General features: G+C 35.4%; 3 protein-coding genes across 4 annotated transcripts; all 3 read left to right on the top strand.

The window, feature by feature from the left end:
- Window positions 1-4,082: 4,082 nt before the first annotated feature.
- Window positions 4,083-7,827, top strand: LOC143622526 (uncharacterized). The gene is made up of 7 exons (XM_077093645.1): window positions 4,083-4,262; window positions 4,349-4,460; window positions 5,181-5,342; window positions 5,420-5,466; window positions 6,545-6,815; window positions 7,555-7,621; window positions 7,751-7,827. Exons 1-7 carry the CDS (start codon window positions 4,083-4,085, stop codon window positions 7,794-7,796), a joined length of 885 nt encoding a protein of 294 aa, XP_076949760.1. The 3' UTR covers window positions 7,797-7,827.
- A 32,341-nt stretch (window positions 7,828-40,168) lies between these two features.
- LOC143622517 (beta-1,3-galactosyltransferase 7-like) lies at window positions 40,169-45,156 on the top strand. 2 transcript variants are annotated; one of them, XM_077093638.1, is made up of 11 exons: window positions 40,169-40,303; window positions 40,430-40,505; window positions 40,570-40,628; window positions 42,900-43,084; window positions 43,179-43,242; window positions 43,468-43,540; window positions 43,634-43,754; window positions 43,831-43,918; window positions 44,006-44,131; window positions 44,781-44,890; window positions 44,964-45,156. In XM_077093638.1, exons 1-11 carry the CDS (start codon window positions 40,203-40,205, stop codon window positions 45,110-45,112), a joined length of 1,152 nt encoding a protein of 383 aa, XP_076949753.1. In that variant the 5' UTR covers window positions 40,169-40,202; the 3' UTR covers window positions 45,113-45,156. The 2 variants fall into 2 exon arrangements, with proteins under 2 accessions (XP_076949753.1, XP_076949752.1); XM_077093637.1 differs by having other exon boundaries at window positions 42,891-43,084.
- Window positions 45,157-59,558: 14,402 nt separating this feature from the next.
- LOC143622515 (putative prefoldin subunit 4) lies at window positions 59,559-65,143 on the top strand. Its single transcript, XM_077093636.1, has 3 exons — window positions 59,559-59,667; window positions 59,823-59,933; window positions 64,883-65,143. The coding sequence occupies exons 1-3, from the start codon at window positions 59,659-59,661 to the stop codon at window positions 65,141-65,143; spliced, it is 381 nt and encodes a 126-aa protein (XP_076949751.1). The 5' UTR covers window positions 59,559-59,658.
- Window positions 65,144-72,089: the final 6,946 nt, after the last annotated feature.

The raw sequence follows: 72,089 nt of genomic DNA, 5'->3' as shown, positions 1-72,089 counted from the left end.
AAACCTGGAATGCTTTTTAAATATATATATATAATTTTTACTAGGTTAGAACCCGTGTGATACACGGGTTGATTAAGCAAATAATTTAATAATATACATAATAAAATACACAATGGATTTATAAGATATAAAAAGTCATACAAGTTTAAATAACATGCAGCAATGTCTTGCAAATTACTAACAAATTAGAGTTGCGATAACACCCATGCAAAATGTCCTACAAATGAATAAAAAAAATTAGGTTCAATTGAGTTAAAGAAATAAGTGAGACAGAAAGGGTGCATTGAGTTGAATGTTTTTGAAAGAGTGCCTATCCACATAAAATGAAATCAGTTAGGGGGTGTTTGGGTGGGCTTTTAAAACTTGCTTATTTGGTTGTTGAAAAGCAAAATGTGTTTGGCAAAGCTCCTCCAAAAGCTTCAAATTGAAGCTTTTCGAAAGTTGCTTTTACTTTTCAAAAAGCAAATAAGCAAAAAAAAAAAAACAATTTTAAAAGCTCACCCAAGCACCCCCTTAATATCATAAAACACTCATAAAAACTTGGTGACCTAAACTTGTTTTTGAACCAAATATGAACCCGACCCCCGCCTGTTTAAGTTAAATAAAAACTAAAAAAATACACGAACAATGAATTTATTATTTATAAAGGAAAATGAACCAATTTTAGATAATTCGTTTTGAACGGAACTCATTCTGATCTTGAACGGTTTCAACCTGAACTCATTTTACTGAAAATCCAATTAACTCAAACTTCTTTTGCTAAATATGAACTTGACACTTGCCGTTTAAATTAACATAAAAACTAATTTAGCTACTTTTTACAGTTGGTTAAAAGGGTGAAGGTGTACATGTGAAATCTGCATAATATCTAAAAACGTACCTTTTGTTGGCTCTCCGCTCTCATGTCTTCTGATAAATCTTTAGAGTTTAGATATATACACCAAAAAGTCTTGGACAATTTAAATTTCAACCTGACTGTCCCAAAAACTTCACCTCCAAATCCATAGAGATCGAGCTTGGTCTTACCCATTCCTACTGTCATCAAATTCTTACTCATTTAGTATGTGATACATAATTAACTTAAAAGAATGCATAGTTAAATTTATAAATATTTCAACAACACAAAGGAACTCAAACAACCAACATCGCTAACAAAAGATTTTTAAAATTGGAATATAAATGTGGTGAACCAAACTACTACTACTTCAATAATAAAAGAAACAAGATTTCTTCTGTATAAAGACAAAAAAAAAAGGCTACCTTCATAGCAGGATCCATAACTTTTGTTGGCATCTTTTGATTAGCTGCAATCAAACTATTAACCAGCTCGACAGCAAGGCGAGCCTCTATATGTGTAATAAGAGTATGAGGACTTGCAGTCCTACCTTCAAACAGTGTGCAGCCACAGCTAAGTTGGCAAATAAAAATAAATATCAGAAACCATCAAAAAACAACCAACATGTTTTAAGAAAATGATTTAGTTTGTAAGAAAATGATTTATAGAAACATTCAAAGATGTTAAAAGAGAATTCGAAATTTCCTAAATCGGCTCTTTTGCTGCTTCTTCATAACCCTACGAAGAAAATAACACATTATTCAGGCTTCATGAACTAAACAAACATATTATTACATAAGATATTAAATATTATATATTCACCTTTAACTTTGGATGTCCAGGTTCGTTACTCGACACATGACTGACATTAAGTAAAGAGGTCAAATATTCAATAATTACCTTATCCCATTTCACGATTATGGTAAAAAGGCCAAATATAACACATGCTGCCCAAATTTAACCTCTTAACGTTCACACAGTGATATCAACGAAAACTTGCCAATAGATAAACGGGAAGTAATCAGACACTTAAATCTTACTAGATCCATTTCAGAGCCAGACCAAAAATACTGTTTAGCTTCTTTCAAGGAAAGGGCATAAAATGACATTATTTGTATGCCCTTTGCAACATTTTGCAAAATATCATAAGCCAGCCTGCTATCTTCCCCTGACTCTATTATTAATACCACATGCTGCGTTAATAAAACAATGATAACTACAATACATAATTAGAAAAATGTAAGTTATTAAAGAATTTACACTATTGGTTGGGGCAACGGGGCTCTCCAAATTGAAGATTGCGGTTGCCTAAACACAAAAGAAAAATAGTAATTTTGGCCTAATATAATTTATGTGCCAACAATAGAACATAAACATCATAATAAAAGGTAACTAAACAAAAACATAAAACATCACTAGTTTGAAACTAACACCAGATTCGTAAAAAGTATAGTGGCGATACAAACATCTACATCATATATCAAAGGTATAATTTTTTGTCCAAAATAATCGATTAGAAGACCATTTGCATGAACAAACTTTACCCAATCATGCACCCTAAACCTCATATTACCTTGATTCCATTCAACATGCACCTAAGTATAATTGTCCACGTCTTTAGGATTCGTTATGACCAAATCTGTCGCCATGCCCAATCCATTCTTTGTTGAAAATTAATTTGGAAAACGCTACAAAATATAATAATAGATTAACAAAAATGATAAGAAGTTAACGAAATAATTTAAACAAATATACATAATATTGTAAAACATACCATAATAAACTAAAACAAACAAAAACATCATCTTATTGTGCATCTAGGACAACCAACACCAACTGCAGGTCACAAGCCGGAAACTTGTCATCATCATCTTAAATTGTTATAATCAATAGGCAAAAAGTCAAAGACCAAACAAAAAAATCAAGTAAAAAAGTTATTGTAACTAATGCTGAAACTTTAATGATCAACCTTGACAAAGACAAATATCAAACATAGAGAACACAATCACATGGCCTCATCAGTAACATATAGCATGCATAAAAATATCTGGAATTTTAGGGTAAAGAATAGAATTAGCTAACGAATAAATATGCAAATCATGATGAAATTTCTGAATCAATAGAAGACGAAAACACTGTGAATTGACTCTGTACATATGAATTAGGGTATAATCATCATAAAATTAGGGTTAAGGATTACAATTACATATGAATTTCATTTGTCTTCAGAGAATTAGGGTCGAGGATTACCTTTAATGTTGAAGACGGATAGATTTAAAATGAATTCCGATTGAGTTGACAGAGTCGTTTAGAGGATAGCTGCGATATGTGAACGGAATTTCAATTTGAAATTTGGACGAATGAAAAGAAAATTTAAAAAAAAAAAGGAAAAATTGTCAATGACAATTTGAATAGGTTTGGTGAAAAGTAAGGATATTTGTTGGTGAAAAACCCATTCTTTTATTAGATGATAATATATATACTGTATATAATATAGAAGTGAGGCAAATTAAGACTGTGGATTTTAAAAGATTTGCAATTGTTTAAGCATATAGTACAACTTTAAAGAGGGGCGACATGGTCATTATAACACAAATATCACTTGTTTTTTTATGTTTTCACTAAGATAGTTACAATTTTAGTCCCTCTATTTTAGTTAACTTTTTATAAATTTAAAAAATAGTTACAAATTTAACCTCTTTCTTTTACCTATATACTCTTTTTAATTTCAGTTTTAACCCAACTTCCCCCACGATTTTTAAATGGTCTTAACTTTTTCGTACGTTAATATTTTTTTAAAAAAATTGCATCATAAAAACGAGCGTTTTATTCTCTTTAATTTGAGTATTGCCATAGTTTGTCATAGTTATAAAAATAGCATTTTATGTATAGGTTTTGTGGTCTGGTTTTAATGGTTTGAATTAAACTGTGAGACAAATCATTAGTAATCTGAAACCAGACTATTGAAAATTGAAACCAACCAAACTGAATCATTATTCATTACCAACGATTTGGTTCCGATTTGGCTTGCACTTCGATAATAAATTGAGTTTAAAATAAGAATTATTAATTTACATAGACCAACAAACAGTTTCAGGGTTTCAAATAGAAAAATAGATGTTCGTAAATCTACTACGAGATTACCAAGGTTTGTGTTTTATGCTGTATCTTATAGGAAGGTAGATTTGGCGGGGGTAATAAAATTACACCATTGAAACAATTTTCTTGTATTCTAAATCAAGCCCTAATGGAATTAACAAATTTTGAACCCTTATTCGGTGAGCCCAAAGTAGATGATTCATCAGCTGTCCGTCCGTTTTTGTTTCAAGTTCACGCGCCGGACCCTTGCCAACTCCGAGTCCACGTCACTGACTTCTTCGCCACCAGTTTTGAGGCACTCCGTTCAATCCAACAGCTTGATGACATGGTGCAGCTCATGCTTTCTTTACCTTTTTCTTGGTTTAGGGGCGTAAACATTTTAACTTACTTTATAATTTAATAATTTATACACAGAGGGATGAGACTGGAGTTGGTGGTTCCTGCTCTGATTTTCTCCAATACCTTGTTCATTCCATTAAGTTTGGGGATGTGAAGCTTGTTTTCGAGGGCCAATCAAAATCAAATGGTTGGTAATTATCATGTCTTTAAGATGTGCTGCTCATCTGTATTTATTTAGGTCTGTAAACGAACCGGATGTTTGGCGGGAGGCTCGTTTATGCTTGTTTATTTAATAAACAAACAAACATAAACTAAAAAAGTTGCTCATTTAGCTAAACAAATGAACATGAACATATGTCTCGTTTGTTTAGTTATGTTCTTGAACGCTCGGTTTACTGTCGTTCGTTTATGTTCGTTAGTTTACGTTTGTTTATGTTTGTTTATATTCGTTCGTTTATGTATTCATTTAATTATTTTTTTTATTCATTAAAACTTAGTCTGGTTTTAGTAACATTTTAGGCCCAAACACATTTTTCTTCACATTAATTTTAGCTTTGTTATGTTCGTTCATCTATGTTCAGTTATGCTCGTGAACCGTTCATTACACTGTTAATGAACGAACATATATGGACACAAACATATTCATTTTCTTAACGACCGAACACGAACAGGAAAACCTTATTTGTTTAATGGTCCGTGCTTGATCGCTTGTTTGTGAGAGTTAAATGAACGAACACGAAGATGCCTCATTCGTGTTCGTTTGGTTCGTTTACAATCCTACATGTATTGATTCTTTTTTAAAAGTGAATATGTTTTGTCTTTAATAATTTAGAATATGTCCTCAAATTGGTACTGCAATGTTGCGTGATTATAGGTCATGTAATTGATGTGGTGTAATATTTTTTAGGACCTGACTCTGCAAGACTGATTGCTCAGAAGTCAAAAGGAATGCCAAGAATCTCTGTTTCTCTTATCAGACTTGTTGGTACTGCTGCAAATGAAGCAATGGCAAAGCTTTCTATAGATATGTACAAATTCTATAAAAGCAATCACAAGTTATTACTTGAAGGTGCAATTTTTATTTTTTTCTACTTGTAGTTTACTTATTAGGGAACTAACAGTTGCTTCACTGTGTTTTATCCTTAGAGCAAGAGGGTCGACACCAGTTGACGAAAAAGCTTTCAGCTGAACAGGCAGGTTATTTAATTTCCTGATGTTATTCAATAACTAGATTTTTGTCTGGCGCGTTGCGCCGGGGCTGTTATGTGTTTGGTAAAGCGCGGGCGTTGCCATCTTGAGTCGAGGTGAATTCACTTGGTATCAGCTATGTTCATTACGATACCAAAACTAAACCCAAAAAATAGTTTCGTCAAATTAACATATTTAAAACCAATTACAAAACGAAACAAGAACACGTGCGTATGGCATCGAGTCGACACGAATTCGATAGATATCAGTTAGGTTCATCTTGATGGCAGCAAGAAAAAATAACAAAATCAAGTTGTACTATGTCTGACATAAAAATGAAATTTAGTAGTTATTATAAGGTAATAAATTACAAAAACAACCAAACAAATTAAAACAAATAACTGAGGGCTGCAAGAATGGAACATAACTAGGCCCCTTGAAACAAACTAAAACAAACTAAACCCCTCGAAATGAGCGGAGCTCGAGCTCTCATGAGTCAAAACGAGCCGAGCTCGGGCTCAGCTCGTTTGCACCGCTTCTGAGACTCCGCGATGAGCTAACACAGATTGGGCTGAACATAAATTTCCCAGTTTTTGGTAACTGGGAGAGGAGCCATAGATGTCGATGGAAGGTGTGCGCAGCAGCGCAGGCTGACTTGAGCATTAAGACATGAAAGCCCGGGTGGAAACGAGAATCGGGTGGGAGTTCCAACTCATTAGGGACTGTACTTACCTTACAGATGATCTGATAAGGTCCAACAAACTGAGGTGACAGCTTCTCACATCTTGTTTTGGCAAGACTTTGCTGATGGCAACGCTGACTTTGTTTTGGCGTTTGAAACCAGCTTGAGCCTTCATCTGGTCTTGATCCTTTTGCAAGATATCGCCCCGATTTATTAGTTGACTTCCAGTTCGTTGTTCTTAGTCTCATTTGCAACATAGTGAAGAAATGGACAAGGGTCGCGGCGATTCACAGCTGAAAAAGGAGTAGTACAAATAGCGGATTGAAAACTGGTGTTATCAGCCCAACTGACCTTGTTTCTCACCGTAATTCCTCAAATTAACAACCATTAAAGTTTGAAAGTTCAAACTGTGTATCGATTCACGCTGTTGGTGTATGGTATATTGGTATTATTTACTATTTAGTGTTCTTGCTGATCATAAAAACCTTTTTATTTGTTTCCAACTACAAATTAGTAACACTTTATTCACCGTTCTGTGTGTATGTCATGTCGTTTATCAGGAAAAAAGTGAACGTATGCAGAAACAGCTGGATGGACTACTTTATTCAAGCAGGCACAATTCTCAGAAAGCCCCTGACAAATTAGCATCAGTTACTTCATCTGATATTTCAGGTGTGTTGTTCTTTCTGACCCTAAACACCAAAGGGATAAGTTAAAATACAAAGGGAGACAAAAATGAGAAGGGTGAGAAGGATTTATGGCCACACAAAAAACCCCTAAAAAATTTCAAAAAATTAATAAAAAAAATCATAACTCAAAATATAAATAAAAAATAAAAAAATGAAAAAAACAAAAATATTTCCCTCATCATTCTCGTTCCAAAAAAAACACTTTGAAAAGACACAATACAGAGACAAAAGACGCATGACGAAAATGAACAAAAGACACAATTATAACTAAAAAAAGACACAATAAATCGCAAAATATAACACAAAGCCGAACAAAATATAACACAATGTTGAGTAATATAACACAATATCAAGAAAAAAAGACACAACGTCAAGGAAAAAAGACAATCAATGACGAAAATAAACACAAAACACAATGATAAACAAAAAGACACAATGGTATTTTTCACTCAACATTGTGTCTTTTTCGAGTTTTTTTTTTTTTTTTTTTTTTTTTAAGAACGAGGAAGACGGTGGAAACATTTTTGTGTTTTTTACTTTTTTTGTTTATTAAATTTTGAGTTATGATTTTTTATTTATTTATTTTTAATTTTTTTTGAAGGTTTTTTTTTGTGGCTATAAATCCTTCTCATTCTTCTCATTTTTGTCACCCTTTGTAGAATAACTTGACCCAAACACCAAATATAATCTATAAATATATTTACACTTTTTTATTTTCACAGAAAGACAATCTGATCAGAATCCAAGCCCGATGAAGGCACCTAAGCGTGCGGTTCCAGCACATCGCAGGTTACATTTCTTATTTTAGCAAAATAGATTAAACTGTTACTTTTCAACCACGAATAAAAATTGTTTATGGTTTTTTTAAATCTATTTTGCCTTTGTATATTGACAAGTTTCAAAATTGAAAAATTGCAGATCAAAAGTAAGAGGGGTTCTTCTGCAAGATACTGAAGAAGACTAGATGAGATGAGATGAGATGGTTCAAACACAGGCTTTTGAGCTGTAAATCAATTATCTATAAAGACCTGTTTAACAACGTTTCAAAATATTCAGTAAGCAGTTTAATCAATCATTCATAGACCAGTTTAACAACCAGTGATTGATTCTTCAAACAGTATTAGCATGGTGCCAACTGCTTGATTATATACTATTTATAGTTTGATTGTTGGTTTTGCATGCGTGAATTCATAGCGCAACGTTCGGAACGACCCTCAATACCCGAGTGAGTCTTTTTAAGACGTGATGTCAACCGTCCATACTGAGTTTCACCATCAAGAAGGAAACCCACCACTAGGAGTGTGTGTACCTATAACCATAAATGATATATTGGTTAATTGATAACCATAATTAATCCGTCTTGGCAGTTTCGATCAATCGTTTTTAAAGGTTATAGCTAGTCGGTTAACCGTCACCAAAACAATGTAACTGGGCCTAAAAGTCTGGGTTTGTGTTATGTAAATGAGCCTAAAATATAACATGGGAATTGGGAAGTATAGTTCCACATTGAAGACAAATATAAAAATATATAATACCAGCAATAGATGCAACAAAAAGTACAACATGCTATAAAATATGTACAAATGGTTTTTAGTATAAAAATAAGTTGAAGTCTATATACCTAAGAGCATTCTTAGCCCATTCCCTTAAAATATGTTAGGGGAATTTGTAAATTATATGATATGGTTATGAGTGGTTGTGAGTAGAGGAGAGAGAAAATGTTATATGGGAAAGTTAAATTTAGGGATTCACTGTTCCTACCGTATAATTTTTTAATATTTTCTAAAGGTGGTTGTGAGTGGAGGAAAGAGAAAAGATAATGATAAAGGTATAAAAAGTATTATTTAATTAAACAGAATAGAGAAAAAAAAATGGTTTGTAGTGTAATTATATGATAGGGTAGGGAATGGGCTGGAAATGCTCTAAGTGAAAGTTAATTTTTTTTTACATGTGTATAAAAGTAAGTGGCCAGTTTTTATGAATAGTGATTTTTGTGAGTGTTAGCATTTGCATTTTAATATATATATATATATATATATATATATAAACGAAAACCCAAAAATCCTATGTGTCACGATGTGGTTGTTTCCCCCCTTTATCGAAGCCACCAAATTGCTTGATTTCTAAATGGAGACTTGTAAAGCGTTTGACCCGGTTTCTACCCATTTACCTTATGAATCTCGCGGGTTTTGTGGGTCACCAAACCCTGACACCTTTACCCGTTTTCTTCACAAGCAGCATTCATTCAAATACCCTCATCTCAAAACTTTCTCCCCTGCTCGCATATCTCATCTATGAAAACCCTAGCTCTTGATTATAGCCTTAATTGGACTCCAAAACACAACAGCGGTGGTTACATCTGTATCGGTGGTTACTCCTTCAAGATGGATGCCGATTGAATGCTTTGATTCATGTATTGCGCTGCTCATTCAGTCGATGTATCGGATATCTATTCTAACGTCGAGAGCAGGGAGACCAATACACAGGTAAATCCCTTTGCAGTTCAAGTTTTACTGAAACCCTAATTCGATTAAAGTTATGGATCCCATTATCAATAACACAATAATATTATTGGAATTCGCTAAGTCTGTTTGTCACACCCCAACCAAAGACGGCGGAACATGCCGAGGTGTAACGATTGTCCATAAGCACATGACACTAATTAAAGTGACAGTATTTAATAAACTCATTTCATTTCACAACATCGAAAATGTCACATAACAATTATCCATAAAATAACCATAAACAAGATATCACAAAATATGGCAAATTTGATATTGTTCATTTTTACTAATATCCTAAGGTCTTTGATGTCGTTTTCTTCACAATCATTAATCAACCAAAATGCAAACCTACAACATTTCATAAAATAAAGTTTGTCAACACAAAGGTTGGTGAGCAATTCATAAGTTTAATCATATTAGTATATAATAAAGATAGCCACAAAACTTGCATATGAAATGATAAATAAAAGTGGTAATTTGGATAAATAGATATCGCTAAACACATTAGCGACACCTAGCTATAAGGGGATGCCAAATAGTCTAGGATTTTATAGTTATCGTTAATTGCATTACGTTAACGACACCTTGCTATAAGGGGATGCCAAATAGTCTAGGATTTTATAGTTCCATCAACCAAAAGCGATAAACACATAGGCATATAAGCAAAGAACACCAAATCGAGCAATTATTTAGATAAAGTGTACAACTACGTTTGTGGTTTAAGATTCAAATATAAAGCATTTTGTTGAATAAGTATGAAATGTTACCCCCAAAATAAAAGATGGAAATGGGGTATGAAGTATTCACCTTCAAGTAGTAAACTTGAAAGATGATAATTTGGAGATTTGTCGGAACGACGAGTTTAACGCATAATGCCTAAAAAGAAAAGAAGTATTGAATTTAGAAAGGTTGTCTTGAAGGTCTTTAAACAAAATAAATGTTGAGAAATGTAAATAATTAAATTCAAGGTTTTAAAATGTAACTATTTAAGAATTTATAATAATAACCCTTTAAAAATGTATGTTTGCTCGAAACCGGGCTAAAGTATCTAACCTTAATATTTACTCAACCTATGTTAAGTGATAAGGTGGATAAAATGCAAGAATGCAAATCCCTTTGGAATAAAGATACTAAAACGGTTTTTTTTTATCGAGTGTTCGGGTTGTCGGTTCGGGTCTTGATAATTGGTCAAACCCAAAGTCAACTTTCCAAAATATTGAATGTTATAAGATAACTCAATAAAATTTAATAAGACTTAACCAAGTATGTAGTTCCATTGTTTTATAACTAACAACGCACATTAAGCGAGTGTTCGGTTTTGTCGGTCCAAACTTTGTTATGAGATCAAGTTGGATCCAACATTTTCAAGTACTTAAGAAAATATTTAAAAATCAATTTGTAACTATTTTTAAAGAAATATACAAGTCTTGATGGCTAAAAAAACACACTTGTGTGTCTTAAGCGAGTAAGAATGGGTTTGGTTCGGTTTCCATCTCACAACAAGTTCATAGATGGTTTCCACATGTCCAAACACTAAAGAACTTGTATAATAATGTACAAATAAAAAATACCAAAAGTTAACAATAAAGTCTTTAAACAAAAGTTCGGTTTTTGGTTCGGATCGTGTTTCGGGTTAAGACCGAGGTAAGATTCTACAAACCCATAACCATAGAATTTGTAAAAATTATTTTAGAAACTTAGATCTAATAATAAGTATGTTTAAATAATTATTTAACAAAACTAGTAACAAAGTTCGGTTTACGGTTTAGAGCTATTTACGGTTAAACCGAAGCATAGACTCTTAAAAACCCATAACCATGGAACTTGTAAACATGACCAACAAACTAAAATAAGCAAGATTAATATGTATGAACAAGTTATATAGATGTCCATATATCAAGGACACGAAGTCCTCCATGAAGCCTTGCCTTATGAGGTCCGAAACCTCACCGACCGGAATCGGAGAAGTAACTACCAAAGGTAAACAAGGGGTGTATATTATATATATGTTGCACAACCATAAACAAGTATTAATAAGGCTACATAAACTAATTAAGATGAAAGACTAAAAACCTTCAAGAACACTTAAGAAAATAACCTTGAATCTTTGATGTTTGAGAGAGTTTTTTTTTTTTGGAGTTGTAGCAAGGGAAAATGAAGAGGAAAGGTGGTGTATATATAGGGTAATATTGGTGGTCAAATATGGGTGTGAGACACAAGAGTTTTCATGCAAAATGGATCAAGACAAAAACACAAAACAACAAAAATAAATAAATAAATAAATAATAATAATAATAATAATAATAATAATAATAATAAAAATAAAAATAGGATGTTTTCAAGACCCAACAAGTGTGAAACAATATTGTAACATAAATCCATCATTTTGATTATAACAAAAGCTTCGGTTTACAAATCGGGTTGGTTTACATAATAAACAAATACAAAAACGAATACAAACAAGACCCGAAATTGACGAATGTCACACTGTTATTATTCTTTTCAAATTTAGGATTCAAGCAGATGTTAACTTTTTAGGGCTTTGTTTGTGATTAGGTTGTATAAAGCATCATAGGTGACTGGTTGATCAAAATTTGGTAATTTGTTAGAAATATTAGTTGCAGAGTGTTAAATTGCTTATAGGTGTTATTCAAACACAGATTTTTTCTTACTAATTTATCTTTGTTTTGATAACTAGATACCTTTGACAATAGGTGTGTGTAATAATATAAATTTTGATGTCAAATCATCACCACTAAGAACTACTGTAAAATGCTACAAAAGGGACTGGCATAATCATCAAATGAGGTTTTGGCTGCAAGATCACAACACTTGAATTAATATTACTTATTTAATTATTAAACATTGAAATGAATAAACAAAATCATATAACTAAATTCACCTACCTCCATTGTTGGTGGTCTAATTATCAAATCATCAGGTAAAACTAAAAGCTTTCGGTGTACAAGACAATGAAGACGTGGAACCTGAAAACAGATTTATACCTTTAAGTGTAATAGAAAATAAAAATCATATATATTTTCAAACATAGAGATGGGTTCTGACCTTGCTAGGAGGCAGGTTGACTAATTCCTCTTGGTCAAAACAATGTTCCAGTTCATGTTCAGCATTTTTATCATTTTTAACATCAGTGTCAAATGTGAGGGCACCAATAAACTCAAAGACATCATTTAGCTTTAAGTCAGACTCTGGTGTGTCATATATCTACATAATTAACACTTATTTAAGCATTCTGATTTATAACTTTATATAACATATGAATTCTTTACTTTCAATTGTATGAATGTAAAATCTTGATATATTTTTGTTACACGTTTATAGTTTTGGGCAACAAGGTTGATGTAGATGGTGGAAACAGCTATTTTGAAACGTCTGCAAAGGAGGAAATTAATGTTGAAGAAGCTTTTCAAGTCATTGCTAAGAATGCCTTGAAGAATAGTCAAGAGGAAGAAATGTAAGTCAAACGGGCTGACCTTCTAAAATATATAATTCTTATTCTAATTTTAAACAGGTGAACACGACCTGTTCTTAAACGACTTAGATATTTTTACCGAAAACCTGGTTATCTTCGTGTCTAAATTATGTCATGTCAACAAAAAGAGCATTATTTTGTAGTAATGAGTTTTGACTAACATGTCTGATATTGTTGTGTGACTTTTGAAGATACTTGCCGGGAAGAATTTTGGATATTTTGCAAGGTGTTGAGAAGTTGTAGTATGCTAAAACAGTGTACACGATTAAAGTTTTAGTTAACATGGTAAAATCAGTGATCTTTCCAGGTACCCTAAATGAACCCCAAATTAAAGTTCATACTTGGTTTGATTGTTTATTTTTGATTTGTGGTTTGATTGATTCAGTGCAATCAAGACTAAAGTGCCTGCCAGGGGTAAAGCACTGGTTGTAACGGATTTAAGCATTGCAGTACCCAAAGGAACTTATGCTCGAATTGGTAATCGTTTTTTTAATCATTTTATGTTCCATTTAGGAAGAGTTTTGAACTTTTGTGAATTATAATTTGTAATAATGTCTGGTCTGGCATGGAAGCACTCGATTAATGTTGGTGCGGGTGTGATTGACGCCGATTACAGGGGACCGATTGGGGTGATATTGTTTAACTATTTTGATGTTGATTTTGAAGTGAAAGCTGGTGATCGAATTGCGCAGTTGATTACTAAGAAGATTATTAATCCTCAAGTTGTTGAGTAACATATAAAAATTTTTATATGTGGAAGCAACATATAAAAATCATTTTGATATAAAACGGATTTTTGGTCCCCGTTTTAAGGGGGTTATAAACACTTCATTCTCACTAATATCAAAGAAAAAGTTATTTTTTTTTAATTTTGGCATGAATGAAGAAGCTGGAAGGAATATTGCAAACAGCTGGTGAGTGATGATACAAAGATTTCCCGCAATGTATATATTTTTGGGAAATAAAAGTTATATTTTTGTTTGTAGGAACAACACCGAATGGAGGCTACAATGCAAAGCAAAATTCGCGTCTATGAAAGTGGGAGGATTGAACAGGTATGCAATTGGTATGCACTAATGTTAAAGTTTGATAATTTGAGACCCTAGGATGTTGGGTGTGCGTGAAACCAAAATAACCGATCCGTAACTGAAAGAGACAACATAACTGTTGATACACGTTTTGTACGTCTCAGTCTTTATCAGGGCATTAATGTATTTAGTATAAAGTATAGGGGTCTTAATGTAAATATGGCTAAATGAGCCATTCGCTCTAATGTAATGTTACATTCGTTATCCTGTAACGAATGTAACACATTCGTCTAATTGTAAGCTCATTCGTTAACCCTATTTAACGAATGAGATAACGAATGAGGGCTATTCGTTATAGGTTAAAGTTTTAACGAATGAGGAGTTCATTCGTATGGTTTAATGTAACGAATGACACATTCGTTAACTGTTAAGTTAACGAATGTGGTCATCCCCTATATATAGTCTGTAAATTACTCATTAAAAAAAAGGTTTTTTCAAGTTTTCAGTTCAGTGATCATTCTCTCTCGTTACTCAGTCAAATTGTCATCTCCATAACGTATTACAGCTTAATCGTATATCAATCAACATGTGTATCGTTGTTATCAAGATCTAGATCCGTATCCAGGTTCATTCAAGTGGTATCAGAGCCTTGGATCTGATCTACGATACATAATCAAGTTTTAATCGTAATCAATTGATCAATCTCGAACATGAATTAATTGATTTTGTGATTTAATTGAGATTCAAAAACAGAGTCTTGTTGTTCGTTAAATTGAACCTGATTGAAGAATGATTGTGAGTTCGGACTAGGCAATTAAGGTTCGGATTTGGTTTTGGATTGTTTTTGATATAAGTTTTAAGTAGCTTCAGTAAGATTTGGACGAGTTGGAAGTTGAAATTAGAAGTTTGAATCGTTACTCAGTGCCTATTAATGCATTCTTTGCTCAATCTCTAGAGGGTCCTAACGTAAACAATTCTCCTAATGTTTGTTTCATGGCGAGTGGTGCAACTGGAAACTCAAATGCTCATACTTCAAGCCTACCCAAGGTTAATTTACAAGAAGCTGAACAACAGTTCGCTTTTGTATGTGCATTCATGACTTCATATGAACAACTGGTGGGAAGTAAGATTGCTACGAGTGATCTCACAGATGAGGACTATGATCAAATCGACTCAGATGATCTTGAGCTTATGGATTTGAAGTGGAACATGGCCATGATTGTTCGAAAGGTTAAAAGATTCATGCAACGAACGGGAAAAGATCTTCCCACGTTGAACAAAAGGGTTGGATTTGATAAATTAAAAGTCAAATGTTATAATTGCAGTGAATTTGGCCATTTTGCCAAAGAGTGTGACAAGCCGAAGAAAGATTTTTCTGGCTCACGCAATTCTGACCGTTCTTCTACAAAGTCTTCATCTAGAGGAGATAAAAGTAACACTACTAGCTCTGGTGATCAAGAAAAATCTCCAGCTACTCAAGCTTTATTGGTAAATGATGGAGTTGATTGGTCTCAACGTTTATTGGGAAACCAGGCAAACGTTGCTATCATTGAGCCTGTGGAGAAGTTTGAGGATGCAAGTAGCGATAATGTATTAGAAGGTAGTGATTCTTCTGACTCGGAAACTGACAGTGATCAATCTCTGTCATCTTCACAAGAATCATCTCCTGAAGAAACTGCATTTTATGCCTGCATGGCTAAGATTGATGAGGTATGTCTTACACCTCAAAGTAATATAAATGAATCTGCATCAATAATGGTGGATTGTTCTGAGTGCGCTGTGTTAAAAGCCAAACTTGAAACAGCATTAACTCAAAACAATACATTTACTAATGATTACTTTACTATCAAGGAATGCTATAAGCAAAAGACAAAATTGCTTGAGCAAACGAATCTGAAAATTCAGAAATTATCAGATAGTAATCATGATCTTAAAGCTAAGGTCCATTGTAAAATTATTGAAGTGGATCAACATTTAAAGGAGATTCTTCGTCTTCGAACTTGCATTTCCAAACTCGAACAAGAAAAAATGAAATTATATCATAAACTCGGTAAATTCAGAGATTCTTCTTTTCTTTTGAATGAGATAATTGAGGTTAATCATTCACACAAAAAGAACGGAAAAGCAGGTTTGGGATACGTCGAAATTCCTCCTCCATTTAATCAGGATTACAGTAGCATTCTTAAGGCAGAAAATTCTTTAAATATGCATACTGTTAAACCTGAAAATGTTGAGTCATGTGAACCGACTCGTGAACCAGCTATTATTGAAAGCAAAAAGGTGTTTACCAAAAATGAAATGGACGGTTCAATTGAGGAGTTGACTTAAACAGATATGATTGTTAAAAATAAGGACATTCCAATTGATAATCACATTATGCGTGAACCAGAAGATTTTGAAAAAGTTGTTTATGATGCAAAATCTTCAAATGTTTCTTTAAACAATTCAAGTGTTCCTAACGAGCTTCCTAAAGTAATTCCAAAGGAACAAGTTAATGTAACTTCCACAGACAAGCTTTCAGTATCTGATGAGGAATTAATGCAATTTATTAATCCTCCACTAAAAACTTCAACTGGAAAAGTATTTAAATTAAAAGGTCTCTCAAAAGTGTTCTCAAACAAAGAAGTTCCATTGAATCTTCTTAAACCAGAATTGATTGAAAGTGTATTTCAAGATGAAACTACTCAAATGATTGAACTTGAGAGGAAATTTCTTCAATCAAAAACTAGTAATGTTCAAAAACAAAAGTTTTTAAACCTATAAAATTCATCAAATCGTCAGGTTTGGAAAATTCATCGAATTTGACAAATCTTGAATTTTACAAAACGAGGAAGGGTTTAAAACATGAGTCATCAAAGAAGGTCACTTTTAGGACACCTAAATCTGATAATCTAAAAACTTTGTTATCACAACCGACCGGTACATCATCACAACGAAGTTTAGACTCTCGACTATGTTTCAAGTGTGGTGAATCGGGTCACGTTTCAAGACGATGCAAAGCAAAGATCAATAATATCAAAAATTATTCAACTTGCAAAACGAATGATTTTTCTAACATAAAAGAAAATCAAGTTGATGATTCTTTGATAATGTATTCGAACATCAATCAGAGGAAAGTTATTCGGATTGATGCACTTAATGTATTGAACACATGTGTTGACCGTGCTCAACCCATTTGTTCAAACACAGATTCGGGAAGAATCCATGATGGTTATCTTAAGAAGAAATCTAAGAAAACTGCCACTTATTCTCAAGTACCGAATATGTGTGTTAATTTATTAAGTTCTCCAAAGGTTTCAAAGGGAGAGCCCAAGACTGAGGCTTGAGCTGCCTTTTTAAACTAATCATTTTATTTGATTATGTAAGGTACATCTAGGTCCGTATCAACTCAAAAATGGATATTGGATAGCGGATGTTCTCGGCATATAACCGGTAACATAGACCTTCTGCACAACATTAAAGATATTCAAGGGGGTTATGTGGCGTTTGCTGGTAATCAAGGAGGGATGATTACAAAAGAAGGAGAAGTTTCAAACGGTAGAATTACATTTGAAAAGGTTAATTATTGTGAAAAGGTAGATCACAATCTGTTGAGTGTTTCACAGATTTGCGATAAGAAGTTTACCACCATTTTTACCGACAAGGAATGTGTTATTCTTCAACCAGGATTCACAATTCCAGAGGACATGGTTGTCATGCGATCACCTCGATCAAATGATATTTATGTACTTGACATGAGTTACAATATCAAAGTTTCGCCCTCATCTACTTGCTTCGTGTCTAAAGCAACAGAGAAAGACTCTATTCTTTGGCATAGACGCATGGGACACATTCACTTAAGAAAAATGAACTTTTTGATGACAAATGATTTAGTGAATGGAGTGTCACTCAAGAACTTTAAATTTAATGATCATTGCGTCGCATGCAAGAAGGGGAAACAAAAGAAGAAATCTCACCCGACCAAATCACTAAACGATATCGTTACTCCTCTGGAACGACTTCATATGGATCTCTTTGGTCCAGTGAACCGTGCTAGCATTGCTGGAGATTTTTATTGTTTGGTTGTGACGGATGATTTCTCTCGTTACTCATGGGTGTTATTTATGGGATCGAAAGATCAAACTCCTGCGCTGATTCAAAACCTTATTACAAAGATAGAATCACTTTACAATCTGAAAGTGAGACGAATTCGTAGTGACAATGGAACTGAGTTCAGGAATAATGTATTGGATTTCTTTTGTATTCAGAAAGGAATTCATCGGGAATTCAATGCACCTTATGTTCCTCAACAGAATGGTGTGTCTGAGCGAAAGAATCGTACATTGATTGAAGCTGCACGTACAATGCTGGCTGATTCTAAGCTACCTGTTCAATTCTGGAACGAAGCTGTGAATACTGCTTGCTACACTTTGAATCGCGTACTAACGGTAAAGAAGCTTAAGAAAACTAGTTACGAGCTTCTACATAATTGTAAACCAAACTTAAAGTATTTGGAACCATTTGGGTGTTCATGTACTGTGTTGAAGAAAGATGTTGGAAAGTTCGATGAGAAAGCTTTTGAAGGTTATTTCTTGGGTTATAATTCTCCGAAGAAACAGATTTTCAATCTTTCTTCTGGTTGCGTAGAGGAATGGTATCACGTTGATTGTCAAAGTTATACTACTCCACCAACTAGTACAGGACCCGATTGGATGTTCGATTATGAACGATTATTTAATTCATTTACATCAATAGTTACTGATATACCTGAAGATCTCGTTAGATCGTATTTGGAGGATCAATGTCTTCCAAATCCAAGGTTTTCCTCGGTTGATGCAAGTGACTCTCCTAATGTATCTGAAACGTCAAACGATGTTTCTGAATTTTCCGATGATGCTGATTTTGTTGATTCATCGTCTGTACTGGTAGATGACGCTCAAGAACCTACCGAGCCTATTCTAATCAGTGATGATTCATCATCTGTCTCTTTAGACACTGTGGAGGAGAATATTACTAATTTGGGTAATAATGTATATGTTCCTGCGAATCCTATTTTACGGATTGATTCGCAACATCCACAGGATCAGATAATTGGTGATGTGAACGACGGGGTTCGCACAAGGCACCAATTGGCTAACATATGTGATGATCAATCTGATCATAATGTATCTTCTACTGAGGATTCGATTGTTTGTGCTTATGCGGATTTGCACTCTTCGGGTATCCTTAGTATCGCACAATACACCTGCTTTATATCACAGATAGAACCAACAAGTGTTGCAATAGCACTCAAGGAACCATCATGGGTTGAAGCTATGCAGGAGGAGCTACAACAGTTTGTTAGACTGGGTGTATGGGACTTAATCGACAAACCCGATCACGTTAAAAAGGCGATTCCTACAAAATGGGTTTTTAAGTGCAAAAAGGAAGATCGTGGGGTTATCGTGCGAAATAAGGCGCGTTTGGTCTTTCTTGGTTACAATCAACAGGAAGGCATAGATTATACAGAAGTGTATGCTCCTGTGGCACAACTGGAGGCTATACGAATATTTCTTGCCTATGCAGCTCACAAAAACTTCAAAACTTATCAAATGGATGTAAAATCGGCATTTTTGAATGGAGCAATTCATGAAGAAATGTACGTGAAACAGCCTCCTGGCTTCGAGGATCTAGACTTTCCTGAGCGTGTTTACCGTTTAAACAAAGCTCTATATGGTTGGCATCAGGCCCCGAGAGCCTGGTACAGCACGTTGGCTGATCATCTGATTGAAAGTGGATTCAAGAGGGGAACTATGGATTGTACGTTATTTTACAAGAATATGGGTGATGATCTGCTCCTCGTCCAAATTTACGTGGACGATATTATTTTTGGTTCGACAAACGATAGTTTATGCAAAGACTTCGAGAAATCAATGCAGACAAAATTCGAGATGAGTTCGATGGGAGAAATGAGTTTTTTTCTGGGTTTGCAAGTTCACCAGTCTGACGCCGGGATCTTTATCCATCAGAAAAAATATGTGAACGATGTCTTGAGACGATTCAAGATATCCGATGGCAAAATTCCCTCTACTCCTCTTCCCATGGGTCACAATTTATCACCGAATGAATTGGAGGATACTGTAGATCCGACCCTATATCGAGCTATGATTGGATCACTCATGTATTTGACTGCTTCTCGACCGGACATAATGTTTGCTGTCTGTTTGTATGCTAGGTATCAATCGAGTCCCCGAGTGACTCACCTGGCTGCAGTAAGGCGTATCTTACATTATCTGCGGGGAACTCCAGACATCGGGTTATGGTACCCCAAAGACGACAACTTTGATCTCACCGCCTTTACTGACTCGGACTATGGAGGTTGCAAGATCAATTTCAAATCGACAACGGCGGGATGTCAATTCTTAGGAAACCGGCTTGTTTCCTGGCAGTGTAAGAAGCAGACAACGGTCTCAACTTCAACAGCCGAAGCGGAGTATGTGGCGGCCTCGAGTTGTTGTTCATAGGTTCTCTGGATCCAGCAACATTTGCGGGATTACGGTTTGAAGTTTCTTACCACTCCTATTTTTATTGATAATTCTGCTGCAATTTCTATCACCAAAAATCCGGTTCAACATTCAAAAACAAAACATATTGAAATCCGTTATCACTTTATTCGTGATTGTTATGAAAAGAAATTAATATCAATTGATAAAATTCATACGGATTTTCAAAAGGCTGACCTTTATACTAAAGCTTTTGACAAAACGCGTTTTCAATACTTGCTTAGTATAAATGGTTTAAAATCTTTCACAGAAATTCAAAAGCCTGGTTAGATCATTTTTTGTTGTTTTGTTTGTTATTTCATTTTTTACTGTTTTTAGGGGGAGAAAATAGAAAAATACAAAAATAGTGTGGTTTCGTTTTTACAAAAAAATTCTATAAAATCCAAAAACATTCAAATATTGAAAAATCCAAAAACATTGAAAAATGCTCCTCAAAATTGAGTTTTGAAGCAAAAAGGGAAAATGATAGTACATTGACTTAGCGGACCTAACACATGAATAAACTAGACTAAAAAGTGCCGTAAGATCAATTGTATGATGTGTATGATAGGCTTAACAGATCGTATAAGTGCTGAAAAGATATAAATCTAAATGCTTGCCAAATCTAGTGGTGTTACATCTTGATGCATAGTTAATATCTGTATTAAGTATCAAAAAGCTTTAAAGATTGTTATGTGTGCATACATTCATTTTTGAAGAAAATTCTGCTTTGTTTTATCTTTAATTTTGCAAAGAAATTCAACTTCATTTTTTCTTTATTTTTATTCAAATATTGGATCCTCTCCTGCGCGATAAGATTATCCGACCTGAGGGTTAAAATTTGGATATTCTGCTTTATTTTCTTGGTGTTTCGTATATAATCTTGGACTTTCTCCGCGCGATAATACGGGATTATCCGAATTGAGAGTTAAGCTTTTATGCAACTTCTGCTTATTTTATCTTTTTTATTTTTGTTACAATGGAACCGTATCTGCGTGTAGTAATACCGATCTTAAGGGAAAATTTTAACTTTCTGCTTTATTTTCTTTTTATTATTTTTGTATGAGTCACAGCTAATCAATTTAAAAAAAACGTACATGTGAAATTCAATGTATAAGAGATATGAAACTGTGTCTGACAGGTGGGTTCCACATAAGATTTGTGCTTAATTGAACCTTAAAATGTATCGTAAAGTTACGGACGGATCTGTCTAAAGTTTAAAGTGGACAATTATATCTGCAATCATCTTTGGGTTACGTGCATAATAATGTCAAAATTGAAGTGTAGTCTAGGACGTTATTAGTCAATATGATTCCCTGCTCAACTCACAAAAATATGTACTGCTTTTCATTTCCTGCTATTTGAAAATTTTCTAAATATACAAAAAGATTTTATATTCTTTTATATATATATATATTCTTATCTTCTTCTTTAGTTTTGATTTGCCAAGCTAGCGAATTAATCATTGAGAAAAGGAAAAAGAGTTACACCCTGGAACAAAATTTAAGTTAAATCGTGCTTAACGTATTTTCAATTGGTAACAATTGATGTTTTTAATGTAAAAATCCGTTTAAGTTAAGTATTACCGATCCACGGTGATCGGGTATTTTAATGTATGCAATTAAAATCTAACTTGGATTTATTTGATTATTTAATTCCTTAAAATGAGAATTTTGTCTCATTCACTAAGGTACATGGTGATTCGTTAACATGTTTAACGAATGTAAAGCCATTTTTTATTTAAACATAACGAATGAGTTTCTCATTCGTTATAAAGACATTCGCTTCTGTTGTGCATAACGAATGGAAGACATTCGTTTAAACACTTAAGGAATAAGAATGGTTAATTTTTTATTCGTTAAAGATTAACGAATGACTTAGTTATTCGTTAACAATTTAACGAATGAGAGAAGATTCGTTAAAATTTTTAACGAATGAGATTCAACAGTTAACGAATGAGGCCATTCGTTAGTTCAAATTTTGAACGAATGACCTTGATTCGCGTGAAATTATTGGATATAATCCCAAGGTTAGATGAATGACGGTTCATTCGCCTAATTCCTATTACATTGTCTTCTCTAACGAAACTCTGCCAAAATTTCATCAGAATTCATTACTTTCATATTAGCCTCATTGATTGATTTCTTTGGCTTCAACAGGTAATGGCGATCATAACCATACTATTCTCGTGGAATTTCATCAGTTTTTGAGTGTTAATTGCTTTAATAAAGCTATGAATATTCAACGATGAATTAACTGTTACTGAAATTCGTAAATGAATCAACATTAGACCAAAAATCATTGTTTTAAGTACATGCAACTGATTTCCGAACATGTGTGGTCTGATTTTTTGTTAAAATGTTTGGAAGGTTTGGAATATCAGAAGTTTAATTGATGCATATCGTCGGATTTGACTTTGATTAGTCAAAATTGATTATGATTTGACTCCTGGGTTAGTCAAATAGTCTGATTCGTTATCTTTATAACGAATGTAACATGATTCTTTAATGGATTAACGAATAACTATCTGATTCGTTAATGTAACGAATGGATAGTTAAATTTCATAACGAATCAGATTTGATTCGTTAAATGATTCTAATGAATCTGAGTTATTCGTTAAACATGATTCGTTACTTGTAACGAATAGGTTAATGATTAACGAATGTCTCTTTTAATGTATAACGAATATCACATTCGTTTAAAGTTTTTAGCGAATGTGATAGTCATTCGTTAATATGTTGATTATTTTGGAATATTTTACTAATGTATGTTTGTTTTTCTACATATATGGCACTGTCTTGGAATAAGAGCCACAACATATGTGCATTTGTAGAGCCAAAATTTGAAGATACTCCTATCTTTGGGGGTATGATTCGTTTTCTCATCCGCTCGAGAATCTACAAGGCCATCTCTACCCGAACAGTTGTATATCAGAAGATTATTAGGGAATTCTGGAATACTGCCAGCTTTAATGAAGCAGAAAATCAGATTGAAGCAGTTGTTCAAAATAAGCGGGTTGTGATTGATGTTGGAGTTATTCGAGACTCACTGGGTTTTCATGATACTATTGATAATAGGTGTGAGTTCGATCGAGTGTTGATAAGAGGATTATTCGGCCGAGTAAAGTATAATGGTGATTTAGGTAAATCAATGTACAACAAAGCGAACTTGTGTGAACAATACAAGTATCTGCTTCATGTTCTTATACATTGCCTGGGTGTTCGGAAAGGAGGTTTCGACGAGTGTAGGGTGATGTTACAATCTGCTTTCGTGGCTCTAGTGCTGAATAAACCATTCAATTTCTCTGAATGGGTTTACTATCGTCTGAAGGAGAATATCACCAGCAGGCACAAATTCTTAATGTATCCTCGTTTTCTGCAAATGATGATCAACGACTTGGTGCCAGACTTGGAGAAAGATCAAGTTGATGTTATGAAGCTTGAACATATGAATGAAGAAACTATGAGACGGTTGAGATCTTATAGAGGTCAGAGTTTGGAAGATCGACCAAGGTATAAACGTTTGATTGGTCATTTAGCAGATGTTGATTATGTCGCGCCATTTAATGATCGTTGGATTCATGACGATTCCGATTCGGAACATGAAGATGGTGATGGTAATGACGGTGGAGTTGATGGTGGTGATGGTGGTCCAGGACCACAAGCTGAGTTAAGTTATGAACAGAAGCGTAAGCGTAAAGGTAAAGAACCGATGACAGAAGAAGGGCAAAAGTCAATAAACAAAGAGTTAGAAGGGGTTCAGGGATTGAGATACCAAGCCAGCCTTGTGTACCTTCTACTGCTGTTTCTACTCCTATTATATCTTCTACTGCTTCTTCAGTTCTAGGTGCACAAATTCCACGATCTCCTACTTCTAATATTATACCAGATTTTCCTCGTTCTCCAACACCTGTGCAACTGCCTACGTCTCCAATGCCTCCAACTCTTACTACTATGAGGCCTGATATTCAGTTTGGAGATATATTACATAATGTATTGGCACAGATGCCTACACCGCAGCCAACTACACCTGTTACTCCTGTTACACCTATACCGTTGTCGAGGCCTGAGCATTCCTTTATGACATTCAATCGTCCTCAGGGTCCTATGCAACCAATACATCCTAATTTTTATCTTATGGCTTCTCACGCTCAATGGTTTCATATGATGAATCTGTTGCATTTACAACACACACAAATGCAAGCAGATCGAGCTGCACATGAGCTAGCGCAATGAAACTTACTGAGACATCTTCTTACAGCTCAGCGTGATAATAAAGAACTTCGAGCCCTTGTTACTACTCAGGGGGAGAGGTTAGACAAACAATAGGAGATTATTCTTCAACTGACATGCAAAGAAGATGAATTAAAGAAGTTGAAAAATAATGAAGATGACCAGGATGGTGCAGGGGGTGGGGTAGATCAGCAACCGGGCGGAAGTTCTACTCCGTCGGCGGGTAATAAGACTGATGCTGGTGTTGGTGGTGGATCAGAAGCGAGTAATCTACAGATTGTTCCATATAAAGATTACACGAGAGCCAAGCCAATAGATGTTATTCCGGCTAATATGCTTCTGTTTGTAGGAATGGATGGGATTTTTAATAGTATGGTGAATGCTCATGAGATCGAAGAAGGTGAATTTGTTGATCATTCGTTAACAAAAGAACAAATTGCCTTAATTCTGGATCTAAATGATGATGAGATTGAGGAATTGGGTAAAAATGTGGATGTGGAGATGGAAGATAGTACTGATACAGGTATTCCTCACAGGAATGTACCTGATTTTGAAGAAGTGGAGGTGGAAGATGTTACTGCTGAAGAATATCCAGAGCTTTACATAGATAATAAGAATGACTCGGGTATTCCGTTCTTTACAACTGAGCATTTCAATGCAGCAGAGCATCGATTACAGGAAGAAAAAGTTAAGTTAAAAGCTGCTGAATCGAGCTATGTGTCCAGAGAAGAAGAAGAAACGTGCTTTTGATGGTATGTTTGAGCACAATGTTGAAAAGATGAATAAGATGATCGAGACTTTCAGATATTATGACCGAGAAGATGTGAAAGTTGAGAAAGCTCGAGAATATGCATACCAGATGAAGAAGTATAAGCCTGCTAAAGACGTTAAAGGTGATATGGTGGCCTGGCAGTACGATTCAGATCTTAAGGTATATATCGTTAAGTGGGAGCACGGTATTTATTATTTCAAACGCCCACACGATATTTTATCTATAACTCGATGGGATTTACGAACCTTAGCTAATTGTCCGTTTGTTAATCGTGGAGACGATAAATGGGCTAGTTGGTTCTACCGGCAGTTATTGCATGAAACCCGCTTTGGTTTCAAATTCTTCCAGCCTCAGGTGCCGAAACACAAATATATTGACGAGATAGATGCACGCACAGGATGGAGAAAGTTAATTTTAATAGTGAAACCGCCGAAGACGATGAAGAGGGTTCCGATGAAGATATTCCCTCAAAGTCTTTTCACCTCATTTAATTATTGGTATTATGATAATCATAAAGGTGAAGCGGTTATTGTTTATGGCCAGGGTTTACGCACGAAGACGTTACGTGTAATTGATCCGATGTGGCTGGTCAATCTATCTAAGTCTGACAACGACGCGTTATTCACAAGTCAGATCAGATTTGATAATGTAAAGGATTATGATCTTGCAATGCAGTTTCAGAGGGTTGTTCGTGTCTGCTACGCATACAAGATTCATAGCTGCATTGATTGGAAGACAAAGATGTTTCAACGCTAAAGTATGATAAAGAGCTAGAGACGAGGGGGAGTTTGTTGATACACGTTTTGTACGTCTCAGTCTTTATCAGGGCATTAAAGTATTTAGTATAAAGTATAGGGGTCTTAATGTAAATATGGCTAAATGAGCCATTTGCTCTAATGTAATGTTACATTCGTTATCCTGTAACGAATGTAACACATTCGTCTAATTGTAAGTTCATTCGTTAACCTTGTTTAACGAATGAGGGCTATTCGTTATAGGTTAAAGTTTTAACGAATGAGGAGTTCATTCGTATGGTTTAATGTAACGAATGACACATTCGTTAACTGTTAAGTTAACGAATGTGGTCATCCCCTATATATAGTCTGTAAATTACTCATTAAAAAAAAAGTTTTTCAAGTTTTCAGTTCAGTGATCATTCTCTCTCGTTACTCAGTCAAATTGTCATCTCCATAACGTATTACAGCTTAATCGTATATCAATCAACATGTGTATCGTTGTTATCAAGATCTAGATCCGTATCCAAGTTCATTCAATAACCGAACTGAAATAACCTAACCCGACCCAAAACCAACGTTTTGGTTTTGTCTTTATCAAGAACCAAATTTCGTGTTCCATTTCTGTTTTAAATGCATCAAAAACCGAAAAACTCAAACCAAATCGTAAAAACCTAACCAAACCCGATGGAAAAACGGAGTTTTGTTATTAAATTAATGGATTATAATCTTTATTTTACAAAAGTTATGTAATTTATAAAAACATAATAAATGGTGTAGCCGAAAAATTTTTGGCCCATATGTCTTTTATTCATGTTTCATTGTGCGCTTATTTTTTTCTCGGGCCTTTGCTTTTTTTGCGCCTTACGCCTAGCGCATTTGATAACTATGCATATGTGTGATCATCACTTGCAGACTTACTCATTAACTAAGAAAAGAATAAGGTCCAATTTCATTACTTTATGTCAGTTTTTTTCCTTTTTGGACCTAAAATTTAAAGACCAAATGGCAAAACCGAACTTAACTCATTGTGAAAGCTGAAAACCACAAAAACTGAACCGAACGATTTTTAAAACATCAAAACCTGAATTTTCATTGTTTGGTTTGGTTAAGCCCAAAGCGACCCATGCACACAAGATGTAACAAATGTTTGTGAAAGAAATGTCGGAAGTCAAACTAATTACTATTTTCTTAAAATACAGCCAACTAGAATGGTATGCAAATTTATAATATGTTGGTAATGTTATTCTTTATAATGAAGTTTTTAATCATATACATCAGTTTCAGGCATATCTTCTTCACCGCGATGTTATTTGTATATGGTCTGATTCTTAGTCAACGGCTGGTCAACACGGTTACTACATACAGGTTTTGGTAGAAATTTGTGGGAACTTTGACTAAATATCAGATGGCCACATGTTATTTCTTGTGTATAACAGGTTTGTCATTTCTTCAATTGTAATATTTTAGTACTTTTTTTAATTTTATGATCGAACTTTAAACTTTGTTTTACATTGTTTTCGTTCTACCGGCTACATCGGCAAAGTATGGTTTATAATTAATCTGCTATTAGTTTCCTATAATATGAGAGCGATAGAGCTGTGTAGAAATTATTTATATTGATTTATGGTGCAATTAATCATAGTTTAATTACTCACTGATATGACCTTCATGAAACCATTTCTTAACATTTTGACTATATGTGGTGGGAGTTGTACTTTGGGTGTAGGTTAGTAAGTTGATCTCTTTAGTTAGTTGATAAACACCAAGACAACCAAATTAGCATAACCATTGATTGGAATGAGATTATAAACTTTCAAATCCAAAGGAAAAGTCCATGTTTTTTTTTACTTTAACAAAAACTCAAAATTGTTAAGAGATTTAACTTTATGCAAACATAAGGAGGATGATTGTAGTTAGAACAGGGTCACAAATGGGGTTATATATGAACAACTATTCACATAATACTACCACCTGCTAATATCATTAGTCATTACATAATCTAATAATATACCCCTACAAACTAAAGACGAGGGATCGACGGCACCTTAGAGCGTAAGAATGTTAACTTCAACTCAATACGTCAACTCACTAAGGTCTTACATATCACTAATACAAATAACTGGTTGATAGTTTTTGGATCATGTAATATCATATTATCATATTTACTTATTTAGATGTAACATATTGTATTTTTGCTTGCAAGCAGTTAACGTTTTGATGTTAACGAAAGATCCTTTGAATTTCCTTCTTGCTAACAAGTTTCAGTAACTTTATCACAGTATGATAATCAGATTAGGGGTGTTTGTTGTTTAGATTGAAACCGACTAATTAATTGAACTGAAACCGATTAACAACGAGCCAAATTATTACTCTGTTTTACAAATCTAAATGCGGTTCAAACCAAATCGCCCGAATGAACCAAAAAACCAATAGAATAACAAATAATGGTATTTAAGTTTTGTAATTAATTTAGCAATTCCAGTTACAATTTTAGTTTAATCTCATTTATACCCAACTCAATACAATAAATTATAACGGTTACTTTCAAAAAATATTTAAAAAAATTATTTGTTTATTCCATTATAACCGAAAACTAAACCGACCTAGAGTTCAGTATTAACCTTTCTGAAGATAATTCATTTCGGATTTCAGTTATAAACGAATAAAATTACATACCGAATAATTCAAATCAAAAGTGGAAAATCGAATAACCCAAAAACCAAACCAGCAGACATTTCAATCACCATAATAATATATTTGAAAAGAAATGATCTGCAAACCACACTTGCTAATTCAGAAAGGAAGCAGACAACAAATAGTAAAGGCATCTTTATGTTCTTCATACTTTTGGAACGAATGTGGTCGTGTCCTTAGATTAACAAGAAACATAACTTTAAAAATTGATCAACCATCTTCTGATATAGAGGAAACAAAAAAGTTTGCACAATGGTTGATAGACATCAGAGAAGGTAAAGTCGGTGAGCCTAATGACGGTACAACAAAAATAGAGATACCAACTGATTTACTGATCAAAAAATGTAATGACCCTATCAGAAATCTAATTCAGTTTGTGTTCCAGACATTTTAAACAACAAGGAAGACCCTAATTACTTTCAACAAAGAGCATTACTTGCACCAACAAATGAGGTCATACATGAAATAAATGACCGTCTGATCGAAAGCTTCCCTGGTGAACCGGTTGAATACTTAAGCTTGGATTATGTGTTGAAGTCTGATTATATAGACAGGAATGTTGATCCAACTTTATACTCTACCGAGCTATTAAACTGTCTAAAAATAGCGGGCCTACCAAACCATAGCCTTGTACTAAAAGTGGGAGTGCCGGTTCTAAGAAATATTGATCAAAAGAAAGGCTTATGAAACGGCGCTAGGCTTCAGGTTATTTCTTTACGTACCTGTGTAATTGAAGTGAAAATTCTTTCAGCAACTAATACTGGTGAAAGAATATCTATTCCTAGAATCGCTTTAATACCTTCTAACAAAAACATAACATTTAAACTTACAAGATGACAATATTCCTTATCAATTTGTTTTGCTATGACTATAAACAAAAGCCAAGGACAGTCATTAAATAGGGTTGGTTTTTACCTAAAGAACGGTGTCTTCTTACACAGTTACACGGACAATTATATGTCGTCTTATCAAGAGTTACGAACAAAAAGGGTTTGAAGATACTTATTCTAAACAAATATGGCGGACAAACTAACAAGACAACAAATGTCGTCTTCAAGGAGATCTTTTCTTACTTGAACTAAATTTAATTGTAATTTTACTGTGATGTTATTGATTGATTTCTACACTAAACTTCTTAATATTATGTACATTAGAAAAAATTAAAGCAACCCGCGTAACACGCGGGCTAAAAGCTAGTATATATATATACACACACACACACACACATAATTATTATTTTACTATACTAATAAAAGAAAATACTGGCTGCCACATGTTAGTACCATAATGATTCTTGATCATTTTTTCCCTCTTAAATTCTAATCTACAATCTCCTTAATTCTAGATATTTATAGTAATGATATTAATATTTGATAATTTAAGATTGTTATTTATTTTAACAAACTATTAAAAAACAAAACCGAATATAAAGGGTTTTAAAATTTTACATATCATACACCAATTGAATAAAACTATATTTGGGAACTACTACTAATTGTCAAACACAAAACTTAATTAAATTAATAAAAAAATCCGTCTATTGTGTTTAATTATATGTGTATATAAAGTAATCATAAACAAATATTTAAATAATTAACTGAGTAGAAACATCCATAAACAAGAAAAAAAGTTCATAATCTTCATTTTTTATATTTAAATTCTCTTTACAAATATTTAAAATACTTTATTATAGAAAAATTTCTAATGTTTGTTCTAAAACGAGCTGAAAATTATATCGAAACTAAGAGATTTTTTGAAACACACTAATTTCTTTCTTGCCAATAAATTACATTTTCCTTTAAATAAAAAAATAAAGAAACTCATCTAAATAAAAAAGACAACAAAATATCCTATAATCATCTAAATAAATTTACATTTTCAATGTCATTTTGAACGAGGAAGAAGATTTATAACTTAATAATGGAACTAAATTATTAAAGAAAAAAATCACCTTGATGATGAATTTGATTTGTTGTCATTAAATAAGGTGGTGGCGACTTTGTAGGTTTGCTTAAATTATATTTGTAAATCAATCATAATAAATTTATAAATCATTCTTGAAATTTGAATTCATACCAAAAGTATCCACCAATCAATATTAGTTAACTTCAAACAATGATTTCATCTCTGATTCGATGAAAATTTCGGATCCGGATACATCACATCCATACATTTATTTAACACAGTCCATATTCATCTTCTCATCTTCACAAATAAGTTAATACAAAAATTTTATGAAAGAGATTTTCTCGAATTTGTAAATTTTATATTTTAAACTTCTTATCTATATTTTAGATTTACTTTTACCTTTAATTAATGTTGTTTTTTTCTTTCAAATAATTCATCTTATTAATTTTAAAATTTGAGAAATCTCGTATATTACTCGGATTCTATAACTAGTTGATTAATATGGTAAAACTGGATGCAAAAGATGGTGTGACTGTTAAGTAATATGAAATACTAATTCTCCCGCTCATTCGCCACTAATCTCATGTTTAGTTAAATAAATGTGTAGGTTCGGTCAGGATGGGCTTTAGTAGCGCACTCATAAATTTTTTTCATAGGGGTCAAAAATATTTTAAAAGTCCGTTGTCTATCCCTAATATTGTATTTTTTTTATTCGGGTGGGGTCGGTTGTCTCATGGTATATGAAAACAAATTAAGAGCATATCTTTATATATGATAAAAAAATAGATAAAGTGATAATTAAGTAATCTAAAAGTATAACCTAAAGCTAAAACTTATATTAATAAACAAGAAATAAAAAATCAAAACTAATAGTTCAGCAAACAAGAAATATGTTCTAACATCAATAAACAAAATATAAACTAATAGATCCTAGCAGGCCTTTTGTTCTTTTACCTTATAATACAACAAAAGTTAGTTTTTAACATCGTTTTCCTCTTTCACCTGAGCTTTTGAAGCTCCACAGTCATCGCTACAATAATTTTTTTTTCACAGGGTTCGATGTTAAAATTTTACAAGGGTTGCTCAGGATGAGATTGCATATATGCTAAAAGAATAAATTCACAGGGGTCGGCCGACGCCCACAGGGGATGAATAGGTCCACCCCTGATGGGCTTGGATATATCTTTAACCAAAACCGACCCGCATTTTGTGGTTTTTGAAAAATCATTGAGCCAACCCATCGGTCATGTCAATTATCAGTTAAAATCGGTTCAGTTATCCAGATTAACTTGCTCATCCCTTCCCGCTACTAAGAGAAAACCCTCTTGAGTCAAGTTTCATACCTAAGACCTTAAGATCTCAAACTTTAACCATCACCTTATTGTCGTTGGACAGAAGGTTAATAGAGGATTCATAACTTACTAAAGTTGAGTTTTCTTACAATAATAGTTTCCACTCTAGCATTGGCATGGCTCCCTTCGGAGCCCTCTACGGTCGTAAATGTCGTTCCCTGATTTGTTGGAACGAGATCGGTGAAGCTCAAATCACTGGTCCCGAACTGGTTCAAGAAACCACTAACCGTATCGATCAAATCCGTAAAAATCTTCTGGCCGCTAGAAGTTGTCAAAAGAGTTACGCCAACAAACAACGGAAACCTATCGAGTTTAATGTTGACGACCTTTTCCTTCTCAAAGTATCTCCTTGGAAGGGGGTAGTTCGTTTTGGAAAGAAAAGAAAACTAGCTCCTCGATTCGTTGGTCCTTTTAAAATTCTTGAACGGGTTGGAAAGGTGGCTTATCGACTCGAATTACCGGAAGAGCTTACCGGTGTTCATCCAACTTTTCATGTTACGAATCTCAAAAAGTGCTTAGCCGAAGGTAATCTCCATATACCTCTTGATGAAGTACATGTCGATGAAAGGATGATCATGGTTGAAAGACCTGTCGAAATCGTGGACCGAAACGAAAAGAAAACCAAACGTAGTCGCATCCGGTTAGTTAACGTTCGATGGGAATCACAGCGTGGCGCAAAGTTCACATGGGAACGAGAAGACGCAATGAAAGAGAAGTATCCACATCTATTTGCCTCATCATCATCATCATCATAATTTCGGGATGAAATTTCCTGAAGTAGGGGATACTGTGACATCCCTCGATTTCGGGTTAAATTGTATTTATTTTGTATTTGTTTTTATGTTGTAAACCGACCCGATTTATATCCCGAACATTTCAAATATATAAAATATTGGATTTTATGTTACTAAAACATTCCCGCTTGTCTAATTTGAAAAACCCCTTTTACGGATTCGAAAACGGACTTAAAACGCTCAAGATACATCAAAAACGAACTTCCGGACGCGAACCAGCGTGCAGACCAGCAGCCCCATCTTTTTTTTTTGTTGTTTTGTGACTTGTCTTGACCCCTCTTGCATGCAAACCTTGATATCACACCCCATGCTTGACCCTTTCAACCCACCCTATATATACACCCCTATCCCCTTCATTAATCCCTGCTCATTCATCTCTTTCTCTTCCAATTCTCAAGCATTCAAAGGTGTTCTTCATATTTGTTTTGGCAGTTTGACTTTCCAAAGTCAAACTGACCATAGTCTTACATTATAATCAACTTGTTAACACTTATTTATACTTGAAGATTGTTATACAACATATATATAATAGCACCCTTGTACCTTCGGTGGGCATTTCTCCGGTCTCGGTCGGTTAAGTGTCTGGCCCATAAGACAAAGCTACATGGAGGACTCGTAGTAGTCATTGATTATATATATTTTCTGCATCTAACCATCAAACTTGTTATACTTGTTTAACTTCTGCTCATCTTAGTTCTATTTTACATTTTGAGTTCCATGGTTATGGGTTTGTAGAGACTAGACTCGGTTATTCCGTAAATAGCTCCAAACCGGAAGCCGAACTCTTGTTTACTAGTTTGTTTAAATAGTTGTATAAACATGTTTTATGTAAGATTTAAGTTTCTAAAATCATTTTAATTAGTTCCATAGTTATGTGTTTGTAGAATCTAACCTCGGTCTTATCCCGAAACAAGATCCGAACAGTAAACCGAACTTTCGTTTAAAGACTTTGTTGTTGACTTTTTGTATGTAAAACTTTGGTATTATTATTTATAAATTATTTTACAAGTTCTATGATGTTTGGACATGTGGTAACCATTCTTGGCCTTATTCCAAGATAAAAACCGAACCAAACCGAACTAAACCAAGTTTACTCGCTTAAGACACACAAGTGTGTTTTTAACCATTAAAGCTTATATATTTCTTTAAAACTACTTTATAAACTAATTTTAATTATTTTCACAAAGTACTCGGAATGTTGAATCCAACTTGATCTTATAACAAAGTTTGGACCGATTAAACCGAACACTAGCTTAACGGACGTTGTTAGTTCTAAAAGAATAGAACTACATACTTGGTTAAGTCTCTTTAAGATTTATTGAGTTATCTCATACATTTATTATTTTGGGAAAGTTGACTTTGGGTTTGGTCAAGTCACCAAGACCCGAACCGACCACTCGAACACTCGTTAAAACCTGTTTTAGTATCTATATTATAAAGGGACTTGCTTTCTTGCATTTTTACCCACCTTATTACTTAACATAGGTTGAGTAAAATTAAGGGCTAGATACTTTAACCCGGTTTCGAGCAAACTTACATTTTTAAAGAACTATTATTATAATTTCTTAAATATTTACATTTTAAACCTTAAACTTTAAATTGTTTACATTTCTTATCATTTATTTTCGTTTAAAGACTTCCAAGACAACTTTTCTAATACAAGACTTATTCTCCTTTAGGCTTCATTCGTTAAACTCATCGTTCCGGTTAATCTCCAAATCATCAAATCTTTCAAGTTTATTACTTGAATGTGAGTGCTTTCATCCCCCGTTTTCACTCTTTTATATTTTGGGGGTGACATTGCAAACTTATTCAAATCCAAATGATTTATACTTGAGTCTTAAACCACAAACTTTATTGTATACTTTACTTAAATAAATGCTCGATTTGGTGTTATATGCTTAAGTGCTAATGTGTTTATCGCTTTTGGATGGTTGATTCACAAAATCCAAGTATATCTGGCATCCCCTTATAGAAAGGTGTCGTTAATGTATTCTTATTAACGATTTCATACAAAATCCGAGTACATTTGGCATCCCCTTATAGAAAGGTGTCGTTAATGTATTCTTATTAACGATTTCATTTATCTAAATTGTTGCTATTATTTATTGTTTTGTATACAAGTTGTGGAATTTCATATTATATATCTATTGTTCAAAAACTATGAAATTGCTCACCAACCTTTGTGTTGGCAAAATCTATTTATGCAATGTTACAGGTTTGACTTTAGGTTGACTCGAGGACTTGAAGAAAAAACGTCATCGAGACTATTAGGATATTAGCAAAACGAACAATATATTATTTACTATGATTTGAATTCGGTTATTGTATGAACAAGTTATGTGACTCTTTGTGTTTTTATGAATTTAAATGAGTTGATTAAATATTGTCACTTAATAGTGTCGTGTGCGATGAACAATCGGTTGCGCCCCAACGTTTCCGTCATGGTCAGGGTGTGACACCTTAATTATCCATTCTCACTCGTGGGACGAGCCGCCACTCGGATCCCGACTGGAACATTAACCACTTGGGAGGTCCTTAGCACTGCCTTCCTAAATAAATATTTTTCGCATGACAATGCATCTCGCCTTCGTGATAAGATCCATTCTTTCCGCATGGCATAGGATATTTATGGAAGTAACCACCTTTGATGGCATCAAAGTGGTAGATCTTTGATGAAGATGAACTTTGAAAACAAGAACTTCCAATCCAAAGGATTACACACCAAACCAACTTTGTTCTTGATGTTAGTCTTTCTTTAGATGTCTAGAACTTTAAATGGGTTTTGAGCAACTAAAAGAAAAAGATCAATCTATCAATTTCCTAGTATTTTCAGAGCGGACCTACCTTTAAGGGAGAGGGTCGGCCGACCCTGTGAAATTTTTGTTTATGGTGTTGTTAGAATGTTATAATCTCAACCGACCCCTGTAAAATTTGACACCGACCGCTATAGAATTTCAAAATCAGATGAGTGATGAGAATATGCGAAACCATCAATGAAACTTTGCCAAGTTTTTCCAGTCATCGTATCCTCAGAACAACAAAACTTGCCGAAAAGAGGCAGTAAAAAAGAACTAAAGAAGTCAAGAAACCCTAAATCCTGATATTAGTTAAGTATTGGGCTACAGACATTTATTTCGAGGCCCACAACACATTTATTTAAGTATAAACAAATTAGCTTTTTTGTTTATATATTTACTAGGATAGTAGCCCGTGTTACACATGGGTGGAAAAAATTTCAAATGTCATAATATATATATATATATATATATATATATATATATATATATATAAACGAAACCCCTAAATCCTACGTGTCATGATGTGGTCGTTCCCCCTTTTATGGAAGCCCCAGATTTCTTGATTTTTAAATAGAGGCCTCTCGTTGATTTAACCCAAATTCATGGGTATGGGTCTTACCAAAACCAGATAGCTCTTAAACGGGTTATAACATCTCATTAAATTAAAAATTAATTTTACCAATTATTTGATATGAAAATCCTATAAAATAGGGATATACTAAAATTTAATATCCAATTTAAAAAGAAAAAGATATTATTTATAATTAATAAAAAATTTGATAGTAAAAAACATAAGGGGGTCATGGGTCACCAAATCCAGATAGCTTTTAAACGGGTTATAATATATCATTTATTTACGAAACCCTTTTATCATCAAACCCTAAGTATATTATTAACTTTCTTACAATAAAGAAAATTAAAATCCAAAAAATAAATATTAAAAAACGAAAAATGTAAAACAACCATTCTCTCAAGCCATCAGATTGCTTTTTTTGTAAATGAAGGTTTCTCACGCATTTGACCCGAATTCACAGGTAAAGGTTTCACCAAACTCAGATAGCTCTTAAACGGCATATAACATGTCACTGTATTAAAAATTAATCTCATAAAATATTTGATATGAAAATCCTATAAAATAGGGATATACTAAAAATTAATATCTTATTTTATTTAAAAAAGATATATATTATTTATAATTAAGAAAAAATTTATAATAAAGAAGATAAACGGGTAATGGGTATCACCAAACCCAGATAGCTTTTAAACCGAATTATAATATATAATTTATTTGTGAAACAATTTTATCATGAAACCTCAAGTATATTAATTATTAACTTCTTACAATAAACAAAATTAAAATCTATATATATATAGGGGACCCCTATATATGAGAAGTATAGAATGAAAACCCACTTGAGTTGTGAAAACCCTATGTAACATCGTTTTTTTTTACACACGTAATATATGTTGTAACATTTAATACAAAACATCGAAAACTAAAAAAAAATTGTTTTGCTATTTTTTAACATTTTTTTACTAATTTTTATATATGTTTTCAGGAGAAAGAAAACGTTATATTTATATTTACATTTTTTATTCACTTTAATTGTGGGCCCCAAGATTTAAACTTTAATTAAAAACATGTGGTTGAGAATGAGTTTCTATAGTTTTCACAACTCAAGTGGGTTTTTATTTTAACCTTACCCTATATATATATATATATATATATATATATATATATGGGAGCTTTCAAATGAGAACCCCTTTGAGTTTTAAGAACTCAAAAGAACTCAGTCGATTTTTTTTTCGAATTTCTTTTACACATACGTAATATATGTAAGTTACATACACGTAAAAAAATTACAGAATTTTTTACGCACCGAGCCGACTTTTTACACATGTGTAACAGACGTAAAAGTTAGTGTAACCACTTACATCTTTATTCTCTATCCTACTTTGACTTTTTGCCAGATTTAACCTCAACCACATATTATAACCCACCTAATTAAATGCGTGGCATAGAATGGAGTTCCTAAGTTCTTACAACTCAACATGGTTCTCAAAAGATCCCTCCCCTATATATATATATATATATATATGTATATATATATATGTATATATATATATGTATGTGTATATATATGTGTGTGTGTATGTGTATGTAGCTATCATAAGAATTCTTTACATTGTTCTTTGCAAAACCACAAGATGTGGGAAAAATATGTATAAATGGTGTGAATGATAAAATGTATAAATATACAAATCATTGAATTACTAAAGTAATAGTCACACTAAAAAAGGTAGCAAAAATTAGTTATAAATAATTAATTGTAGTCAAAATCGGTTTTTAAATCATTTGAAAGGAAATAGTTGGTTATGATTCTAGAAAACATTAATTAGTGAGGTTATGATTCTATAAAATATTAATTAATGAATTATGTGGCAATTCTCTAGATGGAAACCTTGTAAGCTTATGTGGATATCCTATTTGAAGGCCATGTGAATATCTTGTTTTGCTTTAATAGTATAGTAAGAAGATTAGTATTAGGATTAAAATTAATTGATTAATTATGTGGTAATTATAAGCATGGGAAGTGGATGACATGAAACATTATATGGACACCCTAGGAGAAGGACAAGTTGACATAATATATTAGTTAGATGTAATAAAGTCAAAGTAAATGTTAAGGCGTGTCTTGATAACCAATATGTATTTATTCCTTTTGCTTTTGACACTTTTGGTTTCTTCGCGTCTGAAGCTGTGGAGTTACTTACCCGTGTTCAGCTAGGTCATGCATAGTAATGTTATGACTCGAAGATCAGCAAATGTAGTTTTTAGAAAATTGGGTTTTGCAATTCAAAAAGGGGTAGCGGCGCAGCTTGTTGTCCGCTTGCCTTCTGTTTCGATGTAATCTAAACATTGAAATTTTTTATATTTAGGTTGGTTAAAAAAATATTAAGTTATGAATTCAAAACTTTAAATGTTAAGTTTGACCAATGCTTGTATTATATATTGGTTTACATGTTAATTAGCATTAGAATTAAAATTAATTGATTAATTATATGAAAATTATAAGCATGAAAAGTAGATGACATACAACATTAGGTGGACACCCTAGGAAAAAAACAAGTGGACAAATTGGTTTAGCTTTAATATATTAGTTAGATTGAAAAGATGCTTTTTCCTATTATATATTTTTAAATTATCTTTTTCCCGTTATTTTAGTACATCAACCGTTGTTTTTTCTAATACTTAAATAATATTTATTGGTGTATTAAGAATTTATAAAATCAACTAAAGTAATGTTAACAAATTCATTTAAACGATAACTAAATTTGTTTCATTGATAAATAGTTGTTTAGGAATGCCGAAGTAGATGATATTTTAGTTAGAATTCAAAAAATGAAACCAGTAGACAACTTTAAATATATTGATATTTTAATTATGTATTTGTAATGGTATTTTGTTTAATTACCTTGTTTTTTATAACCCGGCCCGATCCGACCCAATGGGAATGGCCGATTCGGACAAAGAAAAAAAACTATATATATGTGTACTAACCCAAAAAATTTCCGGCCCCTACGAAAGCATTTCCTAGATCTGTCACTGGTATTTTGATAGAGTTCATTCAAAGCATTATTCTCTATAGTTCTTGTTTCTCCTTCTTGCTTTGAACACCTTTATGAATTTCACGGTTTGAGCTTCAAAACTGAACGCATTTGTATGTTCTATGAGTTCCTGTAGCATTATATCTAAACAAAACTGAGACATCTTTCTTGTTACACATCAGAAAGCTAGTACAATTTTAATATATAGAGCTAGTCTATACATGAGGCCAAATATATAAGAAGAAAAGAATAGAGAGAAGAGAGGTGGCAATGTTTTCACCGCTTCAACTTACCTACTCTTTTATACGATAATGTGTTACATTTCTTTCTAAATTTTGTGAGTTACCACGTAGCAACGAGAGTGTATGGTTTAACGTTTGTTTTTCTATTCGATTTGTTAGTCCCGCTGCAAGGCACGGGTTCTAATATACTAGTTGTTGTTATTATTATTATTATTATTATTATTGAATAACCTATAATTAACAATTTATTTAATAGCGTTGGATTCACCACCAATAACCGAGTGAGTCTTTCTGAGATGAGATATCAACCGTCCTTATATCTGATTTTGACGTTTTAGACCTGACTCACCAAAAACACCATCAAAAAGAAAACTCACCATTATGAAAAAAAAACAAGACCTCAAGGCTTCAAAATATTATCCACCATCTCATGCCATTAAACCGGAAGAAAAATAATGATAAAAAGTAATAATTGAAACTTAATTGATGTAATTGAAAGGACAAATAATAATAATAAATAGCTGAAAGGACAAAAGCGTAATTTAAGGGAAGACAAAACGTTGGAAATGAAGAAGTGTTGTTTGTTAATATTTTGACCAGTATTTCAGCTATAACCAGCTTGACTTTTGGAACATACATACAATCATATCATACATATATATTCTTCTCTCTCTATAGATTTACGCGCCAACAACAGAAGAAGATGAAGAGCAACAGAATGGGTGGTGGGAATAAAGTATCAGCAAAATGGATCATCATTTTTAGCATCTTCAGTTTCTTGCTCGGCATGCTCTTTACAAACAGGCAGGCGGCTGCTTTCTTCTTTCTTTTCATTATTTTACTTTAATTTCTCAGCCCAAACCCAAACAAACAAACAAACAAACAAATTTGAAGGATTGATTGATTGATTGATTGATTGATTGATTTTAGGGTGTGGGTCCCACTTGATGATTCCGATATGAGACCCAAAGATGATCATATGAAAGTTGACTGCATCACAAACAAGGTTGTTTATATAAGTTTTGTGGGTGGGTTTATGAAATGAAATGATTTTGATGGGTTTGGCGCAGGATGATGATGATGATGATATACTACTAGGAGAAGTTCATAAGACCCAACAAGCAATCAAGTGAGTCTTTTATATTCATAATACATACATGTAATTATGAATTAGGCCTGTCCTCAAGAATCATTAAAAAGTATCGGGATTTGGGTCGTAACTTTATTGTGTGTTTGGCCATCGCACTTTGTAATTTGGAAAGCCCCGTTACCACACTAGCCAGACTATGTTGTCCTAACCGGGCCACGTTGACTTAAGAGTTTGGCTTGGGCATTTCCCCGGGTAAGCATGCCGCCGGCTGCAACTTGACGGTCATTGTGCCACCTTAAAAACTCTCTAAAGTAACACGCGGTGGGATTTGGGTCGTAACTTTCTTGTGTTAGGCTACCGCACTCTCCAATTTGGAAAGCCCCGTTGCCACGCCACAATGCCCAGACTATGTTGTCCTAACCGGGCCCACGTTGGCTTCAGAGTGCCTTGGGGTTCCCCGAGTAACCGTACCGCCAGCTGCCACTTGACAGACATTGTGCCACCATAAAAACTCTCTAATGTAACACGCGGTGTGACTAAAAACCCGAGTGGGCTCGGGATTCGAACTTACAACCTTGCAAGGCCTGGCTCAAATCCTTTATTGCAATAACCATGGGTGGGCTCGGGATTCGAACTTACAATCTCGCAACGTGTAGCTCAAATCGTTTATTGTCAATATTTACCCAAAGTGCCATAAGTGCGGATCGAACTTGGGTCTTCATTGGAGAACCAAAGCTTCCTACCACTAGGCCACAAGTGAGGGATATTTTGGTCTTAAGTAAAAAGGTGTTTTTTTATTGAAACAATTAAATTTTTTAAATGAACTTATTGGATTATGGTTTAGGTTGTGCAAAATAATTTTTAATGAAAATAGGCTTAAATGAACCGAGTTTGAATATTAAGAATACATTTTTTTTTTCAATAAAAGCTTATGTATGTAAAAAATTTCGGGCGTACCGAGCTGATCGGGCTAGGAGTCGTCGCCCTCCTCACCTTTTCTCAAAGCCACCTTTGTTAAGATTGTGGAATATTGATAGTTAATTAAGTCGGTGAGTCTTATGATAAGGTTTATATATCCGAACAGGCATAGATTGTCTCCTGCAGGGGGTGATTTTTTGACACAGATGATGCACATCTACCACAAAAAGGGTGGGTTTGTGTTGTTTTCTGGTCGAACTTGCGTTTATGTTTAGCTAAACCGGTCAGTTTTGGTTGGCATGGCGTGTTTGCAAGTTGGATCACTTACTTCATAAAAGGAAAATTGTGTTTTATATTGTTGTCAAATTTTTAAAGAGAAATTATATTTCAGCCTTACATGTTTAAAAGAAAATTTACAACTGAAAAATACATATGCACATAAAACAGTTACTTTTAAACCATAAAACTTTTATAGTTTAAAAGTAACTATTTTATGTTCATATAACCATAAAACTTTTATAGTTTAAAAGTAACTTTTTTATGTGCATATGTATTTTTTCAGTTGTAATTTTTTTTCTTATACATGTAAGGCTGAAAATATAATAGAACAAGAAAAATAATTTCAATAAAAGGATTAAGGATCCAAAAAAAAAAACAATAATATACAAAAAAATGTAACTGTTTTATGTGCATATGTAATTTCATGTAACGTTGTAAATTTTGTAATTAAAGAACATTAATATACAAAAAGAAGTTAGAAAATATTTGGGTTGACTCGTCGTGTTCGTGTCAACCCACGATTGCATGTGTTCCGTTCAGGCTTAGGTGTTTTGGTGTCCGGTTTAACATGTGACCACGACTCATTTAGCACCCCTAATGAATGCGCCAGCCTCAAAAGTAAATTAAAAATTACTTATATAAATTAATGTAACAATTTCAATTGAACATGCGATCTGATTCAACATATTAACAACTAATCTAACAATTTAATAACGAATCTGATTAAACATTTATTATTTTAAACAACCAAATATGTTGAAACTTTAGCAGCTAATCCAGTTTATTCATTGATCCTTTGAGCAACAAATAGCTTTACTCAAAATGTTAAGAAAAATGTTAAAAATGCCAAAAGTAGTTTTTTTAAAGTAAGTTAGGAAGTTCCACCAAGGAGCTTGTTATAAAAGGTGAATTATTATAGAAAAAAACATATTAAAAAATTTATAATGATCAATATAAGGTTACTCCTCACATTTGAGATCAATAATACTAAAACTGGTATATGGGTCGTTTAATAGTTGAAAATTCTAAACCTGTGAATGTTTATACGTTATGTTATAAAATATAGAAGTTTATATTGAAGAATAATTTGCTTTATTCTTGGAGGTCTATCAGGTCACTTGGAAACTCAATTTCAGAGCTGAGAGTGAGCAATCAAACTTCATCTGAGCCGTTGAACCATGATGACTCGCAGACAGATGGTGAGAAAAGGAAAAAAGTGTTTATGGTTATTGGGATTAATACTGCTTTTAGTAGCAGACGCAGACGCGATTCTATTAGAGAAACATGGATGCCTAGAGGTACTTGTTCATACTCAATTCTATTTCATGTAAATTTTTTTATTTATATTTTTACATTTTCTAAAAGAGATGAATCTTTGTGTTGTTTGATCAGGTGAAAAGCTACTTAAGCTTGAAAAAGAAAAGGGTATAGTCGTCCGTTTCATGATTGGTCACAGGTTATTATTTTTCTTTATATTATTATTATTTAGGGTCTATTAGTATGAGTCCACGGGCCAGTTTACGTTTCAAGGGTTTCTTTTGATCTCTATATATTGTAAGACAACCTTTAGTAATGACCTCAAGTCAGTATTTTACCATCTTACATGGTATCAGGTCTTTTTTTTTTTTTAATTTGTTTTTACTTAGCATAATCCAACTCATTCTTGCTTTTTATTTTACAGTGCAACATCTAAGAGCATTTTAGATCGGGCCATTGACTCTGAGGAAGCTCAACATAAAGATTTCTTTAGACTTGTAAGACCATAAACAAGATAAAAATAATAATATATCATTAATTTTGAGTTCAAATATGAAAGAATGTAATTTTATTATCATAACTAATAACAGGAACATGTTGAAGGGTATCATGAGTTGACTGCTAAAACACGGATCTTCTTTTCCACCGCATTCGCTAAATGGGATGCAAAGTTTTATGTCAAGGTGGATGATGATGTTCATGTCAATCTTGGTATGATCTAAAAGCCGCAAAAGTTACCGTTTCATGATGTTTTAAGATAATTGCAATATTTATATTCTTCTTGCAGGCATGTTAGCTTCAACTCTTGGACGACATCAGTCAAAACCTAGGGTTTATACAGGATGCATGAAATCCGGGCCTGTTCTTTCACAAAAGTACATTTGGTTACCAAGCACTTGCATTTCATTATTCTTTTAGCCAAAGAATTTGGGTCTAATTTTTTATATATTCTTGTCATGTAGGAATGTTAAATACCATGAACCTGAATACTGGAAGTTTGGAGAAGAAGGAAATAAGTATTTTCGACATGCAACCGGACAGATTTATGCAATTTCAAATGATCTTGCTGCATACATCTCCACTAACCAGTAAGTCTCCACTTTTTATTTCTAGATGTTAAAAATAACCCTTTTTTTAGAGCGGAAAGGAGTCTAGCTGAGTCAAGTTAGGTTCGGGCTCGGCTAATTTTTTAACTGAGGCGAATCGGCTTAGCTTGTTTGTGCTAACGGGCTGAAATACGCTTGAGCTGGTTCGTGGCTCGCTGAGCTAGCTCGTTTATTTTTTATTTTTTAAAATAATTTTATATTTTTACACATATTGGCATATATTAAAGAAAAAAATGTTACTTTTAATACACATAATAGTGCATAACTTTTAAACTACAAAATTTTTAATTTATATATATTAAAATTTGGGTGATACTTGTGGGTTATAATTTTATGTATATTATAGCTTGGGCTTTAATTTAAATGAGCGAGCCAACGAGTCTGCTAAACGAACCAAACAAGCGAGACAACAATCTGAGCTTACCTTGGCTTGGTCTTGGCTCGTTTACAAGGGGAGCCGATTTCGAACAAGTTTCTTTGAGCGAGCTTCGAGCAAGACGTGCTTTTTGAACAACTCTTTCTTTTCAATATTTGTATGAAGTTATTTTGTTTTTATGTTGCTTTAATGTTAAGCTCCTAAATTGTGTTTGTGACTCCATAAATCTTAACACCTTCATATTGTCTTATTTAGGCCTATTTTGCACAAATATGCAAATGAGGACGTGTCACTCGGTTCTTGGTTTATTGGTCTTGACGTCGAGCATGTTGATGACCGCAACATGTGTTGTGGGACCCCTCCTGGTACACGCTTGTTGTTTTGTTTCTTTTTTTTATTTTATGAAATTATATTCTAATGTTGTTTTAAGCTGATCAGACTGTGAGTGGAAGGCAGAGGCGGGCAACGTGTGCGTAGCATCATTTGACTGGAGTTGTAGTGGCATTTGTAAGTCAGTGGAAAGACTGAAAGATGTTCACAAGAGATGTGGTGAAGATCCCGCTGCTCTTTGGAGTGCGCAATATTGAAACTCAACTAGCTAGTTAGTTGTGTTTAGAATTGTGAGCTCGTATGACGACGAGACCCGTTTGTTTGTGGCAGTTATTGTATGCGAAAAATGCTGCACAAGGAACGATATTAAAATTTTGGGTGATATATTGAATAGTTTAGTGTTTGTATTTATTAGTGTAAACATATTGTTATATAAAATGAGAGAAACAGGAAGAGCATATAAGTTTTTGTTAAATTGTTTGAATTTGTGAACTATAAAAGTATATTGAGACCTATGAAATCATTTGTGTTTATTTAAGGGAAAATTCCCAGATTGTCAAGTTTAAAGACTGAGATTTCAACTGTCTCCTAAATTCTTTTAATTTCAGAAATGTCCCCTCCTAAACGGTCGGCACGAGTATATAGGTTAGAAAGAAGAGTAGATTCAGCCGCCACTGAGTAAAGGACGCGTGGCACTAAACATGTCGGGACGAGTATTTTGAAGAAAAAAATGTAAGAGACGAGTTTTTCATTTAGGTAACTTCTTTGTTTTATGAAATATATATTATTAAAATTAATTTTACTCCTAATTAGTTTTTATTTTATAATTTTTAAAATATAAAGTTTTACAAAATTTCGAATATACCGTTGAGACGTGTTTTTTAATCTAAGTACCAACATAAATTTTGTTCAAAACGAGTCGGTCAGATATAAAGTTTAAGAATATTTAAAATTTCGTTTTAAAAATTTTTGGTTTACAAAAAATCTTATTTATATTCTTATTATATAGTTTTAAAAAGTAAGAATATTTAAGAATATGTAACTTAACTATAATTAAGTTAAAAAAACAAAATATTTTAAACTAAGTTATAAAAATATAAATTAAGCCTAAAGGTTGTATTAAACTATATAAATATATAGAGGTGAGTTATAGTACAATAATGGCTTATCGCACACTACTTACGCGGCCTTTCAGAGCGTTAGATTACAAAACACGCGGTGACAGTTTCGTAAATAACCTAAACTAGTTCATGATCAAATTCATTGATTACAAATACATTCTGATCCAAATTTTGAACTCCTCGCTCTATCTCATCCAATTTCTAAACTCTAATCAGAGCTTAAAGTATGAAATCTCTAAAGTAAAAAACCATAATCAAAATAGAACGTTGTTGAACATTAAGAATCTTCAAAATTGATAAAAAAAAACACATCAAGAATCTACAAAATTGATAAAAAAATGATGAATTAATCAATCGAATTGATGTGTAGAAGGAATTAGATTCATCAATCGATTATGAAATTGCAGAATAATACACTCAATTGAGCTCTGATTAGGGTTCAAAATATTACGTTTACACGTTCTTAACAAAACTAAAGACACTATGTACATTTAATGTTCTTACCAAAACGAACACCTTTAAACGTTCAAGTTTAGAGGTTCAAAATAAAAATCCAAGAACTTCATAACAAAAGGTTAAGAAGTTCAGAACAAATATTTAGAAGTTCAAAATTAAAATCCAAGAACTTCATAACAAAAAAAGTTTTAAAAGTTCAAAACAAAAAGTTTAGAAGTTCAGAACAAAAATTGGACACTCAAATAAAAAACTTTAAACACTCTAAAAAACCTTTAAACGTTCAGAAGCTCATATATGAAATTAAACCATCTTTAACATTAAGGGTATGTTTGGGAAAACTAGCTGGTAGTTGTAGCTGGAAGTTGGTGGCTGGAGGCTTGAAGCTAGTAGCCGGTAACTGTAGCTTTATAGATATATTTAGATGTTTTACAGAGTAGCTGGAGCTTTTAATATAATGTATAAAATGACCAAAATGGGCATAACTAAGAAAATAATAATATTAAATGTACTTTTTGGAAGGCTATTTAAGTAATTAAAACACTAAAAGCTTGTAGCTCCTTCTAAACGCTACTAGTTGGAGCTTCAAGCTTTAAGCTTTTTCTCATGACCTAAAAGCTTCAAGCTCCCTTCAACCAAATAAGGTTTTTAATTGAGTTTGAGCTTTTTCTTAAAAGCTTGAAGCCCCTAAAAACTCCTTGCCAGACATACCCTAAATTGAACGCTGAAATCACTTCATATAATCTTGTAATCATCAAGAAATCACCAATCAACCATCGACTTAATAATCGATTTCGTTATATGAACAAATCTGGAAGGTATTTAGACTTCTATAGTTCTATCAGTTGAAATCAATTTTCAAATTTTCAGTTTAATTGAAGTGAAGTCTGCAATGGAGTCCATGACAATGGTTGAATGATCGTAACGGTTAATTGGGATGGAAACAAACTGAAAGAATTTACAATATTGTCATCGCGTGTTTTTTGAAATCAAGGGCGTAACGTTGTTGCATACGTAATGTATGATAAGAGATTATTGTATTGGATCTTTTATCTAATTATATATTTGACTCGTTAAAAATACAAATTAGTCGTAGAGTTTGGGGGGGGGGGGGGGAGCCAAATACCACCAATCAATTGATTCAAAATTAGTAATAACGGATCCTTCGAACAACTGAAGATATTAAGGACTGAAGAATGAATGCAACCTACCAATGGTCTTGGTCTTCATATGTAATTGAGTGTCAGAATTTGTTTTTTTATCAGTAGTTTATGTATTTTCTATTTTATTAATTGTTTGTAACGAATTTGCTATGTGTCACTTTAGTCTGAATGCAACCTACCAATGGTCTTGGTCTTCATATGTAATTGAGTGTCAGAATTTGTTTTTTTATCAGTAGTTTATGTATTTTCTATTTTATTAATTGTTTGTAACGAATTTGCTATGTGTCACTTTAGTATCATAAGCACTTTTCACTTGTATAAAGTGAAGAAGAGAGTCTCTTATTCGTTAACAACTTAACACTATACACATCTCTAAAAAATACATAGTGTTCAAAATAAGAGAATGAGCTAAGGGTGATAAGGAAAAATCTAACTTATAATCTTTTAAATATAATAGAAAAGATGTTTACGTCTATAAATTCTTGGCTTATTTTGTTTTGTTTTTTTTTTTGAAATTAAACTTTCATTCACCACATCAAACGCTCCTCAAAAGCAAAAAAAACAACCTTACAGCTAGGGGTGTAAATGAGCCGAGCTACTCGAGATCGGCTCGTTAAAAAGCTCGATCGAGCCGAGCTTAATCAAGCCCGAGCTCGAGCCTAGAAATAAGCTCGTTTAACAAACGAGCCCGAGCCCGAGCTTCATTTATCGAGCTCGAGCCGGCTCGCGAGCCTAAACGAGCCTGTCATTTATATTATTTTTTAAAATATATATTTAATAATTATTAATTAATATGTATAATATTATGAAAAAAATAAAAATAACTAAATAATATATATTATTTTATACATAAAGTTATAATAGAGAAAAATATATAAAAATAATTATAATTATATAAAAAATTGTTGATATATAGTAAACGAGCCGAGCTCGAGCTTGAAAATCTACTCACGAGCCGAGCTCGAGCTCGAGCTCTGTGTAAGCTAAACGAGCCGAGCTCGAGCCTAGTCGAGCTCGGGCTCGGCTCGGCTCGTTTGCACCCCTACTTACAGCATATACAAAGGAGACTTACACCAATCTTTCCAAACAATCTTCTTAAATCTAGATCTAGACTTTAGCCACAAAAACAAGAGAGATTTAACGCTCGCCACAATATCCCCTATATCAGCCTTCTTGCCATTAAAAGAACTATCGTTCCTCGCTTTCTGAAGAAACACTAATCGACCCCGGCAGATTACGGATAATCTGGGGGTTAAATAGATGTTTCCCACGAGGGTTAGTTCCGGCAAAGATGGTTGTTCTTCTGATGACCTGCAAAACAGACACCGTGAGCTCGTCACTGAGAAGGGGGGGTACCTCCTTGTGACCACCCTCCGGCGTGAGAATCAGACTAGATTGCTCTTGAATATAAGTGTATATTAAGAGAAATGACTAGAGCAGATATCAGATAATATATGAAGATATAAGATAATGATACCGTTCCAAGGTGTTGGAGTATTTATAGCCGAAGGTAGATTTCCAAGGAGGTACAGCCGGCTGAATAGTATTCCTTTTCGACCAACTGTGGGCTACGCACATGCCATGCTAGTGGTTGGTGGGTAGGCAGCGGCTGATAGTGACATGGCCGGCTATGTACTATTCCTTTTCCACCAACTGCAGGCTATGCACGTGCCACGACAGGGGTTGGTGAGTAGGCAGCGGCTGATAGTGACATTAAGTACTAGAGCGTGCTGCTCGTCGTACTGTTGTCAGTGAGTTGTCGCAGCTTTGGTCAGATCTTTTGTCCATACCTTGGCAGGTATAGTACAAAAGGTCCTCCAGTAGCGTACGGACTGGCTCATTTGGGCGGGAGTTTTCCCGGCTTTGGGCGGGAGTATTCCCGGCTTGCTCATTCCCTCTTCAGGTGACATTACTGAATTATTTGAGAGTTAGTGCCTTGTGCGTGTAGCCTTGCTGTGCGGGTAGCCTTCCCTGATGGCTAGTATCCGTAGCTGCGGGAACAGGCGGAGTACGTCACCATTGGGAGGCTTTTCCTGCGGGAACAGCTTGCGTACTGCGCGTAAGGACGTCGCGTCTCTGAGCATGGTTTGTCATGCGGATCCAGTTGGTCTTTGCGCAGACGTCCCTCTTTAAGGTGTCTTGCGAGTTCAACTGCGCAGACGTCTCTCTTCGAGGTGAGTCTTGCGGGTCCAACTGCGCAGACGTCCCTGTTTAAGGTGAGTCTTGCGGGTCCAACCGCGCAGACGTCCCTGTTCAAGGTGAGTTTTGCGGGTCCAACTGGGCTCTGCTGGGACCTACCTCTTCAAGTCCCCCCAGTCCAATGTTCTTCTCATGAATTGTTAATAAGTGAGGTGAACTTTTGGACTTAAGCAAGGGGTTTTGAAAAGGGTTTAGTTTTAAGGTTTTCCATGGGGATTCTTCCCGCGGAAGTCCTAATGTCACGTGCAGAAATTCCTGACTTTTCTGCTTGATCTTTGGGTATGATGCGGGTAGGTCTGTAACCTCCTCGCAAGTCAGGAGCGTTGAGTTCCACTTGTGTAGATTCTCCATGAGGTTTTGGTAGTTTTAAACATAGTGATCAATTATGTTAAACAACCTCCTCGCAATCTAGTTCTCAACGTTCCCGCTATGCGGGGATGTTATTTCCGTTTCCGCAAGCATGGCCCAGAAGATCCTTCTTGGTTTCAATTCCTTGCGGAGTGCTAAGTATGTGAAGGGTTTTGCCTTGACACTGTACCCGCACTCGTCTTATAGTTACTTTACTTCCAAGGTATTCCTGGCGTCAATTCCCTGCAGGTGCTAAGTATGTGAAGGGTTTTGCCTTAACACTGTACCCGCACCCGTCTTATAGTTACTTGGTTGCCGAGGTATTCTTGGCTTCAATTCCCTGCAGGTGCTAAGTATGTGAAGGGTTTTTCCTTGACACTGTACCCGCACCTGTCTTATAGTTACTTGGTTGCCAAGGTAAGGGGGTAAAGTCCTGCTTACTTTTGAATCTTTTTGAAATTCGAAGAGTTGGTGAAAGGATAAGAACAGTCCAACTGTTGAAGGGACGTCAGCGTGGTCTGACGGTTTCTTCTGACAGTTTCAGGACGTGCATGAAGTTATGGCGACGTGACAGTATATGGTCATTCCAGACGCTTTTTCAGGCGCGTGGGCGCGAGTTTTCGGGCGCGTGGCCGCGAAGTTTACGGCGCGCGTCCTGTCGACAGTTGTTGCCAGCTTGCATATTCCACGTTTCATAGTTTCATTGCACCTACGCTTTTCCGTCTCTCCCGCATTAAATTCATCGCATTCATTGCGATGAGTATATAAAGGGAGGAGAGGATGCATCTCAACTCACAGTTTCACTTCTTCTAAGCGATTTCCGGCGAATACTCTAACTTTTGTCGAGCATTCTCCTGAATCGTTCTTTCCATCTTCCAAAACATGTCTTCCATTCGTGATCCTGAGGCTATTGCCGAGGAGTCCGAAGTATACACCGAGAATCCGATGTCCGCGTCTGATAAGGATGATAAGAGTACTGCTGGCGAGTGCCAGTGTGCTCTTTCCGTCGACCTGTACCAGTACATCGTCAAGAAGTTCATGCTCGAGCCTTTCGTGCCTGAGTTTCCTGAGTCTCACCAGACGGTGTATGATGCCCCCAAGGGCAAGATAGGGGTGTATGCTGCATTCTTCGTCTATGGGAATCTGAGGTTCCCATTGACGAAGTTTGTGTACCGTGTTTTGGAGAGACACGGTGTACACCTAACGGAGGTGCACCCGATGGCGATCGCAAAGGTTCGCCATTTTGAATGGGTGTGCCATATTCTGGGCGTTGAGCCCCGCGTCGACCACCTGATGACCTTCTACTCTTGGAGGTGCATCCAGGGCTGGTATACCTTGGTCAATCGGATCAAGGGTTTGAAGATCTGCGCTACCGAGCGCAGTCTTCGTTCTTGGAAGCGGGAGTTTTTCTATGTCTCCGCTCGCGTCGTCCCCATTGCGATGACGTTCAAGAACGGGAGGGCGCTCCCTAGCCTTCACGCCTCCAATTACCAAGAGGCGGAATGGTTCGCCAAGATCTCCCAGATCCAGACTCCGGTTTACCGCTTTGCGGAGTCTGGGATGGTGATGCTTGGGATGAGCCGGGTATGGAAGGATGCTGGGGCAGAGGCGCCACAGATTCCCATCGTCCTCGAATATGGTTTGAACTCTATCCCTTACGGTATGCTTCATATCTTTTTGCTGATTTAGGGTTTTTCTTCTAACTGCTTTTCTGTTTATTTTCAGAGGGGAACAATTTGCAGTCGCTTCTGCAACCGCGTGAGAGCGGTGGTCCCGCTCGGCTGGGTACTCGTGCTCTCGACGAGAACGAGTTGCCCATCTTGGAGCAAACTGCGGATCGGTTTGTGGAGGTCTACCCGCCGGGCCACGAGATTCTGAGCGCCAAGCGGCCAGGTAAGGGACTCTTTAACCCTCGCCCTCTCAATGCTCAAACCTCTGCTGGAATTCCTCTAATTTTGTCATCTGATGAGGAATCCACAGATGGTCCTTTCTTCGTGAGGAAGAAGAAAGCTGCCGGCATGAAGGGCAAGGCGAAGGTTGCCTCCACTGCCGATCAGGGGAACCGGTCTGAGTCGGAGACCGAAAGTGAGGAGGCGGCGGGGAACCCTGGTGGTGGTGAGACAACTGTCTCGGAGGTTGAGACAGCTGTCACCTCCGATCCGCCCAGTATGACGACGGTGACCGGCGTGAAGAGGCCGGCTCCCTCGGGTTCGTCCCCGCCTATCAGAACCTTCAAGCTCAAGAAAACTCGTAAGTGTAAATTAATCTTACCCGCAATTCTTTCCGCCATTGTTTTTAATATCTTGTCTTCATGCAGGCGTGGATGCTACTGCATTCCAAAGTGATGCGGGGAGGAGCAGTTCTGGACCCATGACGGTAGGTTTGGTCAACCTACCCGAGGCGATGACCCAAGCGGCTACGCCTGTTTGCAGTATTGGTTCAGTTGCTCATTCTGTTGAGGCAACTGTTCCAACTGTAACATCATCCCCGCCGGCTGTCAGTGCGATCTTCACGGAATCCTTCATTGAGCCGGCGGTGATTGTTTCCGCGGGCTCCTCCGCAGCGGCGGCCACGGTTATGAGTTCACCTCCAGTAAGTTCACCTCCGATGGTCTCTACCGCGGCGGCTTCAACCGTGCCTCCGGCACCGGCGACTACCTCGTCCCCGGCCGGTTCAGCAGGTATGTTCGGGGCTTCTAGCCAATCTCTGCCTCCTTCCCATCTGCCTGACCTCTTGGATGGTTATCCGTTAGGTTCGGGTGATGGGTTTGGCGGCTACCGGCCTGTTGTCGACCCTACAGGTGCGTAGGGTTATTTTGGCCTTTTTATATTTTTATCATCTTTTCCTAACTGCTTTTTGTTTTTGCAGTGTCGGATTCGAATGAGGTGTATGTTCCACGGTGGAACATCCGCCGGGGAACAACCCTTTGGACGGCTGTGGACTGCGTCGAGTGGGCGCGTCACGCGGCCCCAAGTGGCGCGTTGGGGGAAGCCATGTCTAGCTACCAGGAGGGTAGGCTGACAAATGAGCTTCGGATTCTCCTTTCCCGGATGCAGCCGCGCGTCGAGTTGCTTTGTCGTGAAAACGACAAGTTAAAGGCTGCGCGTATCCAAGAAGTGGCTCAGGCGCGGGCTATCCGGGAGGAGAACAGGAGACTTTCCGCAATTTCTGCGGAGAAGGAAATGGCCTTCAAGGCCCTCGAGGTTGAAGTGCAGGCCCGGCTCGAGGCCCGTTCCAAGGCTACCCAAGCTGTTAACGAACAGCTTCGGTTGGCTAAGGAAACTGCGCGGAACGCGACCGAGAGGGCCACCAAGGCTGAAGCCGTTGCTGAACCTCTGCGTGCCGAAAATGAGGAGCTTAAAGCCAAACTAGAGAGGCTTCAGCAGGCTCATGATGCTTTGGCTATGGAAGACGCCAAGAAGCTCCAAGAGATCTTGGATCAGAGGGGTATGCTTGACCACACTGAGCGTAAGCTAAAGGGCGTTGAAGAGGCTGCTGCTAATGAAGTGTTGCTTGCCAACCTTAACAAAAATGAAGCCGAACGCGCCCGTAACCAAGCTCAAGCTGCCCTCCAGGAGGCTCTGATCACCAAGGAATGGCTTCTACGAGAAGCGTTGTCGCAGGTGCGTAGCTTCATAATATCTTTACGCTTTTCTTTGTACTTAGAAAAGATTTTGATACTTTGTATTTTTCCTTGTAGGTTGTGCATCGGATCTTCACGAACACATCTTATAACGATGCCATGAGCGCAGCCCTCAACGCTTCCCATGAGGATGGGGAAAAGGCTGGTTTCTTGCTTGGTCTGGGGTTTGTTGAGAAGGGCATCCCGCCTTCCAACTTCCCTCTTTATGACGTAGACACTGAAGCTGCCTATGACCAAGCAGTGAACCAGTATGCTGCCTTCCCGCATCCGGTGGTGGAGAAGGTGAACGAAATTGCTGCTGCTGATGATGGGCTAACCATTCTCAAGACTTTCCTTGAACCGCCACAGCCAACTGATGGTGCGGGTACAAGTGGGTTTGGAGGGAGTGGTCCTGAAGTTTGAACCTTGAGATCCCTTCCCACCGTTAGGATAGATTTATATTTCTGTAGGCGGGTAGATACCCGGCCATTCTTGTAATGTTTGAATTTTTTATGAAATATAAATGTTTGTGCGGGTAGGACCGTCAATTTCACTAGATGACTTGCTTTATAAACGTTATATGACTTGCTCATGCATATTATAGCTTAATTTGGCACTTGTTTTGCCGTATAAATAATATATGATTCGCTCGTGCATACGTTAGTTTAACAGCAATTTTCCAAGTGTTTTGAATAAGTTAACCGTTCGACGCGCGGTTGTCAATAGGTTAGTGTTCAGTTTCCTCTATCATGATTGTGCGGGTAGGACCGTCACTTTCATTTAGTGGGACGACCAGTCTTCACCTATAACTGACCTGCGTGAAGGTTTGCCGTTTTTTGTGTTTATGCAGGTTTTGCCGCCGTCCACACGCAACGACGTCTCCACTTATTTATGCGGTGAATACCGGCATATCAGTGTGGAAAGTTCATAAGTATAAATGTAAGACCATCAGCGTCAATGTGGTAAGGAGAATCATTTCCATTAGAAGTGGCTCTGGGCCTTTTCTTTACAAGTTTGGAATTGATCTACATGCAACCTGTGTAATTGAACTCCCATGTTCTTGGGATGGGGGTGTCATCGAGCCTTTCGAGCCGATATTCACCTGGTTCGGAATCTCGTTGTTTACGCAGTATGTAGTCTCCAACATTGAAGCTGCAGTTTCACTTGTTTTCCCCAACTGGGGTTCTACACGCATTAGCCTGCTCAGCGTTCATTACGCCACGAGGTGCGTGAGTTTCCCATCTCTGACAAATGCTTCGACGATGTCCTTCAAGTCTAAGCATTCCTCGGTGGTGTGGCCTCTTGTCCTGTGGAAGTCACAGAATTTGCTTTGATCAGCGTTTGGACGCTGTCGGATAATTGGAGCCTTTGGCCATGGGAGCCTCTCGGTGGCGAATATCTCGGTGACGCTTTTGGTGAGTGGCGTCCATCTGGAGTTCCGGTTCGCCGACTGCATGTTATCCTTTCCGCCTAACCGAGGGTGCGAGCCGGATGAGGTGTCAAAGTTTACCCTTGACTGCCAAATGCCTAGCTTCCTCTTTTTGTTTAGCCGGGCGGTGAGGACGTTGTTTTCTCTTGTTTTCTGGGTGTAGAGGTTTGTGCTCTGGGGAAGATCTCTACTCAGTTGCTTTTCCGTTTCCGCGAAGCGTTTAGCTGCTGTCATGATGGCATCCCACGTGGATGGCATGCCGTCTTTACCCGTTAAGGTGCGGATGAGCTCTGGGTCCTTCGCGCCCTGGATGAAAGCAGCGCGAACAAGATCTTCGCTAATAGTGCCCAGACTTAGCTTCTTTGAATTGAAGCGCGTGATGAAGTCTAGTAAAGACTCATCTTCCTCTCGGATGCAGTTGAGGATTGTCCATTGCTCTTCGGTATACTTTCTTTGTTGACTGAAGTGTTGGCTGAACTTCTGCTGGAAGTCCGCCCAATCGTAGATGTGGTGGACCGGTAGACGGTCAAACCACGCTCTGGCTGCTCCAACCAGCGTCATCTGGAACATATAACACCACGTGGGTTCCGTCCAGTTGCTGACGGTTGCCCCCGCTATGAATCTGTTCAAATGATCGTCTGGGTCTGATATACCATCATAAGTGTCGATGTTGGACATATGTTTGGCACTTCTCGGGGCGATTGCTTCCGCAATGTCCCTTGCAAACTTGGACGTTCCCGCATTTGCAGCAGTTGGTCTAAAGGTTTTGGAGAAGTCACGTGGGTTTCCCCTTGGTTTGAAGGTTTCTCCGAAATTCCTTCTCGGTTGGAAGTCCGTTTCCTTACGCTTCCCTTTTGCCCTATGGCGAGGGTTTGCGTCGGTGTCGGATTCCTCCCGATCGTCGTCCGATTACTCGCACTCACTGCTCATGTTGAGCTGTTGAGTGCTTCCGAATTCGTCAGCCTGTCGGAGTGAACGAAAGCGTTCATCCAACTCAGCTTGGAATTCCTTCTGACGTGCTTCGGCCCACGCTTTAACTTGATCGAGTGTTTGGCGGGGGAGCCTCGCCTGTTGTCTCTCCAACTGGGTATCGGTGAATCCCAGTGAAGGATTGTTTACTGCACTTGCCCCGGCTCGGGTAACCGGGGTAGTGTTCGTAAAATTTACTGCACTTGCCCCGGCTTGAGTAACCGAGGTAGTGTTCGTAAAATTTGTGTACTCACCGGTGTTCCTCCCAGTAGCTGGGGTTGTGATTACCGGGGTTTTTTGGTCACTCGCTGGCTTTGGGACCGGAGTAACGTTAACCATCTTTCCAGAAGTTTTGAAAAAACTGAGAATAAGTTCTAGTTTTTATGCACGGATGGCGCCAATGAAGAAACACTAATCGACCCCGGGCAGATTACGGATAATCTGGGGGTTAAATAGATGTTTCCCACGAGGGTTAGTTCCGGCAAAGATGGTTGTTCTTCTGATGACCTGCAAAACAGACACCGTGAGCTCGTCACTGAGAAGGGGGGGTACCTCCTTGTGACCACCCTCCGGCGTGAGAATCAGACTAGATTGCTCTTGAATATAAGTGTATATTAAGAGAAATGACTAGAGCAGATATCAGATAATATATGAAGATATAAGATAATGATACCGTTCCAAGGTGTTGGAGTATTTATAGCCGAAGGTAGGTTTCCAAGGAGGTACAGCCGGCTGAATAGTATTCCTTTTCGACCAACTGTGGGCTACGCACATGCCATGCTAGTGGTTGGTGGGTAGGCAGCGGCTGATAGTGACATGGCCGGCTGTGTACTATTCCTTTTCCACCAACTGCAGGCTATGCACGTGCCACGACAGGGGTTGGTGAGTAGGCAGCGGCTGATAGTGACATTAAGTACTAGAGCGTGCTGCTCGTCGTACTGTTGTCAGTGAGCTGTCGCAGCTTTGGTCAGATCTTTTGTCCATACCTTGGCAGGTATAGTACAAAAGGTCCTCCAGTAGCGTACGGACTGGCTCATTTGGGCGGGAGTTTTCCCGGCTTTGGGCGGGAGTTTTCCCGGCTTGCTCATTCCCTCTTCAGGTGACATTACTGAATTATTTGAGAGTTAGTGCCTTGTGCGTGTAGCCTTGCTGTGCGGGTAGCCTTCCCTGATGGCTAGTATCCGTAGCTGCGGGAACAGGCGGAGTACGTCACCATTGGGAGGCTTTTCCTGCGGGAACAGCTTGCGTATTGCGCGTAAGGACGTCGCGTCTCTGAGCATGGTTGGTCCTGCGGATCCAGTTGGTCTTTGCGCAGACGTCCCTCTTTAAGGTGTCTTGCGAGTTCAACTGCGCAGACGTCTCTCTTCGAGGTGAGTCTTGCGGGTCCAACTGCGCAGACGTCCCTGGTTAAGGTGAGTCTTGCGGGTCCAACCGCGCAGACGTCCCTGTTTAAGGTGAGTCTTGCGGGTCCAACCGCGCAGACGTCCCTTTTCAAGGTGAGTCTTGCGGGTCCAACTGGACTATGCTTGGACCTACCTCTTCACTTTCCTAACACACCAAACAACAACAACAATCACCCTGTGCATAATTCTCTTTCCAATCTTATCTCCCGTAGCGGATTTAAACACTTTCATAAGATCTCTAACCTCAAAAGCATAAATGGGCTCCAAGCCACACCATCTCTCGATCCCCTCCCACATCGAAATAGCAACAAAACAAGCCGAAAAAATACGATCTGCAGATTCTTCACATGACTCGCATAAGGCACATATCTTATTCGAAATATCCACATTTCTCTTCACAAGTTCCAATTTGGTCAGCAATAGATTCATCTTCGCCCTCCGCGCCATAATATTACATTTTAACGGGATCCAATTAACCCATTTCAGCACATAATTATTGTCATATTGGACCCCTTCGCACATCACCTTCCTTAACGAACTAACTGAACACATATTGGACTGATCCCCAACCCAAGACCAATTGTCCTTACATTCCGATAGCTGCACATCCGCACCAAATGACAACCGTTGCTGCCACTTCCTAATTTCTACAGTTTACCGTGATCGATCAATTCAAAAAGATTAAATTAAATCACAATTAATCTAACTAACGAAAGTTAGATCAATTTATTTAATTTCAAGTTACTCTATTTTAAAAGTGATTTCCATAAAATAGGACGTTGTAAATTTGGGCTACCTAGCGCTGTTTACAATTGTTCGCATATTAGGTCGCCTTTCGACATTTTGTTGGCTCAGTAGTCGTAATTTATTTGTGGGTCGTTAATTTTTTTTTGTCTAAAACCTGAAAAAATCTAATTAATTATTATATATAACAATTTAAAAGTTTGGTGCCACAAAGACCCCATTGGATCACTTTGTGGCACCGTATTAGTGATATTTCTTTTTTTGTTTTGGCCTGTAACGAAAGTAATGAAAACTGACTGAATGCCAATTTTGTTTTTTTGTTCTCTTTTATTATTTTGTTTTAGTTACGATACCGTGACGAACGTGACGAAAACCGACCAAATTCGCGTAGACTCACCGCGTTTTGTTTTGGTTCCAGTATCGTAACGAAAATCGATTGAATGCTGGTTTTATTTTTTTTAGTCGATACCGTAACAAACATGATGAAAACCAACCGAATTTGCGTAGATTCACCACCTCAAAGTCCGAGATTAATAAAGGTTGGGCTTTACTAACGATCGAGTTTTACTGACTGACATCACGCTATTGGCCCAACCCAATTTAGTTAATTGGGAGAACACTAGCTAGTTAATATATATATATAAAATATAAAAAAGAAAGAGACAGTTCAGCAAAACCCTTGATCAGGCTGGCGACTCACTCCCTAATAATCAATCACTCCGCCACCATCATCCGGTAAGGATTCTTTCATTCAGTCTTCATATTCGTCTTTTGCTTACAGATTCAAATCTTATTAGCCCTAATTTAACGATTGCAACATTAACTTCATGATTTTCACAAAAATAACCCTAAATTACTTCTCATTTCAATCAGATCTATCTGTGTATGTATTGTATTGTCGTATACTTTGTAATCAAAGCGACTAAGCTGTAAACCAACTAACCGCTCGTTTAATCAATGAACGAACACGGAGTATGTTCCTTGAATGACTTTTCTAATCTTATAATATAGATTTAAGCAAAATTATTATTAACTGTGAAACAATATATATATATATATATATATATATATATATATATATATGGGTATTGTGTCACTAATTTATATGTAAATTTATTTAACATACGAATATGAAAAACACACCAACACAAACTAACCGGAGCTAACCTTTGACGCTAACCACTCTTGGTTAGCGACATCAAATAAAGCATTGTTTTTGTTCGTTCGTGAACCGCTGTTCGGTTCGGTTCGGTTTGTTTACAATACTAACAACGCTTATACTGCCATTGGTTCTCTATGCCGTACTCGGGAAAGCTCTTCTGCCTCGTTAAGCATCATCTCCGGTATCAATTATGCAACAGGTGAAAGTTGAGTTTCGTTCATTACTTTTCCTTGTTTCTGTTTATTGTTTTGTGTATAAATAACGCGTTTATATATGTTTGTAATACTTTTTGGTAATTTTGGAGCATAATCTTTGTTTTTTTTAACTAACTTTACAATATAATGAAAACTAAAGGCTGGCGGGTCGGAAACCGAAGTGACATGGGAGGATCAGCAGAACATCAACAAATTTGGGAGATTGAACAACCGGCTTCATGAACTCGAAGATGAAATAAAGATTGCCAAGGTACTTAACCAAAACTTATTTTATTTATCTGGTTACCCCTAATCGCTAGTACATCAAGATAGATTTTATTCGTATCGTGAAATAGTCAAATACTGGATACTTAAGCTACAAAAAGTATCTATGCAGTTAATATCTGCGTTATATGGGTGTGATATCGGTTATCAGCCCCTAAGCAAAATATCAGTTCAAATATTGATCAAAATATCGGTACCGATATTATCTATGATATTGACCAATACTTAACTGATATTTTGGATGCCTTGGTTGATGTGGACTCGAATGAAGACTTCATGGCTTTAGATTATGTTTCAAATATCGACAGTTTTGAGTTTTGACTGTAACATTACGATTATTATATATGTGCCTTTAAAAAAATGATATTATATATGTTTACGAGTTTATACATGTATATATATAAATTCTGCATGATATTAAAGTTACCGATATCTCAAATAGCGGTCGATTTTATACCGCATCAACTGCATAGGAAGGTATACCATATTTTTTTGACCCAAGATGCCTAATTTCTTCTAGTGCTAGTTTCCTAACAACTTGAAAGTTTCAATTTTATTGCTTGGTATAAATAACATAAAAAGCCAACATACTCTCTATTTTTACTCACAAAAATCCCTCAATAGTTTTTTGCACATTAAAGTCCATCTACATATTAAATTTAGACAAAATTGTGAAATTTTCTTTATAAATTCAGAACCAGGTCATTCAAATTGTTTTAGAAAAGATCCGGGATAAAAATAATATAAGCCATGTAAGGAAAGAAAAGGACATGTAAGAAAAACAATTGGAAGTACCAGTTCCAAGTTGTTTAAAATTTTCTTTTTTCACATATTTATTTAAATTTAACATCTAGAGGGACTCTATTCCTCTAATGTGTACAAAATTGTTCTGTGACTTTTGTAATTTTTCCCTATTGCTTATGCAATTTATTGGCCTTTTTGGTCTATACAATACACCTTCTCTTTGCTTGAAATCTTTTGATGGTAGTTAATATTGCGAGTTAGAGAAATAAGGGCTATACTTTCCAAGTAATTTACAGTGTAGAAGTGCCATGTGAGCTATTTCTTTTTTGCATCATCTTGTAAAGTTGTAAGCTCATTCATGCTGATGCATACTGCCAATAGTTATTTGGAAAGTTGCGAGGTGGTCATGCATTATGCTTGATTAAGCGAACATCAACTGTACTTGTGTTACACTTTGTTGTTGATGTTCTGTTTTTTGTTTGATTTCTAAACGGCGCCTTAGTTTTGCTTATTCTTTTCCTTATAATATCCCTTGTCTACAGAGGTTTAGATTCTTAAGTCTTGACTAATTTCTTAGTATTTGTCGGATGCCAACCTGTTGTTATAATGGTTTTGTTACGATCCAAACGAGTAGAGAGAGAAGAAGCTAGAGGAGAAGAGGAAAGTTTTTATTCAATTGGATGAAAATGAGCATACAGACTCGAACAAGCTAATAACGAACCCTAACAAGACAATTACAAGAAGGCCCCTCAACTAATAACTAGCACAATCAGATCCTATAGACTATTGACATAGCAGCCCTTATTTTCCAACAACTCGTTTATTACATAACAAATCCTCTCATTTAAAATACTACTTGACCTCAAGTAATGAAACTGAACCTCAACTGTAATCTTTAGAAAAAAGAAACTTGGGAATCTTAGCTCGGACTCGTTTATGCTTTCCCAAATTGTATCATCAGGAGGATGATCTTTCCACAAAACCAAAACTTGGATCCAACCAACATAGTTCCTTCAAATAAGATTCCCACAATCCTGTAGTGATCCCATAATTGCTTTCCAAGTTAGTCCAGCTTAAACATTTTACATGAACCTTATCGGCTAACTTAAGTTTCACTGCATTTCCTTCTGGTACAACCCCTGCCTTAAAACTTTTTTTCCTCGCCCTCTAAGAAAATAAGACATAGCAGCAACAACATTTGTGCGACTTTAGCAAGAAAGTGCATACCAAGAATGCCACTGAATATACTAAAAGTGCAGCCGGCATAGATTTCCATCTCGTCCTCTTTATGCAATAGATATGCAACCGTATAATGAGTTCCAGCCATAACAGTCATATCATCCAACATCATAACCACTCTTCCTTTGACAATACTAATCAAATTTGTTACCTGAACTGATGCTCTTTTACAAACATCTTTTGTTACTAAAAATTCAATCGAATTGTCATTGGTTGGTAGGAGTAGGTTGCATAAGGTACCACATCCTCACCTTTTGAGGTTCTTCACAACTCTGGAAGCTACAAGATACAACTCATCTAACTTCATCTGAATACATTTAAGCGCTGTTGTAAGCACCTGATTGCCATTCGTTTTAATGATAAAGTCACGAGATGGAGAGTCGAGTATGGATCTCTAGAAAGAATTATTTTTGGCTTCTTTTCCTTTGACCCGTTCTGGAGTATACCTATATTCTCCAAGTGACTTAGACCCATAGTCACTCAAAAGTTTTCCATTTTGAGTGAAGAATACAAGATAAGGTATTATGTTACCTTAAAACATTTATGTAAAGCTTATCGGCTTTGAAAATCAGAAACTGGAACAGCAACCCAAAGCATTTTGGAGAAATAACAAGCAAATGATTCCACGGCTTTGTTAACATAAATAGCAGCCTCTATATTAGCAACAACATTATCCCATGGAATCCACCATATAACATAACTACTGAATAGGAAAACTGATTTTTGTTGAGCGCGGTTAGTGTACTAGTTTGTATTTCAAATAAACGTTTCTCCCATGACAATACCAATCCACTCGTTGCTTCATTTTCCCCATTCCAATTCTCAATCCTAATATTCCTTGGCATGAGACTTAATATGTGTCCAACCATGTATAATACAAGAGCCACTGGATATGTAATTTTGTTGTCATAAAATACAACTAGAACATGACAACCATCTTCAACAACCTGCAACCCAAATTGACAAGCAGCATACTTGTACTTCACTCCAGTTCTCTTTTCCCACACACCAATTAGTTGATTTTTGACAATATCCGGAATAGGAGTAAACCATGGCAACATCCAAATATCATAACCCCTCGTTTGGAAAACTGATTTGTGGTGAATACAAATCATGTATTCCCTGGACAGCCTGTTCCAACAGTACTTAACATTAAAGTTCATACTCCAATCCCAAATCAGCACTTCAAGTAATCTGTTCAAGCATGCTTTGTTAGACCATTGACACGACCCCTTGGCTTTCCATTTGTACCATGTGTATGCCCTACTTTTGAAACAACCCACCTTTAAAACATAATAATAAATTCTGCCCGTAACTTCAGTACTAATCTTCACATATGTGGACTTGGATTTCCATTTATGCCACAAATATAGCAACCCTTTTTCCTTTAAGAAATTGTTGTCCTCAAAACCATTGGAGCCAGATCCTTTGTAATTTTAGGACTTCCATGGCTTTGGTACATCACATTATTATGCCCATTAGAGTCTTTTGTGATTAAGCAGTTCATACTAAACAGCATCCCAATGTAAAACATTGGCCTAATAGGCTTAATAATATCTGTACAAGATGTTATTTCCAAAACAATCACTAAGCCATCCAAATTCAAAGACTTACATGCTGTTATTACAGAGTTTACTTGTTTAGTTTTCCTAATCTGATCCTTGACAAGCAGCCACATCACCTATTCTAGCTTCTCAACAGCAGGACATTCCTTTGAATTATGCTGTATTTCACTCAAATTATCAACCGAACAAAATTGCCAACCTGGTTCAGATTCAAAAACCCTATCATCTTCCGAATCAATAACAAATTGCCATATTTCCTTATGCTTGATCACATGAATCTCGAAAACATTCTGATTTGTATCAATTCCTTTGCAATTTTCCTTTAAGTTTAACAGTTTTATGTTCATTTGTTCCACTCTCAAATCCTTCAGGCATTTAATCGAACACCTTAAGGACATGCTCACTTTTTACAGATCTAAAAAGAGAAAGTGATCCAAATCTTCCTTCAACATCACTAGAATGATCAACTTCATGTTGGAAATCATGAGAACATACAAATTGATGTCATTCTTTGGTTCTTAGCACTATGTGATTCAATTGGAACGGATGCTACGACTGCTTCATGATCGCTTGATAACTGCTGTATCAACAAGGGAGAATGCATTATCTTCATTATCGATTCCTCATTCCTGTTGATTATTGCTTTCAATTCCGCCATTGATATTGATATGTCTCGTTCGTCAGATTCTTTATCCAATTTCACCTCACCCGTGCCGATTGAATGATTGTTCGGTCGTTGTTCGGCAACTAATGGTGAAATTGTGTGATTATTCAATGAACGCGACTGATTAGTTTCCATTGCGGTGATCGTCGCTGTTAATTGCTCCTGTTGCTTCGTCATCACTTCAGTTGAATATTTCAGTTTAGAGATAGCTTCATCGTGAGTCTTCAACATAGACTCAACCTCCTGATTACATGTTTCTGCCATTAAAATGGAATAGAGCTCCGAGAATCGAAGGCTCTGATACCACTGTTACGATCCAAACAAGTAGAGAGAGAAGAAGCTAGAGGAGAAGAGGAAACTTTCTATTCAATTGGATGAAAATGAACCTACAGACTCGAACAAGCTAATAACGAATCCTAACAAGACAATTACAAGAAGACCCCTCAACTAATAACTAGCACAATCAGATCCTCTAACTATAGACTATTGACATAGCAGCCATTATTTTCTAACTCGTTTATTACATAACAGTTTTTCTTTTATATGTTTGTTAACCGAAGTAACCTTTGTCTATAGGCACAAGGCTGTGGCTTTGTTTGTGATTATGTATGCTATCAAATTTTCATTGTGAACGTCAAACATTAAACACATTAAAATACATTTAATATCTAACACACTAACATATATATCATGAAAACTGAATTTTACATGATTGGTGTGCAGGAAGCGAATGAGAACTTTGAGGACGCGAGCAATGAACTGATTCTAACGGATGAAGAGGTGGTGAGGTTCCAAATAGGAGAAGTTTTTGGTCATTTAGCCAAAGATGAAGTGGAGGCGAGGATTGAGAAGATGCAAGAGACGACGGCCAAACATTTGGAGAAACTCGAGGACGAGAAGGAGTTGGTAGTTGCTGAGATGGCGGAGTTGAAGAAGATTTTGTATGGTAAGTTCAAGGACTCCATCAACCTTGAGGAAGACTGATTCAATTCATTCAGCAAATCATCGTTTTGTTTTCTATTATACTCTGCTGCATATTTGACCAACTACCTTAACATTAGATTTCATGTTTGTTGATTTGAGGATAAAAGTCTTTCTTACTTGTTTACATTACTTGCTTGCTTTGTGGGATTAAAAATTTCTTTTAGTTGATTGGATGTGATGGTTAGATGTCTCGCCTATCAAGATAAGCTCGTTAAAAACTCAAATCGTGCTAAGGTCAAACCTGAGTTGTAGATCGTTTGATAAGCGTGCTTGAGTATGAGCTTGACATTACTTTAGGCATGTGTGTGTGTATTAATACTTGCAGTCTGCATTAGTTAATATTGCAATCAGGTGTTTTAACTAGTAGTTTTAGACTTTTAGTGTTTGAGGTCTTGTAAGTCATAACTTGACATCTTGTAAAAAAGTTTGGGGGTATTATATATATGAACTTACAAAATTACATATTTTCTCAAAGCGCAGCTTAATACATAATTTACATTGCTCTATAGTATAATGCAAGGAAATATATGATTTTGTAAGTTTAGAGGGAATATATGAAATTGCACATCATGCTAAGGGAAAAAAAATTGCAAAGATGGTCGCTACTAGAACAGTAGAACCATCGTCAAAGAAAAAAGCTTAGACTATTTTCGCCTTTTTTTTTTCTTTACTTGACGATTCCACTTGAGACCATTTGGAGAGTCGTAGCACAAGAAGGCTAATTTGATAGACATCATCATTTAAATAAAACTAGGCCGACCGAAGGGTCAAGGGACCAAGATTCCTTTGTAGTTCCACCAGCGCAATCACCTACTTAGATGCCTTCGGTTCTCACCGGATCTAAAAATGTTGATCCCATATTGGTGACACTTGTAAACAAGGACTGAAAGTTGAAGGTGAGTTTGTGGTCTTCCCAGTTGAGCAAATTGTGCAGGGACAAGATTTCTAGCGGCCCTGCACATCTGAGAGGAGGGCCCCGGTTGAGCAATTAGTGTAAAGACCTTGTTGGTAATAGCACCATCAAGACCATGGATTTGTAACTTCTCATCACAAGACGCAGAATGCCCCATCACCTTCTGACACATAGTAAGATACGAGTACCGCGTTGCAAATTCTTGCTGCCACCGCCGCATCGCGCAGGTACCTACTAGTGTGTGTGTGTAATGATAACAAATAGAATATTTGAAATGAATTTGCAGTGTGAGAAGTTTATTAGTGAAACTAATATTACACAATAAACGGTGACTTAATATAAGAAGGTATAATATATGACAAATACATGATTTTAAATATTGAAAATTATACAAATTGATGGAAGGTTAATATTTTAAAAATTAAATAATTTTAACTATAATATAATATATACTAAGTTATATAATACATTCGTAAAATCAGTTGATATACTAGTATGGAGATGTTAAAAACGATTTTGAATTGGTTATCGAAAATATGTGGGTTTTATTTAAGCCATGAATCTTGAAATTTAGACCTAATTATTTACATTTACACATAAATAAAATGTAAAGTTTGATAATATTGAAAACTATAAAAATCTTTTAAATTTCGTTGGGATTGCTGAAATAATGTTCTATGATATTAAATGCAAATTATAATTAATTAATTTGAATTTAAAATGGAACATTGATTATAATGACATCTTCATTGTAAATTGAAGTATAAAATTATATAAAAACCGAAATAAATAAAGGTACATTTTATTATAAAGGAATTTTTAATTTAACTTTTGTTTTAGTGACATTCAAAGACTTGTTAGTTAGATATATTAAATCGAAGGTTAAGGTTCAATTTTGTGATTGATAAAAAAATATCAAACAATAAACTTGTGTTCTACTGATTTTACTAAATAATATAGAGATAATTACAAAAGTTAAAATTAAATCGGTTAATTAGAAAACTTACAAAAATTATGAAAAGGATTTTGATTTTTGAAACATTAAAATGGGGTGTTTATTTTACACATTAATTTTGTCATTTATAAAAAGATGAAAAGCTTATTGAGATAGGAGACTATTAAAAACTTTCAAAATTTGTTGCAAAAGAGGTAAAATTCTGCTTTTAATATCGGTTTAAATATGCTATCAATATTAAGCATAAATTAAGAATATTATATAAAAACATAAATAAATAAATGTATATTGTATTATAAAGCAATTTTTAATTTAACTTTTATAATGGATACATTCAATGATTTTGTAGTTAAATATATTAAAACAAAGGTTTAGGGAGTAAGTTTAGGGATCCAAATTTTTAAATGACGGTCCATAAAAGTATCTATTTTTGAAGCATTAATATGGGGCGTTTATTTTAGATATTAATATTGACAGTTGGGAATAATTAAAAAATTAAAAAATGGTGAATTAAATTATTGGAATGTATCATTAAAATTAAAGATGATGAATATTAAGCACATACAGTGAATAGCTAATATTTTAGTTTTAATTTTAGATTGAAAACTATAAAAATCTTTTAAAATGGTCAAATTCCGAATTTAATAGGATCTAAAATTGTTATGACTAAGAGTAAACTAAGTGTCAAATTCTGTATTTATATTTTAAAATGTAAGACGGTTTATTTTGACATTTAGCATTAAGTAAAAAAATAAAAAATGGTCAAATATAAGAAAATGGAGGTCGTATATTTTCCATAACCAATTGTATTATATATTTTTTTATAATTCAAAATTCAAAAAAGCTTTCCAATTTTTTTAAATTCATTAATCTAATCTAATCTAATCTAGCTATATTATTAACTAGCTTTTGAACCCGTATATTACACGGGATTTGTCAAATGATAAAAATAAATAAGGTCTTATTTTAATTATGATTCTCAAAATACTTATGAAGGTATTAAAGTTGTGTAGTTGATCAAACCTTAGGTATGAAAATGATATATAACTCAATAATAAATAAAATCCACACTATATTATAACCCAATTGACAAAATGGTTTTGACCTATGGATAGCTAGAATGAATGAGATTAGAAATTAAGAATTAGGAGGAATGTAGACTTGACACCTAAGCTTCAACATTTTCTTTTATTACTATAGTAAGAAGTAACACAAGTTGTCCACATGGCATTTACCTAGGCACTCTAGATAAGATGCCATGTCACTATTTCCTATTATATTATGACCCGTGACTCGTTTTTCTATTATAACCCATGACCTGTAAGGCTTTATAAAATTTTGAAAAATATATTATTATGTGATATGGGTTTCGAACCCAAGACCTCACGTTCAAACCAAATGTGCTTACCCACTTCACTAAAATGGTAATTGTGTTTGATTTCTTGACTTATCATATATAAATGTGATTTCTCTTCAAGTATAAAACTAAAATTATATTTAATTGTTAATATTTTCATAATTCACAATATGACATTGTCTTCTCATATCACTTTAACACAATCATTTAAGATTGTTCATCCTTTTCCTCTTTATTTTAAAATAGAATATATTTTTATTTATTTTTTTTACAACAAAACCTTGGTCTTTGTAAATTTAGTTTTTAAATCTATAACAACATTTTATTATAAATATGATTGTTATACACACAATATTTAATATAGTAATATCGGTATGAATTTTTTATTAGAAATAAATCATACATCAAGATTTGATTTTTAACTTAAAATTATAGTGCATAATATATCAAAAACTTAATAAAAAATTCATAAATAAAAATTATTATATGAAGCAATTGAATTTATGTATTACATATAATAATTTTTTATTTTTTTATATTTTTTTACCCGTGTGGAACATGGGCTCAAGACTTTCAAGATAAGATTCACAAATTATTTTTAAATATAAAATAATGTCTAAAATTTTTGAATCAATAATTTTATGCACGTCATCAAACTTAAGAAAATGTTATGCAAAAAAAAAAAAAAAATGCTCAGAAGCTAAATGGTCAAATTAATATGGGGTGCTTATTTTAGACATTAATATTGACATTTAGGAATAATTAAAAAAGTAAAAGTTGGTCAATTAATTGATTGGAATGTTTAATTAAAATTAAACATGACGAATATTAAGCATAAATTAAGTAATTATAGTGAATATTAAGATTTTAGTTTAAATTTAAATTTGAATGACTAGATAATTTAAAGTTACCTCTTGGCATGCAGCTACTTGTGGTGGGCATACTAGTCTCTTTCTTACAGTTCGAGTCCAAGCATTCGGGGATGCTCGGATCCCTCGAACCATGGCTCTGATACCAACTTGTAAGGCCCCGAACCCCGGGAACCCTACAGTTGGTATTCATACAAAATACCTAAGAAAATATTTAAACCTGAAAACGGTTTCTTCCATTAAAACAAACATCTTAGAGTATAATTCAGTGGAAAACATAAGTAATAAAATAAGTTCCCAAAAACCCGGGAATTTTGCCCAAAACTAATTTAAATATACTTTATAAAACTTTTTGAAATAAAATGTTCAAAAAAATAAATTCTTCCATCCACGTATGTCCTTCACCGTCCAAGTAGCTTCGTGCACGTCCAAGCGATAAGGCATCCTCTCCCTAACCTGAAACTCACACTAACATGCACAAAAAGTCAGCTTGAGCTGAGTGAGTTCAAGTTTTAAATAAATGACATCAGTAATAATAATTATGATAGTCATACCAAAAATTTAAAAATAAAAAGAGTACATCAATTAAGTCATCATCAATGATAAATAATCATTCTCATACATATATATATATATACATAAATATATATATATATATATATATATATATATATATATATATATATATATATATATATATATAAACATCCTTACAAGTACATCCCTATATATATATAAATATATATATTATATATATATATTATATATATATTTATATATATAGGGATGTACTTGTAAGGATGTTTATATATATATATATACCAAAAATTTAAAAATATCGACTACTGATGTTTATATATATATATATATATATACCAAAAATTTAAAAATATCGACTACTGATGTTTATATATATATATATATATATATATATAACATCCAAGTATAACATCAGGGTCGAGCAAACGTTCAACCCAAACACCTAACATCTCATCAACGCATGCAAACACAAAATAGGCATAAGTAACATCAGTAGTCGATACGACTACAACATCGCCAAATATAGGCCAAACAATAATGTATATATATATATATACTATAACATCCTAAGGCCTACCATATACTAGCAAGCCTATGTAAAACAGTTTAAACGTTTCATCAAGAAAATCACTTAGGTGTGCATGCTAGCCCAAAACTTAAAAGAGTTAAAAAGGGCATCATGAACTCACCTGACATGAGACACGGATTCACCACGAGCTAGAAAATCCCTAAGAAATCCCAAGATTCAAACACCTGCCGGTTTACATTCAATCAATACTAATGACATCAAGATGACTCGTTTATCCTACGAGACGTTCTAACGGGGTTCGGGTCACCTAAAGCCTCGACCTCATCAAACTAAATCACAACAGCCCTGAGGCCTCACATTCACCAAAACGACCCTTAGACACTCCCGGGAATAAAGAATTCCGAAATTACCCCCGGAAGCACTAGGTGATACCAATACGCGCGTTTAAGAGTCGTTTAGGCCGTTAACATCTAACTCAGCCCCGTGTGGACCCAACATGATAAAATCACAGCCAACAAGTCCACACGACGCTACACGAGTCAAATGGGTCGGTAATTCGCAAGTACAACGCACCAACTACTTAATAAACGAAATTGCGCGTTGTACCGACCCGTTGGAGTAACCGACAACCAATTCAGCCCCAAAACTTATAAAAATGATTTTTCAACAGCCCGTACATCAAACCAAGTGTCCCCGAGCTGAAATGGTCATTAATCACTTCAACCCTCGCGTTAAACGCGCCAAACTACAATTCTAGTCAACCGAACATAACAATCAAACTACAACTAGTTGACCAATCTAACGAATACCAATGAACACGATACTTAAATATGTTATACTAGATATACCTAGGAAGATTTTGGTGCAAAAACCTCACTCAAAACAGTCCCTGTAAAACCTCAATTGGACAGCCACCCGGTTAGCCTACAACAAGCCATTAACCGATCAATACGCGTAATATAAAGATCAATTAAGGTGTAAAAGACATGAGGAATCATAAAACCAAGCTTGAATTGAAGTTTTACGGTTTAATCCCGGCTGCACAGAAGAAAAATCGCCAGGGGGGGTATCTGGTCCGATCGGCTGCGCCTAATGGTGTTAGGGTTAGGATTATTATTTTTTTTTATGATATAACAATATGTTACACACTAGCCCTCAAAGTTTAAGGGATATGGGAACTTGGAAAGAAAGGTTAGATAACTTAACGTACCGGGAAGATGGTCGGGTCAACGAAAGATGCTGGATAACTCCCAAGAAATATACACTCTACATGCAGGAAATCTTTAAACCGAAAAAAAATTAGCGGGCGCTACACAGAATTGAGTATCTTAAACAATTCAAGAATGTTTTTGATGATAAGGCTGAGTTTGTTAGGCAATATGCTGATGTGTTTGTGGACAAGAATGGAGAGTTTGCAGTGAAGCAGAGTGAGGAGCTAGAGATTGAGAAAAATGAAAAGATGGAAGGTAAGAAAAAGAAGTGGAGCGAGTACTCCAGTGAAGATAGTAACTGCAGCTGTGGAAGTTCAAAGTCATCTAAGGGCAAGAAGAAAAGAGGATCAAGCAAAAAGAAAAGTGAAAAGATTTCTCTTATGCCAATGATGACTCCAAAGATGAAAAAACACTATGAGAAGATTAGAAGAGAACATGTGGTATTTGACATATGTGCAAGACCACAGCCTGAAATCAAGAAAAGAACAGAAGAATATTATCTGGAGCAATTGCTTGAAGATATGGTGAGCTATGCAAAGGTGCAGTTGTTTGACATCTGTGCAAGACCACAG

Source organism: Bidens hawaiensis, unplaced genomic scaffold (genome assembly GCF_021521415.1).
Source record: "Bidens hawaiensis isolate Kalapana, Puna unplaced genomic scaffold, B.hawaiensis_p1.1 tig00003182_1, whole genome shotgun sequence".
Classification (NCBI taxonomy): Eukaryota; Viridiplantae; Streptophyta; class Magnoliopsida; order Asterales; family Asteraceae; genus Bidens; species Bidens hawaiensis.
The sequence above is the reverse complement of the archived record's forward strand: the minus strand, read 5'-3'. Positions and strand labels throughout refer to the sequence as shown.

Coding starts and splice junctions, on each gene's coding strand:
- LOC143622526 (XM_077093645.1), top strand. CDS start 4,083: ATGGAATTAACAAATTTTGAACCCTTATTCGGTGAGCCCAAAGTAGAT. Junction 4,263..4,348: donor TCCAACAGCTTGATGACATG/GTGCAGCTCATG, acceptor ATTTATACACAG/AGGGATGAGACTGGAGTTGG. Junction 5,467..6,544: donor AAAAGCTTTCAGCTGAACAG/GCAGGTTATTTA, acceptor AAAGTTTGAAAG/TTCAAACTGTGTATCGATTC.
- LOC143622517 (XM_077093637.1), top strand. CDS start 40,203: ATGAAGAGCAACAGAATGGGTGGTGGGAATAAAGTATCAGCAAAATGG. Junction 40,506..40,569: donor TTGACTGCATCACAAACAAG/GTTGTTTATATA, acceptor GGTTTGGCGCAG/GATGATGATGATGATGATAT. Junction 43,919..44,005: donor GGGCCTGTTCTTTCACAAAA/GTACATTTGGTT, acceptor CTTGTCATGTAG/GAATGTTAAATACCATGAAC.
- LOC143622515 (XM_077093636.1), top strand. Junction 59,934..64,882: donor ATGAAATAAAGATTGCCAAG/GTACTTAACCAA, acceptor ATTGGTGTGCAG/GAAGCGAATGAGAACTTTGA.